The sequence below is a fragment of the Halichoeres trimaculatus genome, unplaced genomic scaffold, assembly GCF_033239565.1.
Source record: "Halichoeres trimaculatus isolate MK-OKI-2021-1 unplaced genomic scaffold, fHalTri1.1 fHalTri1_scaffold_10, whole genome shotgun sequence".
NCBI classification, from domain to species: Eukaryota; Metazoa; Chordata; class Actinopteri; order Labriformes; family Labridae; genus Halichoeres; species Halichoeres trimaculatus.
The window spans coordinates 2,724,032-2,796,120 of record NW_027437187.1 but is presented as its reverse complement, the minus strand read 5'-3'; the positions used below and the strand labels follow the sequence as shown (position 1 = coordinate 2,796,120).

Below are 72,089 nucleotides of genomic sequence, written 5' to 3'. Positions count from 1 at the left end.
TATATATGATTCATATGCTGTTCAGCTGTTGCAAAGCATTTGGCCCTTGTTAGCCAACATAATAATAATCCTCACATCAAACAGCCAAAGCCAAATTAGGAAAGGACAGACAAGATAGGAGATCACAATAAATCAGTTTTATTTGTTAAATGGGAAGAAAAAAGTGTCACCAACAGTCATCAGCTGAGTTTTTTTTGGCTGTCTGTATCAGTGTGTTGTCTGGGCTCATCTAAGCAGACATTCTGGCGCCTTGCTAAGTGGTTAAGCTGAGATTTGCAGATATTTGTGTTTGTAGAGAGGTCAGCGTGTACCATGTAAAGCAGCTGACCTGAAACTCCTTCAGCAAATACTTCTTAATTCCTTATACAAACAAGGAAGGCAAAAGATGCAAAGACAATGCAAATGAAAATAGAGCATCTGAATATCTTTTAAGTACACCTCTTCACCAGCACAGTGACCTGACAGAGGGTAACATCACCAGAGCAGTGGTGGTTTTTCATGGATGCCAAGGGAAGCCTGGCTTCCCCAATAAAATATTACTAAAAAAGAAAAAAGGTTCAGAAGCTTTAGCACAATTAATTCATTTTAATTTTTGTCATTTTCTTGTAGTTAAATCTCTACATTAGAATAGAATAGAACTTCATTGTAACAAGTACAACGAAATTCAAGTCACAGCAGCAATCAATAAAACAAACGTAAGAAAGTGTACAGAATGCACGTAAAGGTCCATAAGACAATATGTGATGACAGCTTTTCCATCATTCTCCAGTTCAGCCAGCCTCCACCCCCACAGGGTGATGCCCAGATGCCCAAGCCACCTCATCTGGCCCCCGTGATGCCAAGGAGCAGCAACTCTACTCTGAGCCTCTCCCGGATGTCTGACCTCTGCACCCTATCTCCAAGGCTGAGTCCAGACACCCTGCAGAGGAAACTCATTTCAGACACTTGTATTGATCTTGTTCTTTCAGTCACTACCCACAGCTCATGGCCATAGGTGAGGGTTGGGCTGTAAATTGACCAGTAAATTGAGAGCCTTGCCTTCTGGCTTAACTCTCTCTTTACCACAACGGACCAGTATAGCGTTCACATCACTGCCCACGCCGCCCTAATCCATCTGTCAATCTCTAGCTCCATTTTGCCCTCACTCACGAGCAAGACCCCAAGACACTTGGACTGACTGGGGCAAAGACTCTGCCCCGACCTGGAGTGGGCAGTCCACCCTTTTCCTACTGAAAACCATGGCCTCGGACTTAGAGGTGCTAATCTTCATCCTGGCTGCTTCACACTTGGCTGCAAACCGTCCCAGTGCGAGCTGGAGGTCAGTGTTTGATGAGGCCAACAGGACCTCATTATCTGCAAAAAGCAGAGATGGGATCCTGAGACCCCCCAACCTGACTCCCTCTGCCACATGGCTCTGCCTAGAAATCCTGTCCATAAAAGTAATAAACAGAACCAGTGTATCTTGTAAATATTGTAAATAAGTGCTGTTAATATTTAGAATGTGTGTTGTTAAAAATTAATTGTTTGAATCATAGATATGAGGTAAAGAGTAGAAAAATGAATCTCTATTACCTTCAGTTGTTAGTTTTGACCTTGTTGTCAAGTTTTTGCGTTGTTTTCACTGCAAAGTTTATCATGTTAACAGTTTGGTTTTGGGGTAGGAACCCCTTCTTTAAGGAGGGTGTGACGAACCTCCCATCAGCAGGGCAGGGTCTTTGCAGGTTGCTGCTGGGCGGAGATTTGCCAGACCTGGGTCGACATGGCCAGTCTCCAAGGTGCAGGCTATTAAAGTTCCTGTTTTCAATTTCAGGTGTGATGTCAGGCACTTGCCCTCTGCATCGCACCTTTTCTAAGATCTATTGCAGCATTTCCCAAAGTATGGGTCACAACCCACGATTTTGATTGGTTCACCAGTTAATGGAGAGAAACGTGTAAAACATACGTGAATTAATTTTCCAGACTAAAAACAGACGTACAGAACGTTGATCTCACTTTGTGTTCTTTCTATCAGATGCATCTCTCTCTTTCACTCTCTGTCCCTCTTCACCTCTCTGCCCCCGTGAACTGCCACCCCGGCAACAGCTCTGTATGCTTGCCCTCGCGCTGATCTTAAAAAGATGCATGAACGAGCAGCAAATATCCCATCTGTGATGACTAAATGTAAATTTAAAGATGAGTTCATCAAAGTTGGCTTTACAAAAGCCCAAAGTAAAGGAGCAGAAAGACCTCAATGTATTTTATGTGCTAATGAGGTTTTAAAGTTTAACAAACTGGATGGACATCTTTAAACCATACACAGGAGTTTTTCAGATGGAAAGAAGAGGCATTAAAGAAACAGGATTTTGACAGCTCAAAAGTAAGGAGCTTAAATGTCTAGTTGTGTTAGTGTGTGTTGCATTTAGAAAAGTTAGTTTTGTGTGGCCATCATATTTCAGTCTGAACCGTCTAGCTAGTTGCTAACTTGTCAGACGTAAGCAACTAGCCAACAGTACTCAATATTTAAAAGGAGGGAAAGAAAAGAAGAGCTATGTATGGATGTGTCTGTTCAGGTGAACAATGTGATGAGATGCTGTGTGCTTGTGTGTGTGTTCAGGTGTGAGCATGACAAGACACTGTGTAAGTGTGTATGTCTGTATTAGATCTTGTGTTATTTGTAGGTCTCACGATAAGGATGTTAACCAATCACATTCCTGGATTCGGCATGAATCAGGAAGTGTGTGCATGAGATGGTGCATTTTATAGCAAGAGGCGCTCGACTCTAGACCAAAAAGTCAGAGCAACTAAGAAGCTTAAGCTTATTAGATGACACGAGTAGTAAATGAACTTGTACTCTAAAACTAGAGGAACTTTCCTTGCAGAAAATGTGTTGAAATGCAGAAGCTGAAGAAGGAAAATGAGGATGTGTGGAATATGTAATGTTAAAAAAAGAATAAAGAAAATAGAGGCAGAAGAAATAGAGAAAGTACAATTTGAAAGCAGTTCAGAGAGCGTTCAAGCAGTATAAGTTGCAGAAATATTTGTATAATATATATATATATATATATATATATATATATATATATATATATATATATATATATATATATATATATATATATATTGCTACTGGCTTCCAGTAGCAGCTTGAATCAAATTCAAAGCTCTTCTCCTGGCTTACAAAACATTAACAAGAACAGCTCCTGCATACCTGGGGTCCCTCATTCAGGCATACACTCCCTCTCACCCACTACGCTCTGCTTGTGAAAGACGCCTGGTGCTCCCAGCCCAGCACGGCTCCAAATCACTAGCCAGACTCTTCTCGTCTGTTGTTCCCAAATGGTGGAATGAATTACCTAACTCTATATGATCCGCAGAGTCCCTTTCTACTTTAAGAGAAGTCTGAAAACTTATCTGTTCAGGGAACACTTGTGCACTTAAGCTGACCCTTCTCCTCTTTGCCCTCAGGGGGAAAATGAGACAGAGGATCTATGACTCAGCTCTTGTGATTTTTTAGCACTAATACTGATGTTTGATGATGATTGAGGTATACTGTTGCAGCTTTGCATGCAGTTGGCTTGTTGATTATTGTAACCACCCCCCCCCCAAAAAAAAAAAAAAAAAAAATCATAAAACTTGCACTTAATGGCAGCACCTGCAGCCCAATAACTTCAAGCACTGTTGTCGCACTAACTAGGTTTTCCTTCTGTCTAAATTCTTGCTTGTGTTGTACGTCGCTTTGGAAAAAAGTGTCTACTAAATAAAACTGTACAACTGTGTATATATATATATATATATATATATATATATATATATATATATATATATATATATATATATACACACACACACACACACACACATATATATATATATATATATATATATATATATATATATATATATATATATATATATATATATATATATATATATATATATATATATATAGTTTGTGTATGTTTGTGTGTTCATAATATATTTTTATAAAATATTCTGTCACACATTCCAGACTTTTAAATGACTTACAGTGGATTAAATTTGTTTTTGAATGGTAGCAAGAAAAAGTTTACACTGTCCCTTGTCACAATCACTAAAAACTGATTGCTAACTATAATGTAATCCATATGCCCACGCCACAGCAGTAGCCCAGATTTTATTATTCGATATGGAGAACAACATAAAGTATCCAAAAAATAAAGGTTCATTTCAGTTCCTAAATGCTAAATGCAAACTAGACATTACAGGTGTAGCTTGAGTGAAAACGAGAGTATGACCACTCCACGCTCAGTTTGTATTGTCTCTGTGCAAAGGTGGGGAATTACCAGCTGTCAGTAGGCCGTGGCGCCTAGGGAAATGAGTTTCATGTTGTTGTGAGTTGTCCCTGTGTCATTTAAATGATGAATTGAATGAGGTCATCGCAGTGAATCATCCATTGCCTAAGGTTGTGAGGACTTTTGTGACAGCTTGGTTATGTTGTGTTATTCACACAGTGGTTTTAAATGTGCGGTTACCTGCAGGCTCAAAGCATGGTAGAAAAGATATGTACAACAGGAAAAGCAAAAACATCAGTCTCAAACCCTGGTCCCTTGAGTTATAGATTGGATCCATGTCGTTTCACCATAGTAACACCATTTTACGCAACACAATAGAGTCTTTATATTTTAGATGAATGCACAACATGTGTTCAGTATTACCCGTATATGTTACTTCTACTTTACAGAAAAGAGGCGACAGGACACTGTATATCAAGGGTGTTAAACATATGGCCCAGTGGGGCAAAACCCAGCCGGCCAGGAAGTCCTATCCGGCCCACAAAATGAAGGTAAATGGAAAACCATAGCCCCCTCCGTCAAGACAGCTGTGTCGCAGAACTGCAGTTAAAAAGAATCAGCGCACCACTTCCATTCTATTGTGTTACCAATGGAAAAACTTGTTTTTGTCGTTTTATATAGGTAACAATGCTATGATTTTACTAGTCCACCCTACTATGAGTTCAGATTAGGATCTATGTGGCCCTAGAACTAAAATACGTTTGACACCTCTGATTTAGACTGTGGAACAGGAAAGGCTTTCTGAAAGAGAAGCATAAACTTCTGATGATGACACTCAATTGATATCAAAAGGTGTGCTCAACCGCAAATGGTTGTAATCACATTACATATTAGTCCAAATGCATGACCAACTGACTTTCAATCATTACAAACTCAAAGCCAGTGCCTGGTCCTCACCCAGCTGGTTAAAAAGTTTCATCTAAATCTTGGTGTTTGATATAATCTAAGGCAGTGTTTTGGATAAGGGCGCCACCCTGAGTACGGAATTAATTTTTTTCCGCCCCTCTGTCAAGCTGAACTGGGGTCCCTGCTTTGTAGACTTTATATTCGGTCTTCACCATACAGCATGTATAAGAATGTGTGTGTGTGTGTGTGTGTGTGTGTGTGTGTGTGTGTGTGTGTGTGTGTGTGTGTGTGTGTGTCTATTCTGATGTCCACCCCCACACAAAGGCCAGAGCAAAGGTCAACAAAGCACTGGTCACATCAAATTTAGAGAGTGACCTTGAGGAGGAAATTTCTTGACATATACAAACCATATAAATATATATGTACAGACAAAGCTGAAATGCTTTGTATTCCAGCATTCACATTCAAGCTTTCCATAGATGGAGCACATGCAGCTGACATCTCGCAATGTTATCTCCCCTCGAGCAGCAGTGATGACCTGATGGATCTGCATGGTGCCTGGGACTGGTGGAATGGTGGACGGCATCCTTTGCAGTGCATGCTCAACAGCTTCATCTTTGATTAAATACAATTTTATTCAAGTGTCCGTCTCAGAAAGGGCCTTGAAGAGCTCATAAGCATTGTTGATGTCCCGGCCATGGCTGATGAGGTTGTCTGCTGATCTCTTTAAAGCAGCACCAAGACCATCTGGTGCTCCTTTGCCTTGACTTGACTCAAAAAAATTCCAGGTCCCTCTCAGTCCTCTCTTGTCAAGCTCTGAACTGAAGAGAAAAAGTTTCCTTTCTGCCTGTACTGTGTACAAGGTCCATCACTAAAAAGGTGCACAACAGACACCTCTGGGTGTGTGGTCTGCACATGGTCCAGAGCAGGTTTTAGAGAAATCTATGTGAATAAGGCATTCATTATTGGCCATGTGGCTGCGCAGTCCATGGTAGCAGGCATACTGTTGCCTGATGTTAAAGAGATGTCTCTTAAAGTGAGATGCATGAGGAACCTCTCTGCAAGCTCCTCCCTGCTGCTCTCAATGGTTTGTTTTACTGTTATTTTGTGATCGAGCTGTCTTCATCATTTGATTTAGCTTTCTCTTCTGTGGCCCACTGCATGTAGGTCACCTTCTGTGGGTCATCATATGAGCTTGAGAAGGGCACAATTCTGCTCTTGCAATCTTCACATTCTCCATACATGCAGGCCTTGCTGCCAATGTCACAGGAGACAAGTTGTGTAAGACTCTCCAAATTTGAAGTTCCAATAAGCTTAAGCTGACAAAGCTTGTCAGTCAGAAAGCCCAGGTTTTCATGTGACCTGCACTGGCATGTGTCGTGATCTGAAAGGGAGGGGTGGACGACCCAAAAGGGTTGAAGCCGGCAAAATAAGTCATAGGAAATGTGACTGGTGTGGTTTTCTGCCAGAAACTTCCTGTGAAGGTTTCTCATTGTGTCTCCAAGGAACTGTTTTTGCATTTTAATTTTTTTCTTTGTTATTGTTTGCTTCTCCCGCGTTGTCATCCGACTCACATCATTTCTTGTGAAGAACGTCTTCACCTTGCTCACCAGAGATTTATCTATGTACCAGTTATAAGCTCGTCTACTCGAATTACTCAGGCCTTCCTCTTTACACAATGTCCTGTGTTTCTTTGAAAACCCAAGTGCTTTTTCAGACCACTTCTGCAGCCTGAACTATCTTCCCAGCATCAACTATCTTCACTATCTTCCCAATGACAGCCTCAGCAACATTTTTCCTTTCTCTTTCATTTCTGGCAAGCTTGTACTTCTCCCTAATGTCACACTTTAGGGCTTCATTGTGCAGTCAAGTTTTTTTTCACCTTGCTGTTCACAGTACAATTTCTCAGCGACTGATGGACTTTGGACCTGGTAGAGTCTTTTTTATTGGTAGCTCGCTGGAGTCTTTTCTTGTAGTTTTCTTTCTGCCTCTTCTGATGTTTGAGTTTCTTTTCAGTTCTTCTATTTATTTGCCCAGTTTGTCTCTTGTTCTTCTTGAAGTTTTCTTGCCTTCTGAATGGCTAAGATGAAACCATACAGTACATAGAGAGGGAATCGTTAGTCTTACAGATTAGTTGTTATGTGGGTAATAACATAGTAATTACAGACACTACGGTGCAATAATTGACCACCATGGCTTTGTGTTTGTGTGCTTGTGAGAGTGAGTCTGAATTCACTTCTAAAAACAGTAAACCACAGCTCCCTGTCTACAAATGTGCATTTCTTAGGAGCTACTGGACAAGACTAATGAGGTTAATCACATATACAGCTGTGTATATAGCAGTGTTTTTAAACAAGCTAATCATAATCACAATAAGCACTATTCCTGATCACGTATTTCCCTCACCGTGAGGACCCTGGTCTGGCTTGAACTTCATCTTGAGTCTCACTGTCAGGAGAATGTGGAGGGGTCAGAGAGGTAGGCCCACTGTTTTCAATCTCAGCTTTCTTATTCTGTCCTTCTTTAGCCTTCCACCATTCCTTCCACTTACGTCTCTGAGCTCTCTCACTCACTCCTCATTAAATGATGATGTTCAATTCATCATTTAAATGACACAGGGACAACAACAACATGAAACTCATTTCCCTAGGCGCCACGGCCTTCTGACAGCTGGTAATTCCCTACCTTTGCACGGAGACAATACAAACTGTGCGTCTGGTGGAGTGATCATGCTCTTGTTTTCACACAAGTTACACCTGTAATGTCTGTAGTTTGCATTTGGCAATGATGTGTCTCTTTTCCATCGCTCACGCTCTTTCCTGAGGTATTCTTCTGTTCTCTGTGGGTCTGCATTTCTTCTTGCCCTGAACTGTCTTTGCCTCTCTGCATTAGATTTAGCCATCTGATATCTGACAATAAAGAGCATGAAATATCATATAGTAAAGGGGGCTGGCGTAGGAACAGTCCAACATTTAACTCCATAACAATAATTTAACCCCATGACAGTAATTTTTGTGACAGGGTTGAATGTTACGGGGTAAAAGATTTCAGCTAAAAGTAGCTATAAGTACACATTAGCTAGGTTACGAAGCAGTACATGACATGAGGAAAACAGTGAATTAATATATTTTACCAATAAAACTGTTTGCTTCTGGCCAAACAATAGTAAATATAATTTGAGCATGTAACGGTGTTGAAAGGATAAAAAACACTTGAATAAAGTTAAGAAAGAAGGCTAACAGAGATAGCATTATAAGAGATAAGATAACACTTCTCTTTACAGATTTGGCAGGAAAAGACTTGAGTGATAACACTTCCAGGGTGCTGCATTGGACTGAACCATTATTTTTAAAAGGGGGGGTTGATATGTTGTTACGGGGCTGGACAAAACTGGGGGACATGTAAGGGATAATGTAGAGCGAGCCGGTCACTATAGAGAAATAAACACCGACAGGGTGATGCAGGACCCGGACGCGAAGCGGAGAGGTCCTGCATCACCCTGAAGGGGTTTATTTCTCTATAGTGACCGGCTCGCTCTACATTATCCCGCTTATTACACGGCTACTCACTAAAAAAATCTAAAATTTGACATCAAATGCTCATCTAAATATGATTTTATTGATTCACAAAAGTTGTCATTGCATCCGCTTGAAAAATAGTCCGTTCCTTCTTACGGTTGAAACAGTAACGGAAAGCAACGGTAACTCTGAAGCGAAGATTAGCCTATTTATAATTCACATTAAACTGAACGTTTCCATTGATGGTGAAGTGGGACAAGGTGAATGGGACATCTTTGGGAATATTGATGCTGACGTCTCTGTCCTCATTCATGTCCATATTTCCTCCCTGCTGTGGCCCTGCAGCTGGCATACCTGTAGAAATAGTTTTTCACCGTTACAACTGCTCTCAATATTATCTCATCACTAACGCTTTAAGAGAGGCACTCACCCGATCTGCTGCTGCTGCCAGAATTAGAGGACAGGATCTTGCTCCACTTTTCCCGATCTGTACTGGTCGGAGCCCAGTAGCTTCTCAGACTGCTCTCACATCTGTGCCCTGTCACAGACATGATCTCCCTACTTGCCAGACCTGCCTGAGAGAGGAGGTGGACAGCTGTGCTCCTCAAGCTGTGATTTGTGTACCTCTTAGAAAGCCCGGCTGCCTGGCTGATTTGGGGTAACATTTTCCCGAGGTGATTGTGCCCCATGGGTTCACGAGAGTACCACACTGCTTGCCTTTTCAGTAGCTGTTGATCCTTTCTTAGTGGATGAAGGTAAAACGCTTTAGCGTCGGGAGGGCAAAGGGATAGATATTTCTTGAAACTGGCAACAGGGCAGTTTGGATTGTCAGGCTCAGCAAAGATGCATCCTCTGTAATTTTCTTTGCATGGATCTTTGGCATCTTTGTGGTTTTTTGTCTCAGCGTTGTGGGTGAGAGAAATATACTCGTTACCATGCTCGTCCTCTTTCACAATGAAAGAGTCTCTTGTCAGGTCTCGACTGCCTTCTCTCCCCCGTCTTGCGAGATGCAGCTGTACATCAAACCACACTTTTCGGACCAGTCCGACCGCTGTGTGTGGGGACAATGCCTCTGAGCACCTGAGGAGCTGCAAATCTGTTGCTGAGATGGGAGGGTGATGCTGGCTGACGTCTTTCCCGTTTTTATGGAGGGTTTTAATGACTGATTTAAATACCCCGTTGCTGGACTTGAAAGTAGCACAGTTCATAATATCAAATTTTGAGAAATTTCGAGATATTCCAGCACTAATTGCAATGTAACTGGCAACTGAGTAGGTCTTGCCGCGGGAGTTTTGAACAGATGCATAAAATGATCGCAGCACCTGGTTGAGGCTTTCTGCGGAATAACCGTCAAAGTTTGTTGACATTTTCTTTTCAATTGGCCAGTCTTTAAACACATTCATGGCCCATGCCGTGTTTCGTTTAGTATTAACTTCGTGTCTGTCTTCCTCAATCTTGTCAATTTCGGTGTCATCTAATTCCTTGTGTCTTTTCACCTCTCTTTCTTTCTCTTCGCTGATTTCCTCTCTCCTTCTTTTCTTTAGCGGTGACTGGTCAGCCATCAACCATGAATCCAATGTTTCGCCTTCTCCAAATATATTAAAAGTGATTTGGGGAAAATATTCCATTTTTGATGGAGCAACAGGAAACAACAGAAAATTAAAGATGTCTTGCCGCAGGTATAAACGTTCGGCGGATTGATACATATGACGTGATTCGCCCGAGTAGTTCAGAAGCGTCCTTTGTGGTCCGCTATTCAGAATAACAGACCGTAGAATGTTGTAATTGACCAATCAGGATCGAGCATTTGACAATGCCGTGTAATAAGTTTAAATAATGCTTTTTCATAAACAATTCATGTATTTTTCTCATCTCTCTTTTCTTTGGGTTAAAGTAGACAAGCAATTCTTTGTATTAGAAAAAAAGTGAAGTTAACTGACTTTTTTTTCATTTATTTTACATTCAATGAAAAGTAACTTTGGTCAGTGGGAACATGCTTAATTTGCTGACCTCTTTGCCTCAGCAACCCATAAAATTTTTCAAAACACATTTTTCTAAATAGTTTTTTGTGTTATGATGCAAAGATAAGTAGATATCTCCATTTATTTATTTATTTTAAATAAATGCTGTGATTTACTTTATATGATAATCTTTGAGGTAAACACAAAGTACACCTAATTCAGAGAATCAGAGTGCTGGAAGAGCTATCATTCATCTTTAAAAAAACACTTTTGCATGTTTACCCGTCATCGTGTTTAGCATGTCAAAAACCAGGCCACAATTTTAAAAAATCAGCATAACCATTAACATTAACCACACTGTAATAATAAACATAAACAGTTTTGAATGTTTAGATGACTAGCCTCAGATAAAACAAAACCAGAAAGACATGAATACCACCAACATACACACAAAAGTTACACAAGTTCAATTGAATCAAAGGAAGTAGAGAAAGCAACTTGAATCAGATAGATAGACACAGTGGGGCAAGGTTGTGGATGGAGGTGATTCTGAATTTAACTGGGAGCCAGTAAAGCTGCTGGAGGACAAGGGGGAAGGGGGACATCGAAAACGAAGGAGTTGCAATCATAGACTGTTTAAAACATGGACGTAGCCTCCTCGATGTCACCCGTCTGTTCCTGATACCATGAAATGGAGCCAATCTGCGGACACATCCACATTTGATATGACCCCGAGTTTCCTTTGCAGGGCGCCTGTAATTGGACAATCAAATGATCCTAATAACTTCTAAACTGCAGTTAGAAAAAAACAATACTTACCAGACAGTGTGTACTGATAGTGAAATTAGCTTTTTAGACCAAAGCTGTTTTTTGAACCAGGCTGTAAAAATGTTTTAAATGCCGTAAAAGTCTGTTTTTATGGCTGGGTGCGTACGTGACTTCTAGTCTTTCTGCAGCCAGCCTTAAGCTGATTCTCCATGAGCAGCAACTTTTAGCACGTCTGCATAGGCCTTATTTCAGTTTTGGCATAGATAGCAGCGCCTATCTCTGTCTTACCAAGACAACTTGTAATTATTTCAGGAGATTTCTGAATCATGGATGCTCTTTTAAAGCCATGTTTCTGTAAGCACCAGGATATTAGGATATCAGGATCAGTCTGTGATAATAGAATTTTTAGGCTGTCAATTTTAAGATGGGCAGATGGACTTCTATTATTTAAGTGCACTAAACTAAGGCTGTTTCTTGATTTAAAAACCTGTAGGTTAAGTAAAATTTGCTCAGTCACAGAAGGGGAACACTAAAAGATCTCAAAGATGTGGGTTTTATAAAAATTAAACTATCATGATGATGGAAACTCGTGCCTTTTAACATTATTGGTGATACAGAGGATGTGAGTGAGAATAAGGAGCTGAGATCATGATTTTCAGGGCTCAACTAGTTATGGAGTGCATCACTGGCTGTAACAGATTGTGCACACCAACAGGTGGAGCTATCATTTTATTCTTGCACTGACAAAGACACAGAGGGAGAGTTACAATTATTGATTGGCACTGTGCTCAGGTGCGCATCAGAACTTGTGTTATTGATTACAGACAGTCATGGAGGATGTCAAGAGCAAACTCTGTTAAAAGTATTTGAGATAGCACTACCCTGTCTGTTTGGGTGAATCCAGTTTCATTTGAATAACAATGCATGATCCCAAAACAGGTTAAAGTTGTCAACAAAGAACAGACTGTGGAAGCTACATGTGGATTGGAGCCAGATGTGCAAACTTGGGACACAGCTGGAATACTCAGCTCTGCAGCCAATGGTGGGAATAGGACCCCAGATAAAAACATTTTTTCTGAAGGCTTTTAAAGCATTAAAAAGAAGATTGAAAACCTTTTGGGTGATTTCTGAATCCAACCTAGATGTGTCAATTGACCCGACATGAAGTAAAGTTTTTGTGACGGATGGTGGGATTGAGGAAAGTAAATGCAACAGTTTGTCCAAAATAACAGAGGCAGTGGCTCCAGGGAAACAGCGTGTGATTATGTTAAAGAAACAGATGTCCCTTGTTATTGAGTCACAGATGATCAGTGTGGAAGGAAGAAAAAGTGGACGTACAGTTGATAAAGGGGAGCTATCAGGGCGCATCGATTGTGTCAGGAAAGGCAGTTGGGGGTGAGTTGCAGGTGTAACGGAGTGGGAAGACCTTGCCCATAAGAGACTCCCTGAGTGTCTGATGATAACTTCCTTCAGCATCCTCTGGCACTTTGATCTGGTTGAGGCGGCTTGAGCCTGTTCCGTGCTGGCCACCCCTGAAGGAGAAGCCCCTGAGAGAGTCACCGCTGAGGGTGGGTCGGCCGGCGGGACAAGTGGAGTTTGGAGTTCTGCAGCACCAGCAGAGCAATCCAGAGCCTTATTCATCGTGGATGGTATCAGAGGACAGCCCCAAGAATGACGAAAGGACGATCCCAGCAGAGTGAGCGCAAAGTTAGGCAGAGAGCAGCAGGCAGAGGGGCAGCCATTCAACCAACTAGCAGGTTGGCACCAAGTTGCTGGGAGGGCAAAACGCTATGAAGCTTTTCTGCTTTCCTGTGAATTAGCCAGGGGAGGCAACTCATCATGGTTTAAATATCGCACCTGCAACTGTGTCTCAGGAGATTCAGTAAGATGGACGTTACCTCCTCTCTTCCCTAGGCCCCCTACTGCGCACCAGGGCCCAGGGTGTTGTTGTGGTGCTAACCAGAGCCTTGGGCTTGGCTACGAGGCAAAGCCAGCAGTTTATGGTAGTGGCACCCAGATCTTGGTCCGAGGACGAAGTAGGAGCAATGGCAGCTAGTAAGGGATCGTAGGAACTGTGTCGCCCATTTTACCAGCAATGGTGAATACTGTTACTGTTGCAAAGAGGAATATCTCCAATTGTTTCTCGATGTCCTGAATGTTGTTGAATTTGGAAATTCTGCATTCCAACTCCCAGAGTTTTTGCTGAACTCTGCTCAGCTCTGGCAGCCAGTCGGTGAGGTAAGCCATAGTTTTACAGGGGGGAACCTGTTGTTTATTTATAGACGGAACGCGAACGCATGTGCACTTCAACTAGTGCATTAGCTAACGATCAAGGCCTTGATATTTTAATCACAAAAGAGTGTCACTGTAATTTTCACATATTTTTTCACAGCTGGGAAATGCAAAATAACTGTTTGAAATAAACAGTTTATGTCCTCGAGTGCCTCTACTGCTGACATCCAAAGAGTGCGTACTGCTGGACCAGCTCCTCCATGCCCAAACAGGTCAGTCTGTACTCGTCCTCTTGACACTGCTTGTGTGGGCCAGTACTCGATCCAGGTTTTCTCACCCAGTACATACTGAAACCTGGAGAATGAAAAGAGAAACACAGAAGTTCTTCACATGGTTGCAGTGAATCAAGAGGTTTCAGCAATACACAGCTAAGTGCCTGCCTTAGCAAGTAACTACCATATCAATAGAAATAGAAAAGTTAGCCCAAAGTAGCATAAACCATTTAGAAGGAACAATAACAGCTGATTGGTTCCTGACATTCAATAAAGGGGTCAGGATTTGGTTCTTAGGGTTTTGGTTCAGAGGACAAAGGGACTGATCAAGGATCACACTGACTGGGTAAAACAGATGGAGACAGGGGTTGATCTTTGAAGGTGTGTTATAAACCAACAGGGACATACTCAAACATGCTAACACTTGACTGGTTTCAAAGAGGTACAACTTTTTAAAAATGGAGAGTACTATTTTTTTGTGTCTGTTTATATTTCAATTTACCTGTAGCCCTTTCTGTTTAGTGCAGTGTTATTAATTTCTTCAAATGATCCCATGTTTGGTTAGGATAAGTATGTGAACATTATTCTACCACAGGATACCGTAATTAATTTAGTCTTGGGAATTTCAAAGATTGAAAACAAGGAATTGAGGCCTGGGAGGCTCTACTAAAAAGACGTGATGGGAAAATTGGGGATGTTAAAGCAGTTCAAACTGGTTCATTTTGGTTTCTCTAATCTGATCTTTGAGCTAACTAATCTTTGGGTTAAACTTGCACAACACATTACCTGTTGTTAGTGTCATAGATAAAGAGCAAGGGGCAACATAAGGTTTAGTAAAAATGAAGCCTATGCAGAAGTGCTAAAGTTGCTGTTCATTGAGAATCTGCTTGAGGCTGGCTGCAGAAAGACCAGAAGTCTCGAACACACCCAACCATAAGACGGACTTTTACAGCATCAAAGACATATTTACAGCCTGGTTCAAGAAACGGTTAAGGTCAGAAGGAAGGTCAGTTTGGAAGTTTTTAGGATTGTTTGATTGTCCAGTCAGAGGCACAGCTCAGGTCGCATGACTGGTGAGTGTCTGTAGCTGTTAGAAAAGAAACTCAAAGCCAGCATCATTATCAAATATGGCTGCGTCCGCAGATTGGCTTCACGTCACAGTATCAAAAACAGATGAGAGGCATTGCAGCACTCAGCACTTGCTGAGTTGGTGGTGAGAAAATCTCTACACTGTTTAAAAGGACCTAAAACTGAAACATAGGATTAGAACTTTTAATTAATGGAAATAAACTAGTGAAACTCAGAGGTAAAAACACATTAAAACAAAAAGACCAAACTTACGATTGGTTTTGCTCGTCTCTGTGAATATCTTCAGATGTTCCCATGATCAGGTAGGTTTTTCCTGTCTTCAGGTCTAAAGACTCTCTGCAGTGCTGGTAACTGAGGAATGTGCGTAGACTACCAGCAGGACCCACATCATAACTTCCTATGGATTAAATAAAGGAGAGAATGGTAACAAAGATTCAGTTCCATGTAAGGTCCTTTATAAAGACTTAACTCTTTATTTTTTCTTTGTAAAAAAGTATGGATTTATACCCACCTTCTTTGGGGGCTTCAAGTATCCTCATTGTATAAATATCAGTAGACAAACCGTCTGTGAAACTTTCCAGTCGAACTTTGTACACTGAGGACAGCGAAGAAGCACATTGTGAGCTCTTTTGCTTACTCTCAGACTCTTACAGAAATATTAAACACACACATTCTTTGGGCTAAAAGCGTCTCATATGCATTCTTACAGAAGTCTATTCTGCTGGTCGGTGTACTCTCACAGGCCTTAGCTGTCCGCTGGGCGTTGTCAATTTGACCCTTCTTCTGCATGCTGCAATCCTCTGTAAAACATGACGGACACAAAGTAAATACACACTGAACATCATGAGCATTTAAAGTCAAAAAAACGCTTAAAAAGACTTAATATGTATCCAGAGCTGTTCTGATTATGGAGGCCTTTGTTTTATGACAGGGACATCTGAACATTATGTTTAATGATGTGAAATGTTAGCATAAACATTTCCTGCAGATGTTCTGTTCAGTGTTTTGCGATATAAAAGTTCAATTAAACGGATTATTGTATATGAGAGACTCAGAGTTTTAACTGTGTTTAGCTCTGGTTTCATCCTTTATCCTTGCTCTATCGTCATATCTGTCATTACTTCTGTTACGCTCTAACTTTACAGAACTGTCACCTAAAACACGTTAGGGCTGACAGGAAACATGGAGTACGAAATCAGCTTGGAGTTTACTGTTTCAATCAGTCTGTTCCTCCGTATGCACTATTTTATTTTTCATTTTAAAAACTGTCTTTGACAAAAAATTTTCCATCAAGAGACATATGTTGTCCAGGATTGGCTAAAAGTATTCGTACAGTAAATCGGACATTACTTCCTCAGCTGGGAACAGAAATGTTAAGGACATAAAGTTCATGTCTGATGTCTGTAGTGCATACAAGTGTTCCTTTTAAAAGGTTTTTGCAGATTCATTGAAATCTTTTTACCTTCAGCACATGTACATTCATCATTTCTGCAGAGCCTCATCAGCTCTCCAGCTCTCCTGTGTGGATGGTAGAACTTCACACAGTGTGTTTCTGCAGCAAAATACAAAGAGATTTAAAACAAACATCATGGAACTTGTAGGGAAATTTAATTAAACCGTGTACTGAATACTGTAAGAACTACTTTAGAACAACTTACGCTCGTAGTATTCATAGACAGACACAGCAGCAGGTTGTAAGACTCCCACTTTCAGAGTCTGATGGATCCTAAACCTGATCTCTTCTGGTTGTGTGTGAGAGACCTGAAGAGAGATGGAGGACAAAGGTGAGACGGGACAAAAAGTGTCAAAAGAGGACTGGATCACAGATTGATCTCTTACCTTGTCCAAGTAGATGATGAGGGAGCCTTTTTTAGACAGGGCTGTGTTCATCTCGTACTTGGAAATCATGCGGGCACGTCCTTTGGCTAACTACACAAATACAAACACATGCATTTAGTAATAAACTCTGATTTCCTGTTTGTGGCTTTGGTGAGTGTGTCTGTTTAGTTTTTTACTTTTTCCAGGTCTTGTGTGTTTGGAGTGTAGCCAGTTAGCAGGCCGATATCCAAGACTGACATGGTAGCATCACGTTCTGGGTCTATGTACCTGAACAGAAATGGGACAGTACAATTACATCCAATGTTCACTTCAAGAAGACAGGTCAAAAAAACAATGGCACTAATTTGAAGTCAGGCAAATCCTCCTTCCAGGTCTGAAAGCTGCTACTGAATCAAGCTGGGCAAAAAAAAAACCTTATATAACTCCTCTTTAGGGTGTATTGTTAAACACTGATAATTAGGGCCTCGGGCTTGCAACGAGTGGTTTGTGTGGTTTGATCGAGAATGGTGCGCTCTGACTTTTCTCCTTATTTCAAGCCATTTTGGCCAAGTTATTTGCAAAAAAACAGTGAAAAAAGTCCCATTGAGAATGAATGGGAACCTTTACCTGCCTTCCTAAATTTGCCTCAACTTTGAGATGTTAAAACTTCAGCATACTTTCACTTACAGACTCCGTTTTTGCTTCAAATTGTTCACAAATCTAAGGAGTATTCAGGTATTGTTGAGCATTCATTTAAAAGTGGATTCATTTAGAGTGAGCTGTAGCCCAGCCTGCAGAGGTCCAGGGGCCTGCAGGAGCTAACCTTTGACCCTTGGACAAATTTAGCCTAGCCGTGTACTTGAGATGACTCTTCATTTCACCAGGATTGAAAGATTTAGTGCCCACAGCTGTCTTGACCAAGGTCTGCTCAGTGACTACATGTTACAGAAAAACAACCTACTGACACAAAGTCTGTTTACCATAAATAGGTACTTTGCATGCATTCAGGGACACACCAGTAGTATAAAGGGGGCTAGGACATAAGGTTTAGAGAGTAGAGGAGAGTTTTGTCTGTGTGCCATCATTGTGTAAACTTCAAATAAAGATGTTGGACTGAAGCTGCCATTGGATCTCCTCTTCTTCATTGAACTCCGTCTGTTCTTCATGCCAGTATTAGGAAAGTGGCCTATATCATAAACATTTTTTAAGATTTCACTTTTCAACCAACATAAACTTTTCAGATTTTGACCTGAAACCCAAGCTCTGAGAGTGTAGGTTGTCTTCAGCCATAGTGGAGAAGGCTGCTGCTGAGATGTTACAACTCTCTGAAACAAATAGTCATTACTTCCAGAATCTTCACTCCAGAAACAGTAAAGAATACATTAAAATTAGGGCTGTCAATCAATCAATTGAAATATTTAATCCCAATTAATTCCATAAATGCTCAAAGTTAACTGGCAATTTATTTCAAAGTGTTTGAACATTTTTCTTTAATCTTTTCCAAATGTACCATTATGTGCCATAAATAATTTTCAAGTTTAAAAAACTAAATAGCCATTTTTTTTTTCTTATTTGGCAGCTCAACACAAACTGATAGAGCTCATGCATCATAACAACAGATGAATTGTCCAACAAGTACTTTTGATCAGACAAAAATTGCATAATTCCCTGGACACTTCACACTTCAATAATGTTCTCAATGGTTGTATCTCTCTGCAGCCCTTGTACATTTTGCCAGCCAGTGGTATTTCAGGAACTGGCAAACCATGTTGTGCTTAAGGATGCTTCAGCCCCAAACCCCAGCTTGTTTGGCCAGTGTGACCACAAGTGTGTCATGATTCACTTCTCTGCTTTGGGAGGTGGGCTTCAGCACGGTTCACTTCATGCACGAGCACAAGCATGCAGACAGCACGTATGATCCATGATGTATGATCCATGACGTATGATCCATGACGTATGATCCATGACTAGGATCCATGACGTATGATCCATGACGTATGATCACTGTGTCCACACCTGACCATCATTTTGAACAAATCCAGGGTTTAGAGGGCTGTGTCTGACCAAAACCACTTACCATCAGTCAAAAAGTCTCCAATATTGTAGCAGTGCTCTCTGTGTCTATTTGGGCTGACTCTGATGAGATTTCACTTTATGTAAACAGATGCTTCACGATGAGGAAGGCAAGCCATGCGTGTATGTGATAGCTGCTAAAGTCTACTTTGTATGACTGCTGGCTGTACTGAGCACAGGACAGTCTGGATGGCCAGTGGGCCATCTGGCAGTGCTTTGCAGCTGCATTTCCCACTCAAAACACTGTCTTTATTCATTTCTACCTGTCAACCACAATGTTATGTTAGTGCTGTATTGAATCCTGATTTCCCAACCTAAGGGGTGGGCCAAGGCTCATACACAGAACGCATGCACATTAATCGCGCATCACAGAAGTTAGAAATGTGAAACGCATTATAAACGCATTATAATTGCATCAATTTCCACAGCCCTAATCAACATGTTACCTGGCTTCCCCAGCCTCTAACAGAGTATTTTAGCAAAAAATTGTACTGTTTGGCCAAAAAATGTGAGCGAAAACCTCTTTTTCCCATAACCTGCGGAATTATTATTTCTGACCTACTTCTTCACTTAAGAAACCTTTGTCTCTACATTTTTCGATCGCTGTTCATTTCTTGCTCTACAGACTTGTGAAACACATCATCATGTTTATCAGAGTCTTCAGATTCTCATGTCAGCATTTTTCTGACAGTCCAAAAAACACTTTCTCTGTCTCTCTGTCTCTCTCTCTCTCTCTCTCTCTCTCTCTCACACACACACACACACACATACACACATACACACACACACACACACACACACACACACACACACACACACACACACACACACCTCCTTAAAATTTAGTCCAATTTTTACCATCGAACTTCCAAACTATTTAGCTTCTTCAGGAGATGATTGCTATGACTTACCCTTAAAAGTTTTTATTTATTCAACTTTTTCTGACAAAATTTCCCCCTTTAAAATGAAAGGGGAACAAAATCTGCTAAAACTTCAGCATACTTCCACTTATATGTTGCTAGGTGCTGCCCTGTTGGCTATGGCTGCCTTCTGCAGCAGTTCTCTTGTCTTTGTCAGTTTGTTGTAGTTTTTTCGTCTCTTTTTTTCATAATTTTGTATTTGTAGTGGATCATTGTGTGGTGATTCATGTGTGCTGCTTTGGTGGACTGCTCCCAGTCTCCCTCCTCCCCTCTCTGTTGGGCTGCTCCTACACACCTGCATCTCATCCCAATCAGCAGCTCCAGCTCTTAAGCTCTGGCTGGAGTGGGGCCCGGCGCCAGAGTATTCCTGCTCATTCAGTGGTACAGCGGCCATCTTCGGGAATTAAGTATCACAAGGATTTCTAGTTCATGCTCTAAGCTTATGTCCCCTTTTCTAATCCCCTGTTTGTCTATTTGTTCCAGTGCCTCCACGAGCAAACCTCCTGCAGCCCAACCTCAGCCACACAGCCTCAACTCTCTGGGATTTGGACAGTTTCTCTCAGTCTCTCACCTTCACTCTCTGGATCACTGCCTCTCAAGCTCGGACTCTGGATTCATCTACATATCTCTCTGATTTAATAAATTCCCTCAAACTGCTTCCTCTGCCTCCGCCTCACTTCTGGGTCCTGTTAAATTACAGTTGGTTTAGTACAAACCATCACACATTGCTTAGTATAGCTCATTTGTTGGTCATGGACTCCAAACTTTTTGTGTCTTCAGTGATATTTTTATTACTTTTCTCCTGTGTTTGTCTGGAGATCTGACATGTAACCATGGCTGCATTGTTTACATGTGAAATCAGCTGTTAGCAGCCTGTAGCATGTCAATGCTAACTGGTGTAAGGCTTGATGTCTTCCCACAAGCTGAGAAGGAAGTGAGGATGACGTGCTGGTTCTCAGGTGTGAGCTAAGAAGTGACGACATGTACCTGTTCTCCATCCATTATTATTGGGAACGTAAGATCTATCTCCAATAAGATGGACGAGCCAGCTGTGCTAACCCAGCAACAGAGGGAATACCAGAAGGCAGAGTAGCATCACGCTATTCACAGACATGGCTAACAGAGCTAACACCAGACACAAACGCCATGTTGGAAGAGCTTCACCTCCTGTGAGCAGACAGGATCCAGGAGACAGAGACTGAACAGACTGCTGAAGAAGCTCAGTCCTGGACCCTGTGGAGGTGGAGACTGGCTGAACTGGATAATGATGAACAAGCTGTCAGCATCTATTTTTTTAGGGACCTTTTTGCAATTTCTGTACACTTTCTTACTTTTGTTTTCCGGACTGCTGCTGGGACTTCAATTTTGTTGTACTTGCTACAATGACAATAAAGTTCTATTCTATTTTTTCTATGACAGACTGAACTAGAAAAGCAATTTCTGAAGAAATTGCGCTGTGATTGCAGAATGCTGAAGCAGCTTGCGCTGAACTGCTAATGCAACAAAAGCTGAACCTGAATGACTGAAGATATGTCTGAAAATGGTTGAAAAAGTCTTGAAAAGCTTACGCTCAACTGCTAATGCAGAATGCTGAACATGAATGACTGAAAATTTGTCTGAAAATGGCTGAATGAAGTCTTAAAATGCTTGCCCTGAACTGCTAAAGCAGAATTTTGAACAAGAATGACTAAAGTTATGTCTGAAATCATTTGAATTAAGTCTTGAAAAGCTTTTGCTAAACTGCTAATGCAGAATGCTAAACATGAATGACTGTAGGTATGTCTGAAAATGGCTGAATGAAGTCATAAAAAGCTAGTGCTGAACTGCTAAAGCAGAATACTGAACATGAATGACTGAAGTTATGTCTAAAAATATTTAAATTAAGTCATGAAAAGCTGGCACTCAACTGCTAATGCAGAATGGTAAATTAACCGGCCATGAACTCTTGGATGAAAGGAAATTAATGGATGAATCAGTTAAATGGATAAATGAATTTAAAGTTGAAATGGCTGCATCTTTTCAAAATTTGAAACAATGAAGTAAATTTTAAAGAACATTTATGGAAGAAATGACCTGAGTTTTTAATCATGTAAGCCTTTTAGCTTACTAACTAAACCAAAGGGCCGATAAGAAAAATGATCACACCGTAGGAATCCTGAGACCCTGAGGAAGCTGTCTGTGTAAATTTCATGTCTAAAGATGCAGAAATAGGCCCATGACAGCGATAGATAGATGAGGGAAATTTGACTGATCTCTGAGAAAACCCCTCAGGAATTAACATTGGAGTACATGGGTGCCGGAGCTGACATTGCCCGACAGTTGGCCATTTTGTGAAAAAGTGCTCCATCCTTTTGCTTCAAAAACCACTTTGTCAGAAGCAGGACAACATAACCTACATTTTGACATATAATATGCCTATGTGGGGCAAAAATTGTGACCTAGAGAGCAGTTTACCCAGAAGTTTCCCAGGTTTTGTTTCCCCCTCTCCCACTCTAAGCCGAAACATTCCGTCCAATACACACCAATGTTAAATGGCTGGAAGAGCTGAAATGCATCATGACCTTTGAAGGGTCATTGTGAAGAAACTACGAATGCTAGGAAACATTTGAAACCCACTGAATGAAGCCAAAAGATAGCTGAATATTTTGAAGTTTCAATGAAATTTCTAGCTGAATATATGACTAAATGAGAAGGGTTTGAAGCAGGCTGAAAAAATGTCCTGAAGGGAGAAAATTTTGAAAATTCCGCATTCATCTCTATGGGACTGAAATTTCGAAAATCATTGAATATCTTGTAAAGCATTTGTGAAAAGTTTCTGAAGAGTCATAGCCCACCGAACCCCACTAAAACACACGTTTTGAAGTTTGAACGGTGAAAATCGGTTGAAGTTTGTAGAAGTTTTAGCGGTCCAAAAAAGCGGGCGGAAGAAGAAGAAGAAGAAGAAGAAATTTTTTTGACACAGAAGAACATATGCTGTGAATGCATTACTGCATTCACAGCAATTAAATAATCAATTATAAATTAAATACTGACAAATGTTTTGTCTATTCATGTATCGTGTAACTTTTAGATATTGTACAGTTTTAGAGATTTAACCGTCTTAGCCACACAAGATTTCACAAAAATTTCTGCTCTTAGAGTGCATGACAGCAGCAGTTAGCATTCAGGGGGCTGCTGCTGAGATGTTATAAGTAAGGATTAAACAACGAGGAAGCGTGCATTAGACCGTTCTAAGGCACGACGCGGAGTGGGAACACCACGACGCGCAGCGGAGTGGTGTTACTCCGCGGAGTGCCTTAGAACGGTCTAATGCACGCTTTCGAGTTGTTTAATCCGCTTATACCATGGTCTCACAAACTGTAAACTTTAAAAGAAATGATGAATAATTTGACCAGAGAGATTGATGGACCACATGTGCTCAGTTGTTTGATCTGAGGGCACTGGTGGGACAGGAGGAGAGAGAAGTGGAGCTGTCTGCAGCGGTGCCTTTCATCCATTACGTGCACGCAGAGGGACAGAGGTGAAACTGTTGCTGTATCAGCCAATAATGGCATGATCTCACACCGAACACTGCAAAAACAACAGTTTGCTACTGAAAATGGCGTGGTTATGTGTTATTTTTAAAGGCATTATTGAACTGTCTCGAGCGGGCCAGTGGAGCGCGCAGTCAGCTGACCCGGAGCCTTTCAGTTTCACTTGTTTGGTCTCTGGGGCTCTTTCTAGTTGTCTGTTGTCATCCTCAGTGAGAAAGAATGTTATAATCATCCAGATAAATATCAAACATGTTTGAAAATTATCGGGGCGGCTCCAACGAGTCTGTGAGACGATCGTGGGGCTAAAGATTCATCTGTCAACCGCTCACACTAGAAGATAATCTTGCCCGAACGTCGGGACCGATTTTAGTCCCCGACCAGATTTCTTCCCCGATTGTCGGGAGGACCGAATCTGGATTCTCTACAGTCTCTCGGGCGAGAATCCTGTAGTGTGAGCCAGGCTTTATAGAGACAGGGCCCAGTAGGCGCGCAGGCTGCCCTCACATGTGTTGAAATGTGTGTGACGCGTTGCTATGGTAACGCGCACAGCGGAGTGATACAACGGTGATTTAACTTGCCGAACTAACTTTTCAACTGGCGTGCATTAGACCAATCTAAGGCACGCCAGTTGACATTGGAATTCTCACTGACCATGGTATAACTTGCTCTAACAAACTGTCATAAGTTCTAGAATCTTCACCACAGACATTTAAAATACATTAAAATGTTCCCTGGCTTCTCCTGCTTCTAACAATAGGAGTATCTTAGCAAAAGATTGCACTGTTTGGCCAAAAAATGCCCCAATGTCAGACAGAATCTCTTTTTCCCGTAACCTGCTGTAATGTTATGTCTGACCCACTTTTTCACTTCAGCTCCATTGGTAACTACATTTTTAGCTCACTGTCCTGTGCTAATTTTTGGCTCTTCACACATGTAAAACACATCACTGTGGCTGTTTTCAAAAGTTCCAACTATACTTATGGTGCCTACAAGTTTGGCTGAAGTTCAGTTTGTAGTAGTCCATGTATCTAAACTTGCAAAATCTGCAGTACGCCAATATATATATATATATATATATATATATATATATATATATATATATATATATATATATATATATATATATATATATATATATATATATATATATATATATATATGCGCTAGCTGTTTAGCCTTGTAGCCCAGCTTGATGTTGGAGTACACCTTGTACAGTGTATTAGCTCCTCTGGTGGCACATTTCACATGCTTGTGAAACCTGGGAAGCACCGTTTTAAGATCCAAATGATTGAAGTCCCCTGCTATGATGTGTGCCGCTTGGAGGGGTCTACTCTGCTGCTTGCTAATGCTGCTGTGGAGTAGTTCATTAGCCACGCAAGCATTAGCATCGGGTGGGATGTAAACAACAGTCACAAACACCGCTGTTAACTCCCAGGGAAGGTAGATGGGCCTGAATTTAACAGTCATATATTCCAGTTCCACGGAGCAGTGGCTGTCCACAGTCACCGGGTCAGCACACCAGTTGTTGTTTATGCACATGCACACACCTCCTCCTCTACTCTCTCTGGAATCCTTCTTCCTATCCTGTCGATGGGCTATTTAGCCCACTAGCTCCATAGCTAAGTCCAATATGGATGAGTTTAGGCAAGATTCCGTGATCGGAATAATGCAGCTGTCCTTAACAATCTTGTTAACTACAACCTGGAGCCTCAGTTCATCCATTTTGTTGGCAAGGGATTGTACACTGAGAGAAAGATGCTTGGAAGAAGTGGTTTGTGTGGTTGCTTCAGTAGCCATGTAAGCACTCCGGCCCTGCAGCCCTGCTTCTGCATTCTTTGCCGCCTATGTTGCCTCTCTGCCGGCATAGTGATCCATGAAGACCCAGGAGTTCTTGCTATGTCTGCTGGGATGTTGTACAAGTCAATAAAATTAGCAGTAACGCTCTGTATGACCTCCTGTCCTATCTGGAGGAGTTCGTGTCCATTATATCTGGTTTTAAGATCATCTATTAGTCTGTTTTCAACGCACTGGCTGGGAGAGCAGTGAGCTGCAGCTATTGTGAGTGCCGCCATGGTAACAATGTTGTAGTATGTCAACATTGAAATTTGAGTTTCTTAAGTGATAAGCCATAATCACCAAACTGTAAACAAAAAAGACTGAAATATTTCAGTCTAAATATATAAATAAAGAATAATTTCAGATTTTCTTTTTGGATCAAATTTAGAAGAAAATATAATTTTCTATTGTGTCGTGATGATTCTTTGCATTGGAACAAGTGTTGACACTTGGCTGTATGATTTCTTATTTGTACTTACAAGACCTCTATTCTCAGCCAGTAAACCCTTTCTTCTTCATCATTTTTCTCTGTAAAAACACATTAGTAGTAGTTACTCATCAGAGAAACCACAACAACCAGCCAGCTTCCAAAGAGGGAAAAACGTGATTCAAGAGAAAAAGCTGAAATTACCTTCTTCAAGAGTCACGGTCATGTTAAACTTCTTGCAGTCACTCTCCTTTTCTTTAGGCAGAGCATAATACAGTGACACCATCTATTATAGAAAAGAGCAAGCACATGAGACACTCCTAAAAATACTCACCAAAGAAGGTAAGAATGAGAAACATCAGCCATCAGACTGGCAACAAAATCACACTGAACATACTGTTAATGTTGCCTCTCCTGTTCCCTTGGCCGTCACTTCCACATCCTGATTTATTTCATTGATCTGTAGGAAACGTGAGCACAAATACAATCATAGTGATGAGAAGAAGACACAAAAATTAATCAAAGAACCAAAGAGCCACAGTGGGCCTGTGTGAAAGACTTCCTCACTTTTGATGTTCTTGTGGCGTAGTGGTTTGCCTGGTTAAAGTTGAATTTGTCCGGCTTTGCTCTTCCTGGCAACTGTATTTCTACCTCCAGGTCATACTCTGGTTCTTTAGCATTAATCCAGTACTCAGACACAGCCTGGTACACCGTAATGGTTGCCTGGAGAGAATTAATATGAGGAGATTTGGCATTCTATCAAACGTGGACATGTAACATTTCTCGAGGTATTTCAGATGGAGAGAGGAAACCTCATTACCTGAGTCGATCCATAGCCTCCGCCAACCTTCTGCTGCTTGTTGAACCATCTGACCACAGGTCTGGCATCTCCAAAAGGCCTTTGGTACCACAAGGTAAGAAAACAATAAGATTTTCTGCTCTTGATTTCATCCAGATCAAAGAAGACAGACAATGTTCTGATATGTTGACTCTAAACAATAACCAACCATCACAGAGTGCCCTCAAAAGTGCCGTCTAAAGAAAAGTCACGTGTGCTTTTCTTAGTTTCTGTTGGATCAGTGTTAACATTGTGTGGTCACTGAGATTCTTTTATCAGTCCTGTTCAATGGCTTTTATGGTGTGAGATACTGACTTCTGGCGTCTGTTTAAAAGACATGTAGCGTACCAGGCAAGAGGTGATTTATTCACAAGGTCATGAAATCATGCTTATAACCTACTAAACACTCATCTTTCTTAAATGCTTGATTGTAATGAGTCACAAACCCAAGATAAGTATCTGTACATTTTGAGTGAGACACTTTAAATGTTAAAGTAATTCTCCACAGTGAAGACGCCTTTGACTGACTCTAATCAACCATCACATGAAGCAGAGTAAAGGCACATTTCAACTCTGCTTTTTGACACTGAGTAGTAAATGTTGGCGTCCATTAGAATCCTGAATTGATAGGATATTTAACAACATGCAGATTACGAGGGGCGGAGTGTCGTTTACCTCGTCAAACTTTGCCTTTAGGGAAAATTTTCAGTTCGATTCAATTTACAACACAAACTTGCACATGCTCTAACCAGTCAACAAACCATTTTTCAAGCAAGCTGACCAGAACCCATTGCCCTCACAAACCATGAAACTGGACTAAAGGGAGTTTTCTTTATTGTGAAGTACTCACCTTGACCTTGACCAGAGCAAGAAGGGCGTATGCTGTGGCCTCCAGTGTGTAAATATGTCCCTTAGCTACTGGCCAGTGGGACATCTCTGAGGAATGAAAAAAACACAAATGTAATTTTATGAAGATGTAGAACTGAAACAAACTGGAACTGAAGTCAATTTCCCAATCCTGAAACTTGAGTATTGAAAATAACAAACGTTAAATGAATGACTGAATGACTATGATGACGACTGAAATCATCATAGATCATCAACAATGAAGCACCAAACAAATATCACCTGACTTTTTAGAGTTTTTACCTGGAGAAACAAACCGGTAAAGGATATCCCTGTTCAGTTTGTTTTCATTGGCCAGGGCGTATGATGTCATGGCAACAGCGTACGGGTTAGTAAGGCCGGGCAGACAATTCTCCAGGTAGATCACTGCTCTGTCTATGCTGCCAGGTAGACTCTAGATATAAAAAACAAAACAGGAAACATTGAAACACTATTGTTCCTGAGTGCAAAACCAATGCTATGATGGCTGAATGTTTTGTCAGTTTGTCATGCTACAATACTTAGGGGCTCTGGCTTCCAACGAGCCCCTCTCCTCCATAGCAAGCTATGCTCTTCTGTTCACGTCTTTTTTCTTCATCTTCCGTCCAAAATTTGGTTTCCCTACTCCTCAGAGGGCTTTGAGAGAACCCTCACAATTTATACATCAAAACGTGCGGTCTCACTTTTTTTTTTACCATTTGCTGAAATTTTGCCTGAGTTATTCGCAAAAAAACAGCAAAAAAATGTCTCATGAGGAACAAATGGGAATCTAGGTCTCTCTCCTCCAAATGTCCACTAAATATGAGATGCCAAAACTTTGGCATACTTTGTTGAGGATTCATTTAAAGTGGATTTATTTAGTGAACTGCAGAGCAGCCTGCAGAGGTCTGAGGAGCCTGCAGGAGCTAACCTTTGACCCTTAGACAACTTTGGCCTAACTGTGAACTTGAGATGACGACTTCATTTCGCCAGGATTGATTGATTTAGTGCCCTCAGCTGTCCTGACCAAGATCTGCTCAGTAACTGCAGGCTACAGCAAAAAACCTAGAGAGAGTCTGTTGGCCATACAAGGACAGCATGCATGCATTTAGGAAGACCCCAGTAGTATAAGAGAAGGCTGGGACATCAGGAGAAGAGAGGAGAGGGAGGGTTTTTGACCATGTGCCATCATTGTGTCAACTTCAAATAAAGATGTTGGACTGAAGCTGCCATTGGGTCTCCTCTTCCTCATTGAACTCCGTCACTTCTTCATGCCAGTATTAGGAAAGTAGCCCACAAAGTTATTACACAGTCAGATCAGGAGGACCAGGAGTGTATCTCACTCTAGGAAAGACATGTCAACTTCCACTCACAGACTCCATTTTTACTTTAAAATGTTCACAAATCTTTTGGCTGTTCATTTATGATGTAACTTTTAGATATCTTTAACAGTTTTTTGAGATTTTGCTGTTTAAGCAACATGAACTTTTCAGATTTTGCCCTAAAACCTCAGCTCCTAGAGTGCTGAACTTCTTTAGCTAGAGTGAAGCAGGCTGCTGCTGAAACCTTACAACTTTCATAAACAAGTTATCATAACTCCCAAAATCTTAACTATAGAAAAATAAAAACAATACATTAAAACGTTCACTTACTTCTCTTGCTTCTTTTTAAAGGGAGTGTTGTGGCAAAAAAAAATGTTTTGCCTAAAATTGCCCAAATGTGAGAGAAAACCTCATGTGCCTGTAATCTCTGGTGATGTTATTTTCTGACCTTTTTATCTTCTTAGCTTCATTTAGAACTACATTTGTAGATCGCTGTCCTGCCCTCATTTTTCACTCTACTATCTTGGGAAACACATCATCCTGTTCATCAGAGTCTCCAGATTCTCACAATGTTATCACAGTTGACAGGGTGGCACTCAGGGCTGCAAGAAGGAAGCTGACTGCAGGAGTGAAGAGGGCCAGGTCCACATACGCCCAGAGGATACAGGGACACTCTGCGTCCAACGATCCAAGGAGCTTGTGGGGGGGCATAAAGTGCATTACAGACTATAACACCAAAGATGCTCAATGCCCCAGGGACCCCTCTCTGCCTGATGCTCTCAACAACTTCCACGCCCGCTTTGAGGACCCGGACACCCCCCTCAGCACCAGACTCACCCCCCACCGGGTGAAGAGCCCCTCAGCGTGACCCCAGCTAGGGATGCACGATAACTTTTTGCTTGAACCGATACCGATAACTTTCAGCTTCTACAGGCCGATACCGATAACTGATAACACACACACTCAAACATTTATATATTAACCTAAGATCATGACGTGAATTCTATAAACAAAACCAAAGTACTATTATAATTGCAGCTACTGTGTACAGTATAGTGCTCGTATATAACTTGAGTTTGTATCCAATATATATTTTTTTCTACTTTGTGTGCTGGTTCTATGCTTTGGTGCAGCTGCTGGAATCTGAATTTCCTGGGTAACCTTCCTGAGGGATTAATTAAGTTCCTGTCTATCTATCTATCTATCTATCTATCTATCTATCTATCTATCTATCTATCTATCTATCTATCTATCTATCTATCTATCTATCTTACAGGACTCTGGCTACTGGTTTGATTCAAATGAATATCTTTTCACTAAATTAAATGAGGTTCACTTGTTTTTTTCTGCAACTTAAATGTCGTAAAAAATTAATAATAGAGACACCAAAATTTTGCAAAACCTCTCAAATTTGGATAAAAAGTTTTTATCCTTTACAGCAGTCCCTGCTGCCCTCCACCCACACACACACACACACACACACACACACACACACACACACACACACACACACACACACACACACACACACACACACACACCACCCCTCCCTCACAACCATGCACGAACATTGCACAATGCCGTTTTGCACAGAACTCTGCACAACTTGCACTACTTTCCAGTCCATTTGCAGTAAGTGTTGAAACGTTTTTATTGACAATGTCCATGTTTATTTTTATCTACTTTTATACTGTTTATTTATATATATATATATATATATATATATATATATATATATATATATATATATATATATATATATATATATATATATATATATATATATTTATATATATATATATATATATATATTTATATATATAAAAACTTGTATAGTGTGTTTTATTTTTTATATTTATATAGTGTATTTGTGGGCTTATACCAGGACCGGGAAACTAATTTCGTTCCACCCCATGTCTTTACATGTGTGAAATGACAATAAAGCTCCTTGAATCCTTGAATCCTTGAATCCATTTATCTTCTACACCTTAAGTTTTCAGCATAAATGCAGGGCTTTTGACCCACGTCTAACCCAGTACCCCTGCTTTCGATCAATAGACACAGGAGTTCCAAAGTTCTGTTGACAATCATCACCTATTGTGACATCATCATTACCATGCTAACCACACAGCTGTGTATACTGGTTGATGAGGTCATTGAGGGACAGAGAAACACATGTGTTTGTTTATTATGCCTAAACAGCCCCCTCCTTTCACACACACACACTCACACACAAACAGCCAACCCACACACACACACACACACACACTGCCCTCTCTCATCCTCTTTCTATCTCTCTCCCTCATACACACAGGTACTTTTACATGTTCGCACTGATTGGGTTGTTGGGCTTTGCAAAGAGCAACTCTCCCCCATGTATCATGTCATGGTATATGCCCTCGGCTGTACCGCATATATGGAAAAAAAAAAAAAAAAAAAAATTATATATATATATATATATATATATATATATATATATATATATATATATATATATATATATATATATATGCATAAGGTACTTTTGACATCACTTAAACCAGAAACCAGAAATGTGTGAAAGTGTTTGGTAAAGTCAGTCTCAAACACGTGAATAAGGTATGGTGACATCCCTCCTGTGTTTCTGAACTATTTTATGAATGCAAAAAGCCCGGCCGCTGCCAGAGCCCCTCTTACAATTTCTGTGGAAATTGTCTACTTTATCCATCCACTCGCAAGGCAGAGATGAAGACTTTAGGTGAGATTGTTGTTTTTTTTTTTAAAAAGAAGAGCAAAAATTGGTTCAAAATTCTAAAAACTATATTCTGACACTGTTCTTAATAATAAAAATACAGGTGACTAGCTTTCAGCTTGCATTAACTATGTGTACTATGTCACAAGTCTTATCAGAACTTACTGTCTAACTCTAAAAACAATTAAAGCAGCTGACTAACTTTTTTTCTCCAGCACAGGGTGAAGGCAGAACACTGACAGAGAGATGACCTCCATCAAAACAAAGATCCAGGAAGTGTCATACTCACGTTAACGGTGGCAGAGCACAGTGCTCGGGACTCCTGCATCGCAATGAGGCAGAAAGCTGTCATGGAGGCGTCTGAATCTGCGCCACGCACGTCACCCTACACATGCACAGACATGGTTTTCATTACATTAAACAATGGCCAGTGAGGTGAAAGAGTTTCAATATCTTAGTTATCTATGGTCAAAACATCAAGCTAAAATATTGATGTCAATAACAAGGAAACGCACAATCATCTCTTCGTGGATAACCTTCCCGATTTCCCTAAACACGCCATCAGGTTGCTGTGTGTTGAGTATGAGGAACTTGACAGCGTCACAGATCACGTTGGCTTGCACTGCCACAAGATTCTTAGCCATAGAAAACACCTTGACAACATAGGCTGTCAACCTTAAAGAAGAGAGGAGCAGAGAGGGTTTAAACATTTAGATATTTTTAGAGGACATAAACACATCTACACTGAAATGAGAACATTAGGATCAGGACTGGTCCGGTGCCTTACCAAGTACTGCTTTTGTGAGTGACCCACACAGCGAAGGACCCATCATTTTTTCGGTAAGTGAGCTCTCTCTGGTAGCCTGGACAGAAAAATCTTATTTTAATATTTGTATACTCTTTACTGAGTCTTGTGCATTTGACAAGAGCTGGGGAAGTCCATAGCATGCAAGCTCTGAGAAGAGGTGGGCGTTGGTACAGACGTGCAGTGTAGAAGAAAACTTCATCACTTGAGCGATTTTTTTTCCCTTGATTTAAACAAATTTGAGGGCATACATTTCTTTTGAATGGTTTGAAAAGCAAGCTGTAACTAGAGGAGAGCTTCGGTTGGAGGATATGATGAGTTGTAGATTGCTGTGCTGTATAAATGTAATGACTTATGTTAGAATATCTAGCTTGTATATATGTGCTTTGCTTGAATATTATCAAAATGTGCTCATATGCGGTCATAAATTAACAAGTTTCTTAACATATGGTTTTAAGCTCCTGAGAGATTACAGATCACCCAGAACTAAAAAGAAATAAAAGTCTTAATATGAGGAATTTAGCTTAGAGCTGTGAAAAAGAAGAAATCTTGTGTGTGCCTTTTTCAGATAACTGATGTGCTTTCAGTTTTAACATGAGTGAGTGTGGTTTGCAGATGCAGACAAATAACAGGAAGTTCAATTGCATAAGTGAAACTGTGGTTTTAAGGAAAACAGACATAGAGGGGAACCCAGTAAATGTCTGTGGAGGGGGAAAGGTACAAAGAACCAAAGATCTGTTGCACATTTTTCAGCTTGTAATCAATAAATCTCAGTATCAATTGAGAACTGAGTCGTTCTTCGTCATCTCGTATCATCATCAAGGAACACCAGGAAACAAGGTGAGGGAAACAGCACCACATTTCCAACACTTATCAATTACATGGTAGCACCAGGCTGCTAGTAGTGCTACATAGAGCTGGCTACTGGCGTATGGCACAAACTCACAAAGTTTGCTTGTTGTTATGGTTTTCCAAAATTGGTATGGATCATTGAGACCGCTTGTTGCCTTTGATAAGAATAGTCATGAATGGATTTCTGGATAATTAGGGTGCATGCATTTCTTCGTCTCCTGAAGATGACCCAGTCTGAGTTCTCATTAGTTTTTCTGGTATTTTCCCATGTGATGTGCTCATGCAGCAGAGTTTATTGATCAGGTGTAGACCATACATTACTGTGTTCTTTTACTAAAAATATGTTTTTAAAGGAGCATGTTTGTGAGTTTAACATTTAAACCCACAGTAAAAGAAATTTGGGGCAAGTTCAATCATAGCAATAAGCCCTTTTCCTCCCGTTTCCAATTTTTGGGCTCTTGTTATGAGGCACTATTGACATTCTGAAAGAATTTGGGGAAGTTAGTGGCCTTTGAAGTCATTTACTACTTGGTGAGCCAGTATGAGGTTAAATTTGTGCTGTCAGAAACTGAATTTGAATTAAAATATTGAATCTGAAAAAGCATGATGTGTAATGGAATTTAATAGTTTGAAATTGAATTTATTTTTTTAATTGAATTTATTTTTTTATTTGAATTTGAAATTGTATTTTACCAATGAAAATTCAACTCTTTTTATACTTCCAATTAAAAAACACAGAAAAAAATCAACTCTTTTTATACTCTAAATTTGCAAACAATTTAATTTCAATTAACAAAAGGCAGATTCAGTTTTACAATTCAATTTCAATTCAGAGTGGCACAACCATTAAGTCATCTTGTGCCCATCGGGGAGACTAATCGAGCAGATTCACGGACCCTTCTACACGTCCGCTGACTGTGCCGACATACCAGGACTGTTGTGTTAGCTGTTGTTAGCACGCCCAGTTTACAAATACCACATGAGGGTTGTAAATAACACTGTGGCAGCATTATACAAATATAAGTTGAACAATACTATGTATACGGCTGATTTAGTGTTACAAATATTTGTCAGAAGTGCTTATGAAGTGATTATTACAGGAGCTTGATAACTGTTTAGAATGGGGGGCAGCGATCTTTGATTGTCAACACGGGGGTGGTGAGGGGCGTGTATGAGATTTTATTCATTTCTATACCGGCTATCCCTTTCGGGGTTGTGGGGCGGGTGCAGGAGCCTATCCCAGCTGTCACTGAGTGAGTGGCAGTACCGGTCGCCAGTTGATCGCAGGGTAACATAGTGGACAGACAACCATGTGTATAATGTGGTTTCAAACTTGAGTATTCAACTGCTGGTCTTCAGCCATCGTTAAAGTCACGATCTTCCTGCTCAGGGGAGGAGTACAGCTAGACACAACACAGGAGAGTCCAGGATGTGTAGAGGGTGCCTCAGAAGAATCTGTGCTTGATTAGTCTCCCTACAGGCACAAGATGACGTAATGGTCGTATCACTTTAAATTGAAATCGAATTTTAAAACTGAATCTGCTTTTTGTGAATTGAAATTGAATTCTGTGTTTTTGAATTTTAGGTCTAAAAAAGTTGAATTAAGGCATAAAAAGAGTCGAATTTTCATAGGCAAAATACAAATTAAAATTCAATTTAAATAATTTATTTCAAAAACTAAATTCGATTTCAAAACATTAAATTCCATTAAACATCATGCTTTTTAAATTTGATATTTTAATTGAAATTCAGTTTCTGATGGCACAAATATAACCCCATAAGCCAGTTACAACTGAGGTAACTGAAATCCAGACCAGTTCAGAACAAGTATCACACACAGATGCAGAGACATACAGAAAGTTCCCTACCAGTGCTGATGTGTTTCAGAGCCTCGTTTCGTTTCTCAAAGCCCACATTTTCCCATTGGTTGGTTCTGTCCAGGTATGTGGTGGCGATGACAGGCAGGGTCATGTAGATCATTGTCTGCTCTCCATTGCCAACAGGCTGAATGATCAGGGTACCCATAGAGTTCCCATTGATAGCATTCTCCACCAATGAAGAAACTTGTTCCCTTCCTGTGTGAAAACAAAAAAATCACATAAAAAACAGAATTTTACTTTTTTCAAATACAGGCCCAGTATCACACAACATGCCTGAACATGCCTGAACATGCCTGAACATGCCTAAGAACGCAGCTCACCTGTCACAGAGATCTTTGTGCTGGTAGGTGAGTTTGGAACCAGTTCATTCCTGGGAATTCTGCTGTTTAGTGTTTCTTTTTGTGTGCCACCTAAAAGGAGAAACAGTGGAAACTGTTAGCTGGTGATCAACACACAGCAATGAATCATAACATGAAGAACAACAGGCTAACTCACCCTTAGGGTCAAGGGTTACAGTTTCACGAGATTTAACTAGTACACCTCCAGGCTGAAAAGAAAAACAACCATTATGAATAAAACAATCATTGTTGATTCATTTGAAAATATTTTTGGTTTTAAAATGCAATTATCTGGTTAAATGATCTAACTCGACTGTTGCATTTTCTGTGTATCTAGAACGTGGAGGGGTAACTTTGGCAGTGCAGACTTAGTAATATAATGTTACCTGGACACACTTGAGCTGGTTGAAGTTTGCCATTTTTAAAACACAACTGCAATAATTTCTCAAGTTTTATCATCACTGTAAATACCACAAGCTTTAAAGTTTCAGCTTTAAACAGTTTGTAACCTTTAATGTGAGCTGTTACTTTCACCCAGTAAGGGTTTATAACAGCTGGGCTTTACTGAGCCTCTGAGCAGTGATTCACGCACTTCTGCCATGAAATAAAGAGTGAGCAACCATTTTGGATGAGTACCAACAGCTTCACACCATTGGCTTAAGTTACAATGGGTTGGTGAAATTTTAAAAGGGTGTCATTCAACAGAAACGTGCAGTGTTAGTCTCTTACCACCACAGTCAGAGTCTTGATGATTTCATCGCTGAGAGACGAGTTCTTCACGGCTGCTTTGACCTCAATGTTGTATTGTCCATCCCTCATGGGAATAATGATGAAGGGAATGGATCGTGTGGACTGAGGCCAAACTACGACCTCCTGACGATACCTTCTGTGTTTGGAGGCTACACTGCACACATGCTCCTCCTCCATCAGATCCACACGCACCTTAAGAAGAAGCAGAATGACAAACAGATCAGTGCTGTGATGACTGAAGGAGAAGACTTTCAATGAATGGATAAGATGACTCATATGACCATTGTTATTTCAGACATAAACGGTACAAGATGGATACATTTCTGTTGACTTCATATCAAAATATCAAGTAAACTGTAGTTCTACTCCATCTCCACTGACCACCAGAGGTGGTGCACTCTCACTGGATCGTCGGTCTTGCCCATGAGCAGGTCAAGGCTTTCATGCCAACAGAGCCACCTGGGACCCCTGATGATTCAGTATCATCAAGCAGTCCCTTTTCATCTTCTCTCGTGCAGGTTTGCTATAGACCGTCAATAAGTTTCTGATGCTTACTGTGTGTGTGTGTATTACACATCACTAGTGGCTTTGTGACACTGGTCTGAGCTGCTGCACTATCACTCTCCATCGGCTGTGACGACTGCACTCACAGTGAAACCAGCTCCAAGGTTCATGCTGCTAGCTACTTGTCGGTGGTGCTAAGTGTGTAGGTCTTGTTTCTTTTTTGTTCCTTTGAACAAGCTGTGAACAACTATTGGGTGTAATTCTCTTGGTTCCTGGTTGCTGACAGTGTTGTATCACCCCTCTCCCACGTTTTTGCTGTTTTGATTCTATAGCCAATGCTCATCTCGGAGGCATTAATGTTTCTCTCCAGTCTGGACATCGTCAGTCTAAGGAAGGGTCTCTCTGACCACCCTTGCACGAACTGCAGTGATTTTCTCTAGGATCAGAACCAGTCCAGCCTGCCACCAACAAGTGTCGTTCGCAGTAAGCCACATTACATGCCCCAAAGAAGAGGCTACTCAGGATAGGTCTCATGGGGTGTCAGCAATAATGGATCCGGTGACAGCTGAACTAGACCAGGCAAAGTCCTTTTTTCAAGCCCTTCATTTAGGCAAAGTGGAACAAAGGGGATCAGGAAAATTCTGCCTCTGACCTTCAGGAAACAACTGTTGGTTTGGATGGGGATGGTCTCTATTGCTTTCCTGGATACCCACTTATAGGGAAAAAATGGTTTCTGTTGCCTGAAAGACTCTGGAGGTGTTCTCCAATGACACTAGTGGTTTGAAGTCAGTCATGTATATTCACAGTAACTCTCATGAGGCAGCTGGGCGCGTTTGCGGACACAGAATTACAATGAAGTTTATCTCCAGAGCTTGTTAACAGAGACTTACAGTCACTTGATCTGGGCTGTAGTTGTGGAGGATTGCTTTTATCTCAAGCTGCTCTCCTCGTACAGCAGCATAGGGCAGTCGCAGATCAATGAAGAAGTCTTTACGGACGATTACTTCAAATGGCTCGCTGATACAGATTCCTTGAATATGAAAGAGAAAAAAAAAACAATGTAGAGAAAGGAGGAAGATTTTTGAGCAAGAAAAGCACATTCCTGCCTCCTCACCGTGAGTTCTTGACAGACTGATGCCAGTGAACTGCCAAGTTGTGATTGAGTCTTGCAAGGGAACTTTTTTCTCAAATGACGTGGTTAGACTGAAACAAAGACACAATATCAGCTCACAGAGAATAATGATAGCATTGAAAGTGGTTATGTTGTGAATCGAGTCTTGGACCTCAGTTGTCTTTGACTCACCAGTTGGGGTCTTGTCTATGGCAATCAGGGAGTGTGATATCTACCCACAGCCAACTTTCAGGGAACTTGGTACGAGAAACAATTTCATCAGTGTCCATGTAACTTTGGTCATCGTCGTCACCTTGAGTGTGATTAAACAAAGTGTTATCATCTCTTTGATGGTCATCAGCATGTATGACCATGGCATGTCAAAACAAGGGATAGATTTTTTTTTTTCTCAGTCTCTTACTGCGAGCCAGTTGAAGAAGCTCCTCTTTCCTCTCAGCTCGCTGGTTTTCAATCTCCCTGCAGCAGTCCAGAAAAGCATCCACACAAGCTTGGCCATCATTAATGTACTGACTTCGCCTCTCACAGCTGTACTTAACAGGTATGTCGATCAAGGCATCCCGACAACATTCACGCTGTTCTTTGTCTGGATATTTGCTCACTGGATTGAATGAAGGATGCAGAGAAGGGACAGAGGTAAGAAGGTGGATAGGATTTATAAAGTGTGTCCAAAGTCAGTGAACCGAGCTTTCTGAACAGATTATCAGAAAGTGACTGAAAATGTGTGGAATCTATCAGGTTTGACTCTTACTTAAGGCGGTTGTGACTTCCATTATAGTTGTAGCTCTTCTCCTCCTGCTAGGGGCTGGACATTTCAGCTCTGAAACACAGCATAAACATCATCTTTAAAAACCCAACAAAGTATGACCAACAGCTGAGAAAGTGGTACTCCTAAAACCAAAGAAGATTTTTTTTATCTGATTACATGCATGACACTTCATTTTTGTATTTTTGATGATTTCAAATGGAGATAAGAGTATTGTGGGATCACCTTGTCTGTAAGGAGTCTCAATATTAGCGCTAGACTGAAACAACAGCCCAGCATCGTAGAACACACCCATGCCATCTTTTCCTCCTCCTGGTGTGCAGCCTGTGTCAAATTTTTCTACAGTATCCCACACCTGGAGAGTGGAATGTAATTCACACATGAAATTAAAAACAATGGCAGCTTCATGTCATGGTTTGTAAAGTCAAAAGGTATCGCTCAAATATCAATTCAGGCTCACAAACTTAGTAATTAGCATGTGTATCCCTTATCATTAACAATTCCGTTCCTTATAAATATTGTCAGTAAAGTAAAATTAAAAATAGCCTTTTTCTGAGTGAGGCGATCTTTGTTGTTTTGGACATAGACGCCTCTGTTGACTGCCACAAGTCCCACTTTGGCTCCTGGGTCCCCTGTTACTTTCAGGCCAAACATCCTGTGAGGCTCATAGGACGCAGCGGGTCTGGATGATTCCAGCCGCAGCTGAACGTGAAAAGATGACAGTTGGCCAGACATTTTGAATTCATCACTTGGTGCGTAGGAGCATGGTTCAAATGTTGATAATAACATCCCCACCACAGCATTGTGTATCTCACCGAGCCCATGCAAGAGTCCTTGACGTCCACCCAAACAGAGTCTGACACCACATCATTATCACACGTGTGGTAGTAGGCTAAGATGCGGAAGGATGGCAGCATTTCTTTGGTGATGGGAATAATCAGGGAAATCAGCACCTGAGCCCTCGAATGGTAACGGCCACTTTTCACCAGCTGACCTCTGCTCAGGACCTAAGGAGATACATCAGACAACATCAACACCTGTCTCACCACCCATGGCTGTGTTTACATCATGTCATGCATTTCAAATGAGGGTATGAATCATCTCACCAGCCAAGTGATATCACTGTGCCCATTATCTGTCCTTTTTAGGTTAAGGTTCACTTTCAGATTCTCTCCCATTTCCAGCTCAGCTGCATCCACACCTGCAAAAATGTCAAGTAGTTATATGTAGATTCTAAATGGGTCTAAATGTCCTCAGTAGTGTGCCGCTACCACCATGGTCACCACATTTCTTACTTATGTGGATTAAGTTGTTGCTCTTAGAGGTGTATGGTACAGCAGTCATGGTGACTGTGGCCTGTCTGTTTTCTAAGATTCCTTGCTGGTTGGTCCTTGCCTGGAATTAAATACACAGACACAGATAGTTAAAGACAATTTCACAAAAGAACATCAATTACACTGAAACAGCTTAGCCAGCAACATAAATCTGTCTTCATGGATCATAGAGCGGCTGGAGTCAGAGCTGGTCTAAAGCTGTATCGCCACAGAGGCTCACAGACAAGTTTCCAAACACAGATACAAATCGCTGCACGAATGTTTTCCTCTTCCGCGGCAGGAGTGTAGCAAAAGTCACATGTGAGAATACATCCAATGTAGTGGCCAGATATTCACAGACCACACACCTCCACAGTAATGAATGTATTTACTGACCTGTCTACGCTTACAGATCAGTTTACGCAGCTGCAGATTTATTTTACATATATGTGGATCTGACTGCACACACATAGTTTATCTTACACACAAACTATTTTCTTTTAAAAAGTCACTGTTTATTTTACACACACACACACAGATTTTGTTTTCACATTTGAGGATGTAGTTACACACAGACAGATTTCCTTTACAAATTTGTGGATCTGGTAACACGCACAGATCGAAATACACATTTGTATATAGTTTTGCTACAATACCGGCCCCATACATAACCACTTGGGGGGACATTTTAGGGGAGGCTGAGCTTCCCTTGCAGTCTTAGAGCAATCGCCACTGTTTTACAGTATTTAGTTTCAGTAATAAATGCATACATGCTGTGGTAAACTGAGTAAAGAAAGTGTTGTTTTTAGCTGATTTCACCACAGTACAGGCTTTTAGTACCATCTGAGTAACATCCAAAACTGTAATTTTATCTAGATTAATAAAAGGACTGACCCTATTGATAAATGTGTTTTACTCTTCCTTACATTCGTTTGATTTCTCCTGCTTACCCGGGTTCAGGTCGCTGGGGCAGCAGCGCCATCAGTGAAGACCAATGACCCCTGTCCCCAGCCACTTCTGGGTGGAAACAAAGATGTTCCCAGGCCAGTCGAGTGATATAATCTCTCCACCGTGTCCTGGGTCTACTCCGGGGTCTCCTCCCAGTTGGACATGCCCAAAAAACCCCCCCAGGGAGGCGTCCAGGAGACATCCTCATCAGATACCCGAAACCCCTCATCTGGCTCTTATTGAGTCAGAGGGACAGCAGCTCTGCTCCGAGCCTCTCCTGGATGTCTGAGCTCCGAACCCTATCCCTTAGGCTGAGCCCACACACCCTGCCGAGGAAACTCATTTCAGCTGCTTGTATCCGCAATTCTTGTTCTTTCGGTCACTGCCCACACCTCTTTGCCATAAGCGAGGGTCAGGATGTAGATTGAACGATAAATTGAGAGCCTTGCCTTCTGGCTCAGCTCTCTTTTCACCACAACAGACCGGTATAGTGTCCGTGTCACTGCTGACGCCCGTCCCGAGCCGTCTGTCAATCTCTCGCTCCATTTTCCCTGACTTGTGAACAAGATCCTGAGATACTTGAACTCCTCCACTTGGGGCAAGGACTCTCTCCCAACCTGGAGTGGGCAACCCACCCTTTTTTGACTGAGAACCATGGTCTCAGAGTTAGAGGTGCTGATCTTTATCCTGGCTGCTTCGCACTTGGCTGCAAACTGTCCCAGTTGGAGCTGGAGGTCAGTGTTCAATGAGGCCAACAGGACCATATCATCCACAAAAAGCAGAGATGGGATCCTGTGACCCCCTAACCTGACTCCCTCCACCACTTGACTGCGCCTAGAAATCCTGTCCATAAAAGTAATAGCAGAATCGGTGACAAAGGGCAGCCCTGGCGGACTCCAACCCTGACTGGGAAAAAGTTTGACTTGCTTTTGGCAATACACACCAAGCTCTCACTCCAGAAATACAGAGACTGAACAGCCCATAACAAAGGGCCGTCGACTCCATATTCACGGAGCACACCCCATAAGATACCTCGAGGGACACGGTTAAAAGCCTTTTCCAAGTACTCAAAGCACATGTGGACTGGTTGGGCAAACTCCCATGCCCCCTCTAGCACCCTTGTGAGGGTATAGAGCTGGTCCAGTGTTCCACGGCCAGGATGAAAAACACATTGTTCCTCTTGGATCTGATGTTCGACCAACCATTGGATCTCCTCTCCAGCACCCTGGAGTAGACCTTACCAGGAAGGCTGAGGAGTGTGGTCCCCCTGTAGTTGGAACACACATTCTCTGGTCCCCCCCTTCTTAAAAAGTGGAACCACCACTCCAGTCTGCCAATCCAGAGGCACTGTCCCCAGTGTCCATGCAATGTTGCAGAGACGTGTCAGCCAAGACAGTCTTACAACATCCAGAGCCTTGAGGAACTCAGGACGGATCTCGTCCATCCCTGGGGCTTTGCCGCTGCTGACTTGTTTAACTGCCTCAGTGACTTTAGTCACAGTGATGGACAGGCCCAACCCCAAGTCCTCTGGCTATGCTTCCTCCATGAAATGCATGTTGGTCAAATTGAGGAGATCATCGAAGTATTGCTCCTTCCGCCCGACTATACTCTCAGTTAAAGGTCAGCAGCTCTCCATCCCCCCTGTTAACAGTGTGGACAGAGAGCTGCTTTCCCCTCTTGAGCTGCTGGACAGTTTGCCAGAATTTCTTCAGGGTTGACTGAAAATCTTTTTCCATGGCCTCACAAACTTCTCCTATGCTTGGGTTTTTGCCTCAGTTTTTGCCCGCCTGCCAGTGCCTGCCAGCTGCTTCCAGAGTTCCACAAACCAACCATGCCCTGTAAGACTCCTTAAGCTTGACAGCACTCCTACCTCTGGTGCCCACCAACAGGTTCGGGGATTACCGCCGCAACAAGCACTAGCCCGCAACTTGTGCCCACAACTCTAGACAGCCGCCTCAGCAATGGCACCGCTGAACATGGTCCATTCAGATTCCCTGTCCCTGGCCACCCCGGGATGCAGTCCAAGCTCTGCCGGAGGTGTGAGTTGAAGACCATCCTGACAGGGTCCTCAGCCAGGCATTCGCAGCAAACCCTCACTGTTCATTTAGGTCTGCCAGGTCTGTCTGGCATCTTCCCCTGCCATCTGATCCAACTCACTACCAGGCGGTGATCCGTTGACAGCTCTGCTCCTCTCTTCACCCGAGTGTCCAGAACATACGGCCATAGTTCAGCCGATGCAAAGTCAATCATTGATATGCGACCTAGGATGTCCTGGTGCCAGGTGCACTTATGAACACCCTTATGTCTGAACATGGTGTTAGTTACAGACAAACTGTGACTAACCAAGTCCAACAACTGAACACTGCTCTGGTTCAGATCAGGCACGCCGTTCCTCCCAAACACACCCCTCCAAGTCACACTGTGATTGCCCACGTGAGCGTTGAAGTCCCCCAGGACAATGGAGTCCCCAGTTGGGTAGTTTTCTAGCACCCGTCCCAAGGACTCCAAAAAAGGGTGGGGACGCTGAGCTGCTGTTTGGTGCGTAAGCAAACAACAGTCAGGACCCATTCTCCAGCTCGAAGGGGCAGAGAAGCAACCCTTTTGTCCACCAAGGAAAACTGCAACACACCGGCAGAGAGCTGGGGAGCTACGAGTAAGCCTACACCTGCTCTCCACCTCTTACCTGGAGCACCGCCAGCATAGAAGAGAGTCCAACCCCTCTCGAGAAGGTTAGTTCCAGAGCCCAAGCTGTGCATTGAGGTGGGCCCAACTATATCTAGCCGGTATCTCTCTACCTTCTGCACCAGCTTAGGTTCCTTCCCCATCAGAGAGGTGATGTTCCACGTCCTAAAAGCCAGTTTCCGTAACCAGGGATCAGGCTGCCATGGCCTCCACCTTTGACCGCTGCCTGATCCACATTGCACCAGACCCCTATGGCTCCTCCTGCAGGTGGTAGGTCCACAGGAGGATGGACCCCTGACCGGACCCCATGGGTAACAGCCCAGCCACCAGGCGCTAGCCTGCCTAACCCCAGGCCTGGCTCCAGGGCTCCGGAGACCATCCGGCCAGAGTGAACAAATTCCTTGTTGTAGTCATCATATGGGGTCTTCGACTGCACTTCATCTGGCCTCTCACAAAGGACCAATTTGCCTTGGGAGACCCTACCAGGGGCAATTGCCCACGATAACAGATAACATAGCTCCCAGGATCATCGAGGCACACACCCTGACACCCGGACACCCCCCCACTACATTAAGGTGGCGGCTACGGAGTTGTCTTCCTTATATTGTCTCATGTTTATAAAATGAAGCTGCGAAATTGAGTATTTGGCCACTAGAAGACAAAAAAAAACATGAACACAGCCTCCATCCAGCTTCTGGATGTTTAAAAAAAAAAAAAAAAAAAAGTTACTATTTATGAGCAGCACATGAACTTCTGTTTTTACCTTGCTGGCAGTATTAGAAAGTCACTAAATACATGGTTGTATGAATTTTTACTGTTAATCAAAGATGAAGTCAGGAAGTTTAAATAACACAAGCTTTCAGCTTTCAATCATCATCCAGCTCTGTTTCAGTTCACGTCCAGGTTTTACAGGTTTGTATCCAGGCCAACTTTACTGTCAGCATCTTTTAACTCAGATTTTCTTTTTTTTTAATCAAACACTGTGGGGATTTTCAAATTCACATTTACTTTTCTGTCCTGTAAATGAGTGTCATGAAACACCCTGAATTATGCTTGAAGGAACCACCACATAGGAGGAAATGTAGAAGTGTTGGTGCCATGTAACAGAGGAAACAGGTCAATTTAAAGCAACGTCTGTAAGTTAGTATCAGAAATACTTGTTCATTTCTTTAGATTTCTTTTCCATACTAAAATAGAAAGGTAGATATAAAGACTTACAGTGATTGGCAGTCTGCTGCTCCCAGCCTCTGTATTAATGGTAAGTCTTGCTATGCCATTAGCTCCAGTGTTGCCCTGCACCGCCCCTGGTATCACTACCACTGGAACACCTCGTGCTGGACTGCCATCAGGATTCACAACTTCAACCTGTCACCAGTAACACAAATTATTAGACAACATCCAGTAGCTTTAGACACCTACATATCTACAAATACATGCTGAAAGTAAAGTCCAGAAGTGTTGTTGTTCGTACTGGAACCTCTAGGTTGGCTGTGTGCATAGAAAGAGTCTGTTTTGGAGGAAATTGAGGTGAAATATTTTCATTGCAATTGATGAATCGTGATGCGGTGGAAACATCTTACACTGACTTAACATCAACTGCTGTCTTTGAACAGACGTTCAAAAGAAAATACATATTCACTCTCAGACACAGCCTCGAACACAAGCTTCATTTGTAGACTCATCCTGTCTCAAATAAAATGGCCAACACTTTTGATAATGGTGTAATGAATGTAGTCTTGGCTCACACTTTTGTTATCTGAATATCCTGTGACTATACAGGAAGCAATAAATAAATGCAGAGGCCAAATCTTGGTCAGAGGATTCCTGATTCATTGGAAGTTAAAAAAAAAACAACAAAAAAACCTTATGTCACAAGAAAAAAAAAAAAAAAAGAATTAAAATGTCAAAGCTATGCTTCAATTTTTGTTTTTAAGCAAACTGCACTCGCTGTGCACAACCTGGACACCACCAAAACTATATCTCAGGTCAACTTTTACTTTGCATCCTACCTGTGGTTCTGACATTCAACTCATGAATCCTGCCTTCATGCCTGCGCATCGATTCCCTTGGCTCTATCATTTACAGTCTTCTTCTTCCAACTCTGTCTTCCTTTTGGTCAGTTTAGACCTGTTTTTGCAACTTCATCATCAGTACAACTCACTTTCCATCCTTCTAGAAGCCTGTCCAAATGCCTCGACGCCTTTCTCACGTTCAATATTCCTGCCGTCTGTATCCATACCATTTAATCATGTTACACTAATCCTTACATTGCACAAACTTGAGAACCCACTCTTGAGAAGCTCTGTATTTAAAGCCTCCAGATGAAGAATAAACCATTTCAACTACCCGACCCTCACTTTCTATTTCAGCATCAGTATCCAAGCACCTGTTACTTATTTCACATCACTCAAACTTCTTGCAAGTTAGTAACACCTCTCAAGTTCTATATTGTTTGGGTATTACTAGGATTAGCACAACTCAGGACGTCCCATTAGAATCGTAACCGCCACTTCAGCCGTTATTTCACTTTGTATCATTCAAATTATGTCCCACTGGTCTCCCCAAGCGTATCACCACTTTTATTCATTCCCAATAAATGGCGGACACCTCCCCACAACGCTTGTATCATACAACACTTAATTCCACATTCATGTTCACGTAAATAAACCGTTTAACTGCTATGTTGATGTGTGGTTCTTTCTAGTGAAAGTACAAGAAAGGATCACAGATACAACAGAACCTTAAAACGTGACTGACACAATTACTTCTTTCTCAATATATGAAAATCTGTTTTTCCTTATTTTTTTGAGGAATAACTTTGTTTAAATGCTGAAACATTTTCTGTGAAGGATCCTTTTATTTGGTTTGACATAATGCAATAAAAAGAGTACTTTACCGTAACATCAAAGGACATTCCTGGTTTGTAATATTTGGGCGTTTTCTTGAAGGTGATGGTGTAAGGTGATGTGACAATCTGGATATTTCGCTGCTCTGCCTCCACCATTTCACTACCTGTTGAAAAACGTGATCCACAAACACTTTATCAAAACACAAATTTTACATCAGCACTCGAAAAGTTGATTCAGAAAAATCCTGATATTATTTTTTAAGTTTATGTTGAGAGTTAATGTTTGAAAGCTTTCAGACACTGATGCTACTTTTTAGAGACTGAGTAAAAAATAATTGTCTCAAATCCACAGGCACAAAAAAATGGTCTTACCCCTCTCTGTCAGCACACTGACAGCTACAAAGATGGAGCTCCCTACGAGTCCATCAATGTCGTCGACAGCCTGTGTGATGTGCTCTCTTTGCAGAGTAACCTCTCCTTCCCCTTTGTTGATCTAGAATAATAAAGATACACAAAACAGCATGAACTCCGCCTCTTGCCCAATGACAGTTGGGATAGGCTCCAGCCACCTGCAACCCTGAAGAGGATAAGCAGTTCAGAAAATGAATGAATGAATAACAGCATGAAGACACAGGGACAGAGTGATGGCTGTATTTCACTAAAATGATAATTGTCTTCTGTCTAGTTTTTTTTCAGTGTGAAGGAAGCAATGTCACCACCCACAGTCGGTGACTTCAAACAATCCTACCAGCTCCTTTATTGTCTCAATGCAAAAGATAGATCAGCTGTCAAACTGATAAAGAAAAACTGTAGTTGAAGCTGTGTTCTTACCTGCACTCTCTGGAGAGAGGCTGGGAAGCCTATCTTTCTTTCTCCTTCCATGGCCCCAAACACCACAAATGCTGTTCCCTGCACTTCTTCACCGAACAGATAGCTGTAACAATCAGATGATTATAACTCAAATAGAAATGACTCACAGATTCAAACAAACACTACTTTGAAATGAGAATTCACCAAACAATGCAGCATTTCCAGCAAACAAACAAAAAAACATTGTTACGTACGTGGCTTCGATGTTGACGGTGAAGTCTGGGCTGTCCACGTAGTAGAAGGGGCTTAAAGGAGTCAGTTTAACCTCAAAACTGGGCAGCACTGTAAAATTGAACACAGATGATTCAGGAACCGTCAACACAAAAATGTTTCATCCAAAAAAAAAAAAAAACGCAATAAAAGTCAGCGTTTACACGCTGAGGGACTGAAAACGCTGTAGTTAGCATCCCAGGCCTTTAGCTGGCGCCATAACTGGCTTGTCCAGAAGCTGCTTTTGGTAGATCTCCACTGAAGTAGAGTTGGGCCGATCATCTGGTGTATTGGTGGATACTAAGAGCAGAAGTGGAGCAACAGATGCTTATTTTGTTAAATACAGTCAGCAGATTCAGCAGATTCAGCAGCACAAGCACACATGGTAGTCCACAATGATTATACCAACGATACTGTTTTACTGTTGTATGCCCGAAGCAGAACGTGACACCAGCAGTTACACTGAAAAAATGGCTTACTGCTTACGCAGCAACAGTGTCGACAGTATTTCAGAAAGATTCCACTGTGGAGGCTGTTTTCAAAAGTTTGAATTTATAATAAAACACTGTTTCCAAGTAAACACGAGGCCAAAACACATCAATAGTTTTGCTTTCTTCACCCTAAAACTGCTGTCATGTAAACAGCAGCTCAGTGTCCAGCCAGGTAAAAGAGTATGAAAGGAGTTGGCGTAAGGTCATGCAGGAGACGGAAGTCATAGACCAGCTATGATCAGCTGACAGGCTGATGTTCAATCTCTAACCTTTCTCAACCAATCACAGCGTATGTCTTACAACAAGGGGGCGTATTTAAATCCTGTCTTCACTCTGTCTTATCCCTCCTACCTCTTTGCTACCCAGCTGCTGCTGTCTGGCGTACTGAGGTATGAAAACGTTCTTTTGTGTTGGCTGTACTGCTTCCTTACCATCTCTTCAGTTGTGATTTTTCATCTGGAGCTCATCTGGAGATGAGTGCATAAGTGATTCTCAGTCAGGGAAGAAGAAAGGCCTGAAGCAAGCTGTAGTATTCGGCATAGCTCTCTGGCAAAACCAATTTTTAAAAATGTATGATTCTGCATGGTTACACTTTACCTTTTTCTGTTCTTCATTCTCAGTGATTGTTATTCCAGTTAACATTCCCATGACTCGTGTTTTCATGGTTCAGTGTTTCAAGACCAGGAAAATGTAACCATCTTCTATCATGGCATGTCTAGCTGGTATTTAATTCCATTTAAGATGTTTAGATCCAGCAGTAAGTAGCTTGTCATGGAACCCTGCCCTTTATCTCCTGTCCAATGGTGCTAAACAGGACAGCAAGGATAAGTGACAGCAAGGATAAGTGCCTTCCATTTACTTTGTCTCTAGTTCTCAAGCTGGTGTCTCACTTAAGTAAGAGATGATTTGGGCATTTGCAGATCTTTTATTCCAACGGTTTTCCTCTCAGCTTTTACACGTTGCTTTGGTGCTGTGAATACACATCTGGCTCTGAATGCTTTTCCCCCTTGCATGACCTCACTGTGTGAGATATTTCTGTAGATCTTTATTCCTACACTGTTTACCTTAAACCTTCTAAATCAGATGGGGATCTTAAAGGTTCATCTATTGTTATCCCAGGAACTAACACTCTCTTTTTTCTTTGCCATTCATGAACTGGTCTCTTCAATGCCATCCCTGTACAAAACTAGATGAGCCCTTATTCCTGACCCACAAGGGAAAAGTCATGCCAAGATCCTGGTTCACCTCACGACTCTGTCTCCTCTGGCAATACGTGGCCTCCCTCCTCAACTCTACACCCCACACTCTTTTCGCATTGGAGAAGCTACCACTGCTGCTGAACTGGTTTCGCATCAACTTTGAAATCATGGGACGCTGGTCATCTTCAGCTAACGAACACTACATTCACCCCGAGGCAAAGGAGATTATTTCAGCTCAAAAAGCTATGAGTAACAGTCATGTATGCCATGGTGAATGTATAATTCAAACCTTCATCAGAAGGGGTTTGCTCAGCAGTCAAACAAAGTCACAGGATGTATGTTGATGCATCTCAGTAATGGTCTACATTATGCCGGTTAAGGCTATAGAAGCTTATTTTCAATTCTCTTAACTCATGTGACCCGTTCAGTCACATACAACTTCAGTTCTAACCAATCAAGATGCAAGCTTGCATCATAAAATTCCCTGGGTCAACAGCATGCTGCTGATTCACATCAAGTTCGTTTAATATCACTTAAAGCTAGTTTGACCCGCCAAAGATGAATGCTGCATCATTGCTTTCTCAGGGTCAACAGCAGGCTTGCTGTTTCACTTAGTTCAATTTATAATCACTGTAATTTATTTCTGGGCTCACACATAGTTCCTGCATAGCTTTGATCATTTACATATCAGATTATGGTAGTATGACCTCTTAAGAATAAATGCTTGCATCATAAAATTTCTCTTGGTTATCAGGACGCTAACTGTTTCACATGGACTTCATTTACATATCACTTAACGTTAGTATGACCTGACAGTGGGATGCATGCTGCATCATTATTTTCTCAAGGTCTACAGCATGCCTGCTGTAACACATAGTTTAATTTATAATCACTGTAATTAATTTCTGGGTGTACACATAGTTTCTGTACACCTTTTTTCATTTATATATCATATTATGGTTGCATGATCTCTTTAAGCTACATTTTTCCTGGAATCTCTGATCTTGCAGAGGTTTACAGCATGCTCACTGTAACACATGATTCCCTTCTTAGACCAGGTTACTTCAGCATGACCCATGTAGGATGCATGCTGCATCATAGGATCTTGCAGAGGTCTACATCATGCCTGCTGTAACACATAATTCCAGTCTTAGATCAGGTTACTGTATCTTGGCCCATGTAGGATGAATGCTGCATCACAGGATTTTGTGGAAGTCTCCAGCATTCTTGCTGTAACACATAATTCTAGTCTTATACCAGGTAATTGTAGCATAACCTATGTAGGATGCAAGCTGCATCACAGGATTTTGCAGAGGTCTCCAGAATGCTCGCTGTGACGCATAATTCTAGTCGCATATCAGTTAACTGTAGCATGACCCAATTAAGCTGCATGTTACATCGTGAGGTTTGGGGGATTTACAGTATGTGTGCTGTAACAGGTTTCATTTCCCTCATTTTGCATGTTGCCTTAAAGATGCTCACTTGCATATCAGTCCTCCACCATTAATTGCAGTATACAGTTCAAATTGGTGTTTGGCTCTGTTGTTTTGAGGGTTTTGCTATTCACTCCCTGGTAAGCTCAAGCAGGCTGCTTGGCTAACCGAGGGAGTACTCTGAAAAGCAGAGTTGTAACGCCAATCCTAACTTTGGCAGTAAATAAATGGTTCAATGTATTACGAGAGTGTTCCTGACTGAAACGGAGTTAACATAAGTTCTTGCAGGACATGGAAGTCATATGCCCAGCTGTAATCAGCTGACAGGCTGTTTTATCTCCAACCCCTCTCAATCAATCTCAGCGTGTGTCGTAACAACAAGGTGGTGTATTTAAATCATGTCTTCACTCTGTCTTATCTCTGCTACCTCTTTGCTTCTCAGCTGCTGCCGTCTTAGAAATTTCTCTTCCATCCCAGCCACCTCTTATTAAGGCTCGTATGTTTCCTATTGATAAGTATGCATCCTTTTACTCTGTATGTACGTATGGGGGTTTTTCTATGCTCGAAGCAGGTTGCTGGGCTAACAAAGTACTCTGAAAAGCAGAGTTGTTCTAACTGTATCCCTTTGGCAATAATTGGTTCACTGTATGACGAGAGTGTTCCTCACTAAACTGTAGTTTTTCTTTGAATCAAGTGCTTTGGACCTACCATATTCTTTGACCTCAAACTCTGCAGAGTAGCTCTGCTGTGGGTTGCTGTGAAACTTGGTCACCACCTTCCACATCCCAGGACTGCACACAAACAAACAACAGAATGTTTTTAATAAACAAGCAAGCATAACAAAAAATCAGAACATTTTTTGTGTCTTTTCTCTCTGTAGTTCATGTATCCTTTTACATTAAACTGTTGTTGTATTATTGTTTTGATTATATTTAATTCAGAGTTAGGCAATCCCCAGCCTCTGACTTTCTTTGATAGATCATGTGATAAATGGATGTCCTCCTTGAGGTCACCTTTTCATTTTGAAAACCCACTAACAGCAAGGCCTTGTAAACACTGGAGGGTGCTGCTTGGTTTCTACACACTCTAACATCGATAGTATGTTTGTCTAAACTAAATATTTCACTTTAGGCATTCAGTCCCACACATTTATTTTTCTAAAAAAAAAAAAAAAAAAAAAAAAGCTTATCCCTGTTTACTTTGATTGGGTAAGGTTTAATCATGATGTGACTCTTGTCAGGAGAAAGTCCAGATGGAAAAACAAAAGCAGTGGAGGACCCAAATGCAGATAAACAAAAACTTTATTATAACTAAATCCAAAAGTCAAACTGAAAATCCAAAACTTTAAACAAAAGAAACAAAACCAAAAACACTGGAAAACTCACAAGAAGCACAGGGAAAACACGGGGTACAACGTGGAAGCAGACGAGGACAGCAAACAGCAGACAATGGACCCACAAGAAGCACAGGGAACACAGAGACTATATTGACAGGGTAATTAACCACAGGTGCAGAACAAGACACAGGTGAAAAACATGAGGGGCAATCAACCACAAGAGAAACACAAGGGCTGTTTTCGAATTTGCATACTATACTAGCAGTGCCTACTGATTCGACCAAAATACAGTATGCAGTATGCAGTATGCATTATGCGAACAAATGTCAGAGTTGTAGTATGAGAAAAACACCCAGGTGACGTACTGAATTGGGAAAAATCCACAGTATGCATCGGACCAGTCTGCTTCGCATACTGTTACCCACAATGCAACGCGCCTGGTCCCATATCAGAAGTGAAAATGGCAGAGAGCGGAGCAACAACAACTGGAGTAGCAGAGGAATATAAATATAAGAGCCATTTCTTTTTTATCTTTAAATCCTCATCATCTCCACCACTGAAAGTTAATATAAAATGCTCTCTCTGGCAATATATTTGCAGATAAGTTACTCGTGGTTTGTTTATTTTCTACATTTTCAATAAATTTTTTTTTGGGAAAAAAAGTCAGCCGTAGCCAACTTCTGTTTTCTTCGAACTGAAGACCAGCGTAGCATACTACAAAAATTAACCCAACTGAACAGTCATACTACAAACTGCTTATGAAAGTAGTATGTAGTAGGCAGTGCCTACTACATACTACTTTAATAAGCAGTATGTAGTAGGTGAATTCGAAAACAGCCAAGGAGAACCAAACCAAACACAGAGAAACTCAAGACAGATACCAAATACACTAAAGACACTGGAACACTAGAAATAATCACAAAAAGACATACACATGACAAGAACCAAATCAAAACCACAAGAAGCATGAACTAAAGACAACAACAAGAGACAAAGACAACAATCCACAAGAATAACTAAGATTAACACAGGTGACACAGAAACACAGGACAAGAACCGAATTACAAGGAAACACAAGAGGGCAGAAACACAAGAAAACCCAGAAACACAGAAACCAAAAACCCAAACCATGACAACTCTATTCCAAATCAGTGTTGAAATGTAAAGTGGGGGGAATAAGTATTGAACGTGTCAACTTTTGTCTCATTACATTTATTTCCTAAGTTCAATCAATCAATCAATCAATCAATCAATCTTTATTTTTATAGCGCCAAATCACAACAAATGTTATTTCAAGACACTTTACAAAAACATTTACAGGTCTAGACCCGTAAATGTTAATAAAATTTTATTAACATTTACAGGTCTAGACCTGTAAATGTTAATAAAATTTTATTAGCAGAAACCCAACATCAAGACAAGATAAGGAGTCTTATCTTATCATAATCCACCATGAGTACAGGACTTTGCAGCATTTAGCAAGTTACAATGGCAAGGAAAAACTTCCCTTTAACGGGCAGAAGTTGCGATTCAAACACAATTTCTAAAGGATATTAATATTAACTCAAATAATCCACACATGAAAAGAAATCACAAGGTTCAGGTCCATAAATAATGATTATGTGGAATTAAGTAGGATAACACAGGAAAAAAGTATTGAACACCCCATGGAAAGGCTGTGTACTTTGGAAAGGAAATGCACCATACCACCTGAAATCTGTCAGTAATTATTACTTGAACTTCCAATTAGTGCAAACCAACATCAGCTGGGCTAGAGCAAGTTGATGGTCCTATAAAAAAGGTTTTTTCACCAGGCAGTTAAATACCACACACCTCATGATGGGTAAAGGCAAAGAGCTCTCTGAAGACATTCACAACCTGATTGTTGCTCAGCATCAGAATGGAACTGGTTACAGACTTATATCAAAGCACCTGAATATTCCAGTCAGCACCGTTGGGAAGCACCGCCTTACCATCAACAGGCCATGCACAGGAGCTCCTCAAAAGGTTTCTAACCAGGGAGTCAGAAAGATAGTCAGAAGAGTACTCAACGAGCCAAGGATCACCCTGAAAGTGCTCCAGAAAGACTTGGGGACAGCAGGTACAATTGTTACAGAGAAAACAATAGGCAATGCACTCCACCGCCATGACCTCTATGGACTCTCAGTCCGCAAGACTCCATTCCTCAAGAAAAGGCATGTTGAAGCTTGTTTAAAGTTTGCTAAACAGCACCTTGACAAGCCTGTAGAATACTGGGAGAACGCTGTCTGCTCAGATGAGAGCAAAATTGAACTTTTCAGCTGTCATACTACATACCATGTTTGGAGGAGAAATGGCACTGCACATCACCCAAAAAACACTACACCAACAGTGAAGTTTGGAGGTGGAAGCATCATGGCATGGGGTTGTTTCTCATCTCATGGTGTTGGCAAACTTCATATAATTGACGGGGCAATGAATGGAGCCATGTATGGGGAAATTCTTGATATGAATCTGCTGCCATCCATCAAGATGATGAAGATGAGACATGTCTGGACCTTCCAGCAGGACAACCATCCAAAGCACACGGCAAAGTTGACTCTCAAATGGTTTCAAAAAAAGAAAATCAATCTGTTAGAAAGGCCTAGTCAATCACCTGACTTCAATCCAATTGAACATTTGTGGAAAGAACTAAAGAAAAGGGCTCACCAGAGGGCACCAAAGAATATTCAAGATTTAAAGACAATCTGTGCAGAGGAATGGGCCAAAATCACACCTGAGCAGTGTGGGCCATTAGTTCAAACATACAAGAAGCGTCTGGAAGCTGTCATTGCAAACAAAGGCTTCTCCACTAAGTTTTAGATGAGTCTCAGTGTGTTCAATACTCCTGTGTTATCCTACTTAATTACACATCATCATTATTTATGGACCTGAAAGTTGTGATTTCTTTTCATGTGTGGATTATTTGAGTTAATACCAATGTCTGGTAGACATTTTCTTTGAATTGCATCTTTAAATATGAATGTGATAAGACAAAAGTTGACGTGTCAAATACTTATTTCCCCCACTGTGCATTGGCTGATTAACAACCAAAGGTATAAAATACAAAGTAGAGAAAAATTAAAGTTTATTCAAGTAAAATTCTCACCTGACAATTTCGGGTAATTGGTAATCCCCAGAGTGGATCCCTGACTTCAGAGAGACTGGATCAAGTGGTAAAACGATGCCTTCAGGAGTCTTAACATAAATAATATCAACAACCATTACTGAACTATCAACACATCAGCCTTACAGATTATTTAAGCAAATCCACTTGTTTTTCACTATTTTCTTAAAATCCCCCCTCCCTCCTCTCAGGGGAAGAGGCTTTGGATGCAACTCAACCACTAGAGGGAGACACAGTTTGATTCACATATTTAATAGACTTTGACAATACCAGCACATGACCTTCACAGAAAGCTGTACAAATACATTCATCACTTACCACAATCTCAATGGCAATGGAAGTGTCAACTTGGACATCGCCTTCCCTCTCCACAGGCTCCATTTTGGGTGTTAATGCAAACATTCTGTAATGAACTGAAAAAAAATGAGAGTGACAGAATAATTAATGTGAAAGTGGGTGAAAATAAAGAGGTTTGAATTTTCCTTTTCTTCCCAGAAATATCCTAAATGTAAAAATCACAGGGAAAAATGCTCAAGTCTTTCTGGCTCAGATATGTAGCTTGAGATGTTATTTACCGTTACATCCTGCTTTGCGTTAGAAGAGATATTTTGCAGGAGATCATGGTCCTTATTTATTTATTTTTTGTGTTGTTTGTACCTTTACTGTTGGGCGTGTAGAGCGTCTTGTCAGTCTGAATGAAGATGTACCCAGACTGGAAGGATGCTAAGACTACTTTCTCCAGCAGGCGGTCAGGGAACTGAGCTTGAAGGTACACGTACTGCTTCATGTTTGGATCTCTGCTGAAGCCCTCAGGAGGGATCTGAAACCAGCATGAAGACACAAAGTGATCATGAAGAGCAGCACAGGGTATTCAGCATGTGTACTGGAGTCTAGTCATCTTCTTGTGGCCGTGTTAGAATTAGAGACTGAAGAAATGAAACATTCACAAACTTTGGTTCATCTACCGTTAATTGTCCCAGTGCCTGGAAGTGATTTCCACTGTTGAGAGTGACAGGAGTTGTTGCCAGTGTTTGAGTTTTGGTTGGATGGTTCATCACTTTTATCACCACGTTGATGTCACCTCCTGTGCAGTCCTGACACTCCACAAAGATGTTTTCTGCTGTTCCCACACGCAACAAGTTGGGAGCAGACAACACCTGCCTGAGGAAAAAAAACAACATTTTCTGTAGCTCCTCATTGGTTAACATTAGTGTTACATCGTCTGTGTGTTTACTTATTGTGTGAGGCTGTAACATTGAGTTTCAATAAAAGGTTTTCATAAGGCTTTGAGTTCATGAAACTTGTTGTGATATCAAAGGAAGTTTCATCATTAGTCAAGACAAAAGCAGTAAATCAAGGGTGGGGTGTGAATCCTTTAGGGGCCGATCCCAAGCTCTAAGGTCCAGGATTGTGCTATTGAGGACTACAAGTCTACATTTTAATTACACCTAATCACCAAAAAAAAAAACATAAAAGGCAAAAATAAAAATCAATTGCTCCTGGACTGAACTAGTAAAAAGTAATCTATTGATGATTTTGATCCAGATCCAGCTCAATCAACACATTTCATCACAGTTGTAGACTCTGCTCACTGTGTCTGGTAGCAAATGTGCACAGTACTTTTCTAAATCTAAGCAAATCACAAACTGAATAATGGCCTCTTGTTATAGAATACATGTAAAGGTCAATTCTATACAGTTTTCTATACAGTTTTCTATACAATAATGCATCAGAGCCCTTACATTGTCACCGCTGGGACGAGACTGGGAGCTGAACAAACCAACAAAGAGTTCAAATCTCTGATTTCCATGAATTTCATTGACATCAAGTGGACTCAGAGGGAGTAATATTACTTACATTGGCGTTCCATCAACAAGAGATGAAAGAGATCCAAAGGCCAGAGAGGCCAAGAGCACCAGCATAGTCCTCCTCATCATTCCACCTGGTCCTGTTCCCCCCGAAAATGTGGTTTCAACCAGAAGGCACCCTGCTTATATCCACAATCCTCCCTCCTCCTGCAACCCCATACACTAGTGTACACAAACACACAGAGATACACACATGACTTCCCAGCAGCAATTTAGAAATGTCTGATCGGAGGGCAAAGATAAACATTAGAAAATCAATGAGGGCTTACGTGACTGACTGACCGACTCCAAAGGCTTTGCCTGTGAATCAAATGAAATGTTTCACTACAAACTAACAAATAACGCTGTCTGTAAGTGTGCTGATATTTATGGTAAAATGGAAGATATATTATTTTCTTTGTCTTCTTCCTGATCCTATTACACAAGTCTGCTCACATCTGATCACACATACTGAACAAACACAAAAGCAGTCTGGAAATGTTGGGTGGTGTGTTGATAACTGTATCATTGTTGGTGATTTTAACGTGTGGTGTGTGAGACTGGATACCAGTGAGAGCGTGAATTAAAGGAGTGATTTGTCAAAGGGAGTTTGGAGAGAAATGATGAGAGTGAATGAAATGATAGATGTGTAGAGAAAAGGAAACCCAGAGGGGAGGGAATTTTCAAGGAAACAAGTGGTGGTGGTGGTGGTGGTGTTCAAACAGTGCAGAACTGATTTAGTTTTAAGATCAATCTAGAAAGGAAAAGAGGTAAAAAAAGGAGTGGAGATTCACAGAGGGAGGGCAGGGTGATGAAGGACAGAGAGAGACAGACAGAGATGCACCTGAGATAAACATCGCACAGCGAGTATAAGGTTCTTTAATTCTATTTTAGTTTGGAGGATTAATTCCCAAATTACACATTTTACTCCACCAACTGGCGACCCAGTAGAATGCGGTCTGCGGCCCATGGTTTGGGAAAGGCTGGACTAGGAGATAACCCAAATATGTTCCTCAAATAAACTCAAAACTCTAATCCCATCCAACGTTGATGCTGATTCCCCGTGCTGCTACAGCACAATAAACAGAAAATGTTCAGACCCAAAACAATAAGAAAGAGTCAATAAATAATCTTGGTAATCCATGACATCGACATATGACAGACTGAGGACTAGATCCACAGACAGTACAGGTCCTGTGTCTCAGTTTAAATCCAAAAGAAAGAACTTGGTGGAGAATATGTTGGAGGATACATCCACAGCAAGTGCCGCTCGGCCACGCAAACCTTAAGTAGTTTTTCCCATTTTGGAATCCTCCTCAGGCGGCTCCAATAAGAGCTGAAGGCCTGTGGATCCCTCCTGACTTGACTCACTTAAAACAATCCAGTTTCAGGGGAATAATACACCACGGTGTGCCAGAACTGCAGACGCCACTCTATGCCACAGCACGCATTGACCTCCCTCCCCAAATGAGTTCCCTCCCACTTTAAGTCAGCTCCCGTGGGAGTGGCTGCTCACCAGTATCATTACACAAGCTGACAAAGTTGACATGAATCATGAAATACATACACAAAAAACAACATAAACTGTTCAAATAATTCTCCTTTCCCCACGTTCATGAGCTGTCCAAAGTCACCACGCAGACTACCCCACCACAACAGAAATAAATATAACCACAAATAAAACATTTATATGCTCCTTGAGTTAATGGGGGGAGTGAAGAAGAAGCGTCAGTATTCCCAGGCACAGAATGTGAAATAAATGGACGTTTTCTGGCTGTAGGCTTTGTGCACAGATCTCCCCCACATTTACATGAAGGGACTTGGGCATTTTGGGTGAGAGAAAGAAACATTAGAAAGTGACAGCAGATGGTTTTATGATGGCAGAGATTAAATAAATAAGGTGTTTGCTGGAGTTGCCTAAAGTGTCTGTCAATGATTTACAAAGAATCGTCCAGGTATCTAGAACAACACCATGTAGCAAGGCGTTGTAAAGGCTTTAAAGTGTACATATTTTTATTTCTTCGCAAAATTTGAGTGTGTGTAAATGGATCCACAAATGCGTGAATTCATCTACAAATGTGTGAGTCAATCAACAAATGATGTTGCATCAGTGATCATACTGAAACAAACCCTTGAATCTAGGCAACTATGACTGGCTGAAAAGGAGGAGAGACATCTGATTAGCTACAGACCTTCCCAGATGAAAAAAAATGCATTTGTGGATCTAAGCATGTCATGCAGCATTGCCCGACATACGGTAATTATCGTATTTGTACGATAATTTAGCCCTCTGTGCTACGCACAATCAGTAATTCCAAAAAAGGCTAAATGTACAATAATTTGACAATTTCGTGAGGTTGTTACAGATCTACCCCAGTCTGACAGAGTTATTTGTAAACCCTAAATGCATCTTATATCATGTGACGTTTCCAGCCAATCATAGTTTGAGTGTCAATTGTCTCAGAATGATTGACAGCCAATCATGCTCGTAGGAGCTCAGACTGTCAGGGAGTCTTGTGTCAGTTGAGAGAAAAATGAGCACTGAAAGAGAGGACGAGGATGAGCGGGAGCCGAAGCGGAGGGCTGATACATAAAAATTGCCAGGGGGTCAACACAAAAGAACCTCTCATCGTGACCCTTAAGAGGCTCCAGAGATTAATGTTATGAAGTTATCTTGTAGAAGATGTTAATTTGAAGACTACTCTTTTGAGGAAAAAGTTGATGTTCCTGTCTAAAATAAATTCCACTAAGTGAAGTCAGATGGCTATTTATCTCTTTCCATATCTCTCTATCTCTATCTCTCTCAGTTATCATGAATACTGTTTCAAAATAATAGCCTTGAGGTCTCATGACGACCTGTCATTTTTTGAAGGGGGTGCATGTATGTAACACAGCTGAGTCGGAGCCTGGAGCTGCTGATCAAACGCTGATGATGTGGAGCGGGGCAATGAATGCCCACAAAAGTGCCTGTAGGACACTAAACAGAGTGATCAGTTGTGACTTTCGCCCAACAATAAGACAGTTATTTTGATCATTACAAGTTTTTTTTTTTTTTTGGTCAGGTGTACGATAATTTCCCCCAAATACGATAATTTTGAGACTCTGGTACAATAATTTTATATTTCCCATCCGGCAACGCTGATGTCAGGGGAGTCTCAAATACGCATGAATGGGTGTAGAAACAAGCTCATGGAAATGTTCACGTTTGATTCATGGGACAATCATGACTAGGTGTGATCAGGCGGCTGAAAACAATCATTATGTAAATAACACTCCCCTAAATATCCAAGGTTCGACTGGCCTATCCCACAGAATAAATGACATGGAGGGATATATTACAGAGAAAGGAGATTTCTCTGAGCTGTCGTTTGGCAGCTGTTGTTGTTTGTTGTGTGAAATGCATACAAGAAAAAAAAAACAACTTTATAAAGTTATTCTCAAAAAAGAACAAATGAAGCTGAAAAATAAATACAAGACTTATAAGAATAAACTAACAGCAATTATGAGAACCAGCAAAAAGGAGTATGACAGTAAATTACTAGAGGACAATAAAAACGATATAAATAATGCATAGAAAGTACTGAATGACATCATCAAAAAAAAGGAAAAACATAGAGGGGTACCCAAACTACTTTATAACCATAGATAATATTACTAGTAATGACATAACTGAAACTGGTTTAATGACTTCTTTGTTGGTTTTGGTCCTGGTCTAGCTGGAGAGATTGCAAAAATTGCCAATAAAAATGAAGTGGAAAGTAAAGCCTTGAATGTAATGGCATCTATCTTCATAATAGAAACCAATGAAAAGAAATTCTTGACATTGTGGATAAGTTCAAGAGCAAGAAGTCAACAGACTGTAATGATTTTGATGTGTCATTAGTCAAAAGAATCATTGAGTGTGTGGTGCAACCACTCACATATATTTGTAATCAGTTTTTAAAGACTGGTGTTTTTCCAAAAAACGTGAAAACTGCTAAAGTCATACTAATATTCAAATCCAGGAATAGAGATACATACTCACATTACAGACCTGTCTCCCTATTGTCATAATTCTCTAAAATACTGGAGAAACTATTCTATGCAAGGCTAGATGACTTCATCACCGAACATAATGTACTGAGTGATCTCATGGATCAGGTCTGTACCTCATACTTTTATTAAACAGACTAAACAGTCTCATGTTATTTATCATTTTTAAAAAGGAAAACTGCTGAGTTAGTCGTCTCTTTTGCTGGCATTTACTCATTTATAACTTTAAATGGAGCAGAAATTGAAGCAGTAATGCACTTTCTTATTCATCAGGTCTGTAACTTATTATTTTAATACACAATATTTATCATAGCAGACTAAAAAGCCTTAAGTTATTAACCTCATTGACATGACGGGGTCACTTTTGCCTCATGTTTATGCGTTTGCCTCACATTTATCTCCCGTTCTGTATTGCACACGGCAGAGATCCGCTCCATTTACGAAACACACAAACACATGCGCTCACACACACACTCATACACACACACACACACAGAAAGAGAAAGAGGGAGAAGAGCACACTCCGTGTAGCAGACAATTGGAAACAAGCAATGTAAGACTAATCTTACGTGCGGAGTGACGTACTAATGTTTTACGTTGACCCAATGACGCATAGACCTGGCTGTTTGCCTATGAAAAACCAAACCGGTTCTTAGAAAGATTTAAACAAACCAAGCACTGCCACCAGCTATCTACTGATAGCTTGTTGAGCATTAACAGACCATAAAAATAAAGTGTTTTCACAAAAGTTTGATTAAAATGCCAAACAAAAGTAAGGATGCCTGCTTTTGAAACACACAAAAAAACAACAAAACACGCTACTTATGAGGAATCTCATAAAAACCCTGAACACAAAGTGTTTATCAAAGCAGAAATCATACCTATTTGCTAGGTTCTGCTAAAAGATGGAGCTACAAATAATTGTAAAGTAAGAGATGTTTGGAGCTCAAACAGCAGGCTTTTCTTTGGGAGCCGAGCCAAAAGAACCAGCTCTCTGAAAAGAACCAAACTTCCCATCTCTAACATGCCTCAGCTTCCTGCATCCAGATGATTGGATTTTCCCTCTGTGGGAGGACAAAACCATTTTCAAACCATTGTAGGGGAGATATAGATTGAGAGAGAGACTCCACTTTTCACAGTTGAGGAGCTAAGAATTATTTACCTTTATTCAACTCTTTATACTTAACTGGCAGTGGCTGTATTACTGAGGGAAAAAATGCAATAATAATAACAATTAAAATCATTTGAATTTCAAGCCCCATGGTCCCTTGGTCTGAGGGGCCCCATGGCAGCCTGTACCACTTTACCCTACAATGTGTCTGTGCACAACCAGTCTGGTTGTCTAAGTCTGGCTGTTGGTAGAACCAGACCCTCCTTCATAATTCAGTTTAAACTTTAACCGTTGTGCCACAGTGGTGGCATTCATCAAAAGTAAAAAAAATTCAAGAAAAAAACTAACCTCAACTCATTCATGGTATGAATCATCACGACTGCTAAGTGTGAACCTGTCTTGTGTTAGAAAATAATGTAAATGATTGAAGTTTTCTTTTTTATTTCAGAGAGGAGGAACAAAAAGTTTTTAAGCCATTTACATCCAGTACATGAAAAGTTTCATCCCACCTTTTGGTGTCATCCCCCTTTCATTCCACTATAGATCCTTATAAGTTACGAGTTGAATCAACAAAAAAATTTCAACAATGTGCCATAAGGCTGGATAGATAGATAGATAGATAGATAGATAGATAGATAGATAGATAGATAGATAGATAGATAGATAGATAGATAGATAGATAGATAGATAGATAGCTTGGCCTTTGATAGGGTTCCACAGTAGAGCCTCTATGCGCAGGTTGGGACCCTTGGGGCCATGTTTAAAGTCTTCATTGTGGAAGAGGCTGCAACAGGCTGTGGCCTTACACCTACTGGCAGCTGCCATCACAGTAACTCACAGGTAGACATCAGCAGTGAAGGGGTCATCAGACTAAGGGGGCCTTTCAGGCTTGGAGCAGCTGTAAGCTACCGGTCTCTTGGAAGGCTGTGGAGTTTTGTTTTGTGTAACCCAATCATCCACTCATCCATTCTATGGTTTTATTATTTCCATATTGAGTAGCATCCATCCTGTATCCATCCATTCTGGTACTGTTTTTTTTTTCCTCCTCCTTCACACACACCACTTGACCGGTCATCCAATCACAATACATTTAAGCTGCTCTCACTTTTTGCTGTCAGTTGTGGGCCAAGGACAAGCAGCTGTAGGGTTGTGTACTCGTCATCTTGTTCTGGGAACTGAGTCTTGTTTTATTTCGAGCAACCCTATGTAGGGTTGGCGAGAACATTGGCCTGGAGTTGACCCCATCCTCCATTCCAGATCCTTGCTAATGGTCTGGTAGGAGGCTAAGCCTGCCTGTTTCTTTCTCCCCCTCTTTCTCATACTCTACATTCACTCAATCTACAACCCCTTGAACAGTTCTTGCGCTTATGGACCATTCATCCTCTACAATAACTTCTGTGGACTATTGTGGGATGCTTCGTATCATGCATGCAGGGAAAAACTGACTTCTGGAGTTTGTTGTCATCGACATCGACCCAACTTCTGGTTATGGACTATAGCCTAAACTATATAACTGCTCTGAAATTGTAAATAGTTTGGAACCTGTGTTCACTTCACATTGCATAATACACTGTCACAAATCAAAATATGTGGTCACTGGTCATTATTTACTGGTCTCTGCCCTCCAGCAGACGTTCCAGTAGTCCTCTGAGATAAGCCCAGTATTACCATAATTGTTACATTTGCCAAAAGAGGTCCTGACAAACCTTTGGGCAGCTCAGTTTGGGGTAACAGAGACAGCTGATTTAGGTTGGGAATGCTGTAGTGCAGTGGACGGAGCAACAAGAGGCACCCCTCAATCTGACTGACACATCCTCTAAAGAGATATAGAGTGGTATCCTAGACAAAGGTTTCTGGGGAAGTCTAAAGTCTACTCAGTGGCAGGGGACCAGGTGCGGATAAGGGATGAGTTGAAAGGGAGGGCCCATTGAAGGGTCCCTGAAGGTTGAGTTTGGGGACACAGCAGGAATATTGGTTTATAGGAATATTGGAATATAGGCTTATTTCTAAATGTGGTCTTGTCCCCGAAACAAGGTTTCTCATAAAAAGCTGGGACCAGAGTTGAGCACCACTATGGTCCAACTGCATCATGTTGCCCTGGGGCAATGAACAACAAAAAAAAAGTGGTTTTAGTAAACAACAAAATCAAAATTTGACTGTAAACAAAAGAACACTACTTTGCTTATTTACGTATATGCACATATTTTTCTTTATAAAGATTTTTCACTTTTATCAGGTAAAAAAAAAACAGTATTCAGCATATGGGTCTGCGTCCTGAGTAGTTTTGTCTCCAAAAGGTGATCCTCAGCCCCTGATGAAATATGTCTCCCGCTGATCCCTCATACTTTTTGGCTGGAGAAAATCTTGTGGTGTGATACTTCATATATTTTTTTCAGAGTTAAAGGGGCAGTCTACTCACAAAAAAAGTGGTTTGTCACCTCAGGACGACGCCATTGCCATACAGGGTTAAGTTCTTATGGAGCCTTTAAAAAAATTAAGTTTATGACTTTTAGTCAGCATGATCTGCTGATACATTTTATTTAAGAAAGCTGACACCTTTTCCCCACACTCGACCAGGCAACTACTGTTATTTTAATGATACTACAGAAGTGATTGAGCCCTCTGATACATTATCTTGTCCTTTCTGCATGAACAAATTTCTCTTTCGTTCTCACGCTGTCACATTGTTGAGGTTTGGGTGTGAGCCACAATTGGCATTCCTGTGTTTGGGTTGGTATGTTTCTGAATAAAGGACTTGACCTACATGTGCTCCCTAAGGCTACAGAGACAAGTGCTGACTTGCATCAAACCATGTCACGCTCTGTGCTCTGGTGTTTGGAGGTGCCAGGGCCTGTTCAACGCTGCTCACAGCTTTACGTTCAGAGCAGGATCATGTTCTCTGCTTTTAAAGGAATGGCTGCATGTGTCTGAAAGTTGTCATTGATGCTTTTTTTAAAAAGATTACAGGGCACATTGCTTCTGTTACTCATTTATTAAACCGTCCTTGTTGGACAAAAAGAACAGCTGTAAGTATGGAGCAAATTATTGAAGGAAAAAAAAAAACTGCCAGGTTTTTTTTGGGTTACTGATTAAAACATGATAAATGGAAAAAATCATTTTTGCCCTGGTGGAAAACAAGATCTTGTGTTGATTACTCAAAAAATGAAACTGGAACTCTTCAGCAGGTTCAGAGTGATGTTGACTTTTATGTCTTGAGAGTGTCCAGTTTCTGAACAAGAAGCTCAGGTTTATTTCCTGAGAACTCGTCGATCTGAAACACAGAAGGACAAAAATACAGCACAAGTTAGAAAAATAGTATTTTTATTGTCTGTAAAACAACATGCCTATTACAGGCTAACAGGGCAGACCAGGGGGTATTCCACGAAGCTGGCTAAAAAAGGCCGGGCGATCACTGGTGAGCGTGGCTTGAATAAGCGTCCACTTGAATCTGAGCTGCAACTGGTTCCACTAACAAGGCTCAGCTGATTTTCAGAGATGCTGATTCAAGCCAGGCTGATCCAAGCTGCAGCTGAGGGCACGTCCAGGTTAGATAAAAATTCCCTGACATGTCGATTTTGGAAATAACAAAATCATGTAAAAACCGAGAGCGGAGACGTTTCCCTCAGCGGAGAGAAAACTCCTCATGGAGTCGTATGATGAGTACAAGGGAAAAATCACATAAAAGGGTAACACGGTGGCAATAATTAAAGCCAGAGATGGTTCAAGAATACCATGCTTATGTGTCAAATCAACACTGACTGTTTCTGCTGCGTTTGATGACCCTTTTTCTTCTCACATTGAAGCTCCTCACACTGCTGTGGCTCAGAGGAGAGTGGTCTTGATTAAATTAAAGCTGTTAAAATATATATCTCATATACCTCAAACACTGACTTAAACAGTAGAAAAATCATGTAAAGATGAGATGTCATTTTTTAATTAGAGATGATAGTGACACAGTGCCCTATAAAAAGGGGGAAAGACACAAAGTTATCTCACCATGTGGAATCACCTTTACATTATCATCATGATCAGAATGGACTGCTGGTGAAAAGAAGGTATTTCTATGGAAAATTGTGGCTGTTGTCACCTTTTATATCATAAGACAATTTGTGCCTTTATTCTGTTATATGTTGACTGTACTTTGAGGGAGACAGAAGAAAGAAAATCAGATATTTTCAAATAGTTACCACTGGTGGGATCAAACCCATGCTAAAAGCAGAGTCCTGCACTTGGTCAGGTACCTGCAAAAACAGCTGATTTTTTTTTTTTTTTTTTAACTTTTTTTTCTCTGGGTTCGGATCTGGGTGGAAAAAATAACATGCAGGTCGAGTCGCGGGTTTTAGTTTGACACATCAAAATTAATATATAAAATAATAATAAATGCAATAAAATAAAAACATAAGTTGTAAGCTGGTTGTAAGGCTGTGACTATATAGATTCTGGCTTCAAATCCGTAACATAGTGGAAGGCTGAGCCAAGCTATCCAGTTCTTATAATACATCCATGGTTGTGACATGATCACAGCTCGTACCTGCTGAGTGTCGCTTAAGTCTGGACAGAAAGTAAGTCTATTACACATGTAAAGGTCCTTTAAGAGAAAATTTTAAAAGAATTAAATGTAAAAAATGAGTGACTTTACAGTTGTATGTGAGAAGATCACAGAGGGTTGATGATGGAGCTGAAGTCAGGCTTTTATTGGAAGAGTTGCTTCATTCAGGTGTGTTGTTCACTCACTGGCATCAGAACTATGGCGATATACTGTTCAATTTTCAGACAATATGACCCAAAATGATTACTCTATACAAGGCTGCGGGTCGGGCTGCGGGTCGGGCTGCGGGTCGGGCTGCGGGCCGGGCTGCGGGCCGGGCTGCTGGTCGGGCTGCTGGTCGGGTTTCAACGGGTCGCATCGGGTTGCGGTACTAATTCGGCTGATGCGTGGGTTTGCAGTTCAGGTGCGGGTTTGGGCGTGGCAGGTCTTGAAAATTGGACCCCTGCAGGACTCTGGCCGAAAGTAAAACACTGATTACTGCGAATCTGTGTCCTGCACCTCTGACCTCTCAGCCACTGACTTTTCTGCAGTAAGGACAGCAAGTCTCATATCTGACATGTCTTGATTCCTTGTTATTCCAGTCTAGAGTCCTAAGGCGAGCTCAGGGAGGAAGGAAACCTCTGAACCTCTGGAGCTGAAGGGCAAAAGCTCGCTTGAACTTGATTTTCAGTATGAATACGGAACGTGAAAGCAGGGCCTCATGGTCCTTCTGACTTTTTGGGTTTTAAGCAGGAAGTGTAAGAAAAGTTGCCAAAAGGTCTCAGTTTATGTTCACAAACAAGAACATCATTCATTACAGGTATAGATTAATTTAATGTGACACCTGCAGTTCACAAGGCGTCTTTTAGAAGCCGGTCTGACCTTCTCTGAGACGCAGCTAAGGTAAGCCTGACGTTTAGCCTGACCAGGCTTGTCGCGCTGGCTAATTTACCATGGTTACCAAGCTACGCTAGCCCTAAGCCTCGTTTGTGGAACCCAACTCTCACTAAAGTTAGCCAGGCTAACCCAAATAAGCCAGGCTTTGAGCTAAGCCAGCTTCGTGGAATACCCCCCTAGTCTCTGGTTTAACTTCATTATTTTGTTTTTTAGGCTTATGGACACATTAACCTAAAGTCGTATTCTGTGACATAAAAAGTTAAAAACAAAGAGGCATCATTGTTTTTGGACACACTCTGATTTTACTAAACCTAGTTGTTTGCACATTCAGTACTACTAAGAAGCTCTGATGTTGTGTCAAACAGCTGACTTTTATAAAGTAGCTTGCCAACAAAAGTGCCTTTTAACATTGAAGAGTTAAACAGGTTCTGTGAGGAGCTGGTGGAAACCTAAACTGAGTTAAAGTATGAAATGTGTCCCTGAATAAACGGCACTGCTGTTGATTATTTAACATCCTCACCATCTCTTTGTTCTTGTAAAACTGGAATGTAGGCATGCTCTGGACACCACAGGCTGATGCTATTTTCTGTCAAAACAAAGAGGACAAAATTAAAGACTGAAATCAAACAAGCATCATCTCTTTTGCTCTCGTGAATTTTTTTTTTTTTTTTTTTTTTTTTTTTTTTTTTTTTTTTTACAGATCTTTCTGGATTCAGCGTTTCTTAGGCTTTTTGAGTAAGTTTTTGTTTGACTTTGCTGTTTTTTGATCCTTTGTTAATTAAGTTTCTTATCTGCACATGGACATCCTGCTTTCTTTGCCATCAATAAATATGACAAAAAAACAAACAAACAAACAAAACATGTCAAGCTGGAGATTTACTTATAACAGCAGAAGCAGTACAATGGGAGCTACAACCCCATCTCCAAAAAAGTGAAGATATTAAGTAAATAGTTTAGTTTAAACAGAATTTGAGGTTTTGCATATCATATATAACTCATATTAAAGCTGATTTCAAATTTAGTGCCAGAAAAACCTTTTGGAAAAGCTGAATCAACTTGACTGGAGTTTACACATGGTTGAATATTTTGATATGACCCCTCACTGAAATCCCCAAACCCTGCCCCTGGTCCTTATGGACACCTACATCAGCCAAGTCCACGTCCACCTTTGCGAAGATCACGTTTTTGTATTTGGGATTCTGTGATGCCTCCTACAAAAGAGTAATAAAAGGATTGTTAAAGTTGAAGGGGTGAGCATGACGGCTGCTTTAACAACATGGTGGGGAAAGGAGGCAGGAGTGCATTTTTTGCTGGTTGCTAGGAAGACAAAACAGATTTAAAAAACATAAGAACATTACTTTTTGTGTCTTACAGCTTTAGCAGAACCATTAGATGGTTTAATTATAAACAGGTTGACTCAAGGCTGCTAACTCAGGAAAGGCTCCTCTCACTAATTATTACATCCACAGGTGTGTGAAAGGCAAGCTACAAGCTTCGGTTATACTTTCATTAAACCACCAAAAGACTTTCCACTTTAAAGACCTGAGTTCCAAGTTGTCAACTCACTTCAAACTTTGGGCTTATTTCTCTACAGGGACCGCACCATTTAGCATAGAAGTCCACCACCACCAGCCTATCTCCAGCCTCCTTCAGGATTCCACGGAAGTCATCCTTCAGGAGAGTAAAAGAGAAACACATTACAGTTAGCCATCAGAAAGCCCTGTTTATTTTTACTGTTTTTCCTCTATACTCTGAAAGTGGTCTAAGCCTGTCCTCCCTCTCCCTTTCCTGTCAGTGATATTTACTGACTGAACCAACAGGTTGGAGTGGGTTGGGAGCCTTGTGTCGTTTGATCCTGCCCCTAACATCTCCCTGCCATCTCCGAATTCGAGGGAGTAGCAAATATATTTTATCAAACATTAGGTGTCCTAAAATTAACGTGCTGTGAGGCGTTCCCCTACCATCATAACAGCCTTATCAGCCTTGTGTTATTTATCTTATTTACGGGACTGGAAGTCATTTGTCTGTACATTCTTGTGTTCACCAAAATAAAATATATATACCAAAAACACGAATAAACAGACTCCCACCAAAAAACTCTATTGGTCTGCATTCACGCTTTATTTAGAGAATTTTCAGCGCGTTACTTTCACACAAAAACAATGTTAAATAAGGCTCTGGTTCTCTAAAAATTCTCTAAATAAAGCGTGAATGCAGACCGATAGATTTTCTCGGTGGGAGTCCGTCTATTTGTGTTTTTGTGTTTTTAAAGTCAGGTGCTATGGTGGAGAGAGTGCATCTCATCTCCGACGTAACATCCAGTCGAGAGGGTTAAACTTGTTTTTATATTATTATTAACATAATAATTATTATTATAAAGGAAAATGTGTGGTGTTTTAATTTAAATGAATTATATGGGCCTATTCAATCATTTAAAAATATATTAGAATTTTTTTTATCTTGATTTTTTTTTTTCATCAATTGCTTGAAATTCCAGGCGACCCCAAGGTTGAAAAAGACTGCGCTAACAGCTACAGTGTGCTCTCCCGTCAGTCAAGTAAGCTGTGCCTTTGATAATGCACAACTCTTAATATTAATGTCCTCAAAACTTCTGAGTGAAAAAAAAAACATTAACTTTCGTGTGATGATAAAAAAAAAAAAAAGAAATAAACTATTTGGACTAAAATATTTTTATACTAGGTTCATTTTTGCTGTAAGAGTTTTTTTTAATTAAGGTATGTATATATCAAGTGGACACAGGAGAAACAGTAGATTTTAGCACTTCCACATTGTCTCGTATGCCTAGACCGCAGGTCTTGAGTCGAGGCTATGAGGAATCCAGAGAGAATCTGAGTGGAGCCGGGTGACAAAAATAATGATCATTTTATCCATTCCAGAATCGAATCTCTTCCTGGCTCTCTGTCCTGTCACAGTTCTGCTCCTTGGGTGCAGTATTTTTACACTCACTTTTCCTCTGCTGCTCTTCCTGTGGGACACGCCCACCTAATCAGGCAACACTGTGCACCTGAGCACCCAGCTGCAGCTCATCTTTAATCAAGCCTGCAGTTAAACCTCCCCTGTTCACTAGTTCTTTGCCAAAAGAGTGTGAAAGGGTCAAGTGAAGGAGGAAGAAAAAGGAGAGATGAAGTGGTAATTGTAAGGCTGAGATTGGGGCATTGTTCATTGAATAGCACATTAAAACTAGTTGGAAAACATGATACTGGATTATGTGAAGGATGTCAGGAGGAGGAAACTATAGAACATGTAATAAAGTGGTGCCAGAAGTGTGTGGAGCAAAGAGGGGTGATGAGGGACAGGCTGAGGAAATGTGGGGTGGAGGAGATTACACTGGGAGGATTATTGAGCAAGGAAGGAAGGGAGCAAAAGAAAATCCTGCTGAAGTATCTGAGGGAAACAGGTGTCTATAATAGGATTTAAGGAATATATGTGAGGTAGAGATGTGGATCAGGTATAGGTGTTTTTTTTTTTTCTCTCTCTCTCTGAGACACAGCTGAAGTGATCAGAGTCAAGAAGCAACGGAAGGTGGCGGTAATGCACCGAAGAAACGGTTGCCAACCGCCGTAAAACAAGAAGAAGAAGAAGAAGAAGTAGTTCTTTGCCAGATTGTTCTCAGATTCATGCAAGACTTTCCAGCACTCCTCCTGTTTTGGTTTTCCAGTTGTTATCTTCTTCCTGCCTTTGACCTGCCTTCTTTGCCCTGTTTTGACCATTTTGCCTTTCTGAACTGATGCCTAGTTTTGATCCTGCTGCCTTGCTGACTGTGCTCTCTGTCTGTTCTCTTATGGTACCGTTGCTTGGTTTGGAACTTTTATTACTGAAGTTTCTTCAATAAATAGACTTTGCTGCAGTTTTTTTTTTGTATGTGTGTGTGTGTGTGTGTGTGTGTGTGTGTGTGTGTGTGTGTGTGTGTGTGTGTGTGTGTTGCGTTTGGGTCCAAACACTGCCCGTTACATGCCCTGACATATTTTAAAATCCCAGAAAAAACAAAACAAAACACAAGAACAGCTGCTGTCAGTTGTCATTAAATGTGACATAAAGCCTTGTTCTTAACCTCTAATACAGGGATGTCAAACTCCTGCCATGCAGGGCCAAGAAGCTGCAGGTTTTCCTTCCAACCAAGAACTCCACCAGCTGATTTCACTTATTAGTCCCTGCTCTCTGCTTGAAGGTGAGGTAATCGGTGAAATCAGCTGGTGGGGTTCTTGGTTGGTAGGAAAACCTACAGCCTCTTGGCCCTCCACGGCACGAGTTTGACATCCCTGCTCTAATAACTAATGACAACAAAACTTTTCACAAAATAGAGGACTTAAATACCCCACAGCCCAAAGACATCTTCAAATCACCACAACAATTGGACGTGAGAAACATTTCTACGAGGTGTATTCATTTTTTCAAGTTTGAACACAGCCCATCTGAAATGACTGGGGAGACAGAGTTTTTGACCCATACAGCAGCCAGCTAGTATAACGTGTGCATGTTTATATATATATATATATATATATATATATATATATATATATATATATATATATATATATATATATATAAATATATATATATATATATATATATATATATATATATATATATATATATATATATATATATATATATATATATATATAAGGGCTGTCATTTTAACGCGTAGATTAATTAATTACACCGCAAGTTAACGCGTCATAAAAATTAATGCAGATTAGTCTGGATCCCAAACCCGCGAGGCGTTCAAAGACGCACTTACTTTCAAAATGTCTAGCATTGAAAAACCGTTTGTCCTATGTTAAAAAAGTGGTGTT

General features: G+C 41.0%; 2 protein-coding genes across 2 annotated transcripts in view; both read right to left on the bottom strand.

The window, feature by feature from the left end:
• Positions 1-13,849: 13,849 nt before the first annotated feature.
• LOC141796316 (complement C3-like) lies at positions 13,850-56,794 on the bottom strand. Its single transcript, XM_074677354.1, is given in 45 exon segments — positions 13,850-13,934; positions 13,936-13,989; positions 15,249-15,393; positions 15,508-15,591; positions 15,704-15,796; positions 16,459-16,548; positions 16,655-16,757; positions 16,836-16,925; positions 17,012-17,102; positions 25,656-25,704; positions 25,808-25,889; positions 26,001-26,063; positions 26,171-26,326; positions 26,424-26,502; positions 26,966-26,970; positions 27,298-27,377; positions 27,591-27,741; positions 31,648-31,743; positions 31,874-32,033; positions 32,146-32,221; positions 34,884-35,090; positions 35,216-35,305; positions 35,391-35,442; positions 35,963-36,175; positions 37,378-37,517; positions 37,602-37,690; positions 37,791-37,911; positions 38,020-38,217; positions 38,368-38,436; positions 38,608-38,737; positions 38,929-39,084; positions 39,198-39,389; positions 39,489-39,583; positions 39,678-39,777; positions 44,544-44,690; positions 46,222-46,337; positions 46,546-46,666; positions 47,005-47,107; positions 47,238-47,325; positions 51,085-51,167; positions 54,840-54,928; positions 55,176-55,270; positions 55,515-55,677; positions 55,823-56,018; positions 56,715-56,794. Coding segments are annotated over 45 exon segments (4,965 nt in total).
• Positions 56,795-64,977: 8,183 nt separating this feature from the next.
• Positions 64,978-72,089, bottom strand: part of LOC141796324 (thioredoxin-like) — an 8,292-nt gene continuing 1,180 nt past the window's right edge. The window contains exons 2-5 of the mRNA XM_074677363.1: positions 68,839-68,943; positions 68,418-68,483; positions 67,793-67,858; positions 64,978-65,118 (exon numbers count right to left, since the gene is read on the bottom strand). Coding sequence (XP_074533464.1) covers positions 65,053-65,118; positions 67,793-67,858; positions 68,418-68,483; positions 68,839-68,943 — 303 coding nt within the window. The 3' untranslated portion in view covers positions 64,978-65,052. The remainder of the gene's footprint in view (positions 65,119-67,792; positions 67,859-68,417; positions 68,484-68,838; positions 68,944-72,089) is intronic.